Source organism: Xenopus laevis, chromosome 1L (assembly GCF_017654675.1).
Source record: "Xenopus laevis strain J_2021 chromosome 1L, Xenopus_laevis_v10.1, whole genome shotgun sequence".
NCBI classification, from domain to species: Eukaryota; Metazoa; Chordata; class Amphibia; order Anura; family Pipidae; genus Xenopus; species Xenopus laevis.
In genome coordinates this window covers 150153748-150220292 of record NC_054371.1, presented here as the reverse complement: position 1 = coordinate 150220292, position 66545 = coordinate 150153748, and the positions used below count along the sequence as shown (strand labels likewise).

Genomic DNA, 66545 nt, shown 5'->3' with positions numbered 1-66545 from the left:
AGATTACACATCAGATAGGCATCTTCCCCCAAGAGCTGCTCTTTCTCTTATTGTTTGTTATGCCCCTGTGTAGGACTAAAGGTATAAAGGGTTACTGTAAATAGTACGATGTACAGCAACTGTAGGCAGTTATTGGGCAAGTCTATTGTAAGGCTTTTACTGAACTTTGGCTCTACAATGCTCTTGTGTGTTAAATATCCTGACCAGCAGCATAAGTATGGACTATTACAGGCAAATGACTGGTTGCAATAAATGTCTTTAATGTAATGACTGGCTTTAGCTGAATCATACCAATTATTCTCCTACCGTTAAAAAATAATATTGCCCAAATCACTTGTACAAAGCTATTTTTAGCCTTTAGAAGATAGAATGGAAGATTCTGCAACTAAGGTATCTGTTAATGTGTGTTGTGAGGAAGCCATTTCTGTGTTCTGCCAAGCCATCTGAACCTTCCTTCATAAACTGGTCAGTAATTTGAATAAGAAGTTAGAGATATAGGAATTGAAGATATATTTAAGAATTAAAAGTGAATTGGGGTACAAAGGCTGTATGTGCCTGCCAATGGTACAGCTGTGCACTGTATCTGAAAACCACATCCATAAACCACAGAGAACACACATCCCTGCCAAATTCAGCAGAACAACATGGTTATTCAAACTATTCAAGGTTCAAAACCACCAGAACTTCTATAATTAACCTTAGAAATATGGATTTGCGGGTGAAGTGAGACCGTAAATGATCCTTACACATTCAGACAGCATGAGGAGAAACTGGGACCGTCTTATGGTTTAAAAGCAATGCATGACTGGAAAATGTGTGCTTGTGCTTTTGACTGGTTGTAGCTCATTTGGCCAACTTCAGCAGGATGGATGCAGGAACTTGGGTTTAAAGGGGAAGGAAACCTAGTCGGCGCAAACCCCCCACCCCCCCCACCCGTGTGTTGCCCACCCTCCCTCCTCCCCCCTGGCCTACCCGTCCCGCTGGGCAAATGCCACTAACTTGTTACTTACCCTTCTGCGCAGGTCCAGTCCAGGGAGTTCACAGGCGACATCTTCTTCCACGCGATCTTCTTCCTGCTGTGAACGGCGTTTTGGCGCATGCGCAGTAGGATCATTTCGCCGGTACTGATCTACTGCGCATGCGCCAAAAGTCACGTGCATGCGCAGTAGATCGTACCGGCGAAATGATCCTACTGCACATGCGCCATTCACAGCAGGAAGAAGATCGTGTGGAAGAAGATGTCGTCTGTGAACTCCCTGGACTGGACCTGCGCAGAAGGGTAAGTAACAAGTTAGGGGCATTTGCCCAACGGGACGGGTAGGCCAGGGGGGAGGAGGGAGGGTGGCCAACAAACGGGTGGGGGGGTGGAAGGTGTGCGCCGACTAGGTTTCCTTCCCCTTTAAGGAGCCCAAAACACAATTTCCTTTCTCTATAAGAGTGCAAATTAACTCTTCGTTCTTTACCTTGTGTCTCCGCAGGTGTTGTACTTGGAAGGGTCCCTGCAGTCATAGTCTTTTCAGAACTTTGTCCTTTTTCCCATCACTTTGTCATTTTTCCCCTGAGATGCAAATAGAGACAGTGCAGCCTATAACCAGTGGTGTAATTACAGAGGAAGCAGACCCTGTAGCTGCAGGGGGGGGGCAGGAGGTATAGGGACCCATGAGTCCCTAATTAATATACAATTTCAATAAATATTGCTAAAACAGGTCAATCTCTAGACATTTTGCGGGCCTGAAAAATAATTTGCTGTGGGGCACAGCAACATTTAGTTATGCCATTGCCAATAACCTATATCTGCTTTTGAGTTCACAATAAAATGATTACACTTGTGAGTATTCTTACCTGCAACTTACAACTTACCTGTATGTTTGCCTGGGGGGCGAGTGCTGGCTCAAAAATATTTCACATATAATTCTAAATATTCTAATATCCTCATATTATACAAAATGGGGGTACAATTTTTTTTTCTAAAGCACAAGTTATAGTGAGTGATGTGACACAAATTACATTGGTAAGCACTGATTATAACTGATGACATCACTAAGTGCCTTTTATATAGTGAATAAAGTACCCCCTCTTGTAAATTATAAGGATATTATAAGTTACCGAGGAGTTTCATGACCATATAAAAACACAAGGCTGTTTTTATACAGGTCATGGAGTTCCGAAAAAATCTGAAAAATTGTGAGTTCATAAAAACCTCACAAAGCTCTGCAATTCAACCTTTGATAAATAACCCCCTTAATGTATATATATTTGTATTTTGATGACATTCTACTTTTTTTGTTTACCCAATTCCAGTGTAGGGCAACCATGAGGTGGCAATGCACATGATCTAATTGCTGCTTATTTTTTAAAACACCTTCAGAATATCATGTTCAGATATTAGTTTGTCGTCTGCATCCAATTCTTGAGTATAATGTGTCAATTGACGCAGGCCATTGTGGGAAGCCTGCAATTACTGGCAACCTCTAGGCACGATGTGTACAGTTCCCATTGGGAGAGGTTTGAGCACAAAGACCAGTGCCTCTGGTGCTTGTGCCTGTTTTTTGCACTTTGGACTGACTGTGTCATTAAATGAGCCCATAAAATATATTACTGAAAGTTGCTTATTATTACACTTTCTATAATTAGGCAAAATTGTATGTTTGTTCTTATACCTCCTTTAATAGTTTAACCATTGTAAAAACTGAGTCGTTTCACTTATGGATGGAGTTCTTTAACCAGTTACTAGGTTGCGAGCGCCCATTGTTGCCAGGAAATGGGTAAACAGATTTCAAGAAAAGAAAATAATTACAAATTCATCTCTTCGCCAGCAAATCAGACCTGGAATTTTAAACGTTTCTATACTTTTTGTAATGTAATAATGCTTACATTCTGCAGTTCAAAAACATTAAATACTTAGTTCAGTATTTATCATAAGAAAAACAATGAAAAGACTAAAGGTCTCCTTTAGCTTGTAGATTTGTCCTGGAAAATCAAACAGCTTGGATGTGCCAATAACAACAGTGTGCATTACAATTTATACAAAAGCCTACAAACAAATTCCAGTATATCATAAACCCCACTCAAACTTGGTCACCACTGAGGAACTACCAAGAGCCCTGACATGTTCTCAAACATAGGTCATACCACCAGCTATGAGAACTTCAAAAGAAATGAAGATGATGTTACTGTTGAACCATGAAGTGACTTGCAGAAACGCACCACAAGTGGCATAATGAGAGATAACATTTCATTTCACTTCCAACCAACTGCCATTGTTTCTTGAAAGTTGAGAGTTTAAATAACTGCTTTCATTACATTAAATGAAGAGTAAACAAATTACATTGCAGAAAAGCAAATGAGAGAAGTTTACGTGTACAATTATAGTTTGTCCCGCAAATGCTCACTCATATCAAGTTAAGGATCGGTTTGGTATAAATGATTGCAGATTTTTATGTTCAGCGTTTAATACATTAAAGGATGGCACCCGAAAATGCATTTTTATTAAAATGGTTAAATGTTATAGATTTTATATTCAATATAAGCTTTCACCTTTTCTACTGTTTGTACAAATTCTATTAGTAGACCCATGTGTCAGATGTTCACCAATATTATAAAGAGATGTAGCCTGAAGAAGAAGACTACACTTATCACCTAGTAAAGGAAGCCTAAAAAACTCGATGATGTTGTTTAGAGTAACTCTAATAATGAGTTCTAGAGATGTCAGTGCCCTGATAATATCTACCAGTAAAGGGATCCGATACTGTCCTGTCCTGGTGCAGAATCTGAGAGTCGTCATGAAGGGGGATATTTATCAAATGGAGAGCAGATTGTTCTTCACATTTTATCAGAGGATACCCCTAAAAATCCTGAACAGAATTGTGACATTCTCTTCTAGGAAATTGCGACAAACTGTCTGTTTACCCTTTGATAAATATGCCTAAAGTTTCAAAGAGAAAGTGCTAAAGGAAAGTCTCATTATTTTTTATTTATAGAATGCCGACATATTCTGCAGAGCTTTACAAAGATTACACAGCATTTGCATCATTCCCAGTTGAGATTGCTGTTTAAGTTCAGATTACATTCATGCATGCAATAGTCAATGTTATTAGAAGCCAATTCATCCGTTTATATGTTTGTAGAGTGTGGGATGAAACTGGAATACTGTAGGAAACCAACAGAGGCACAGGGAGAATATACAAACTCCTTGCAGGTAGTGCCCTGGCTGGATTCAAGCCTAGGACCACAGCAGTGAAAAGCAGCAAAAGTAAACACTGGAAATGATAATATTGTCTCTTTAAATATTTGCAATCCAGAGCCCTGAATCCCTTTTGCATATGAAATGTACTGGGAACTGTGATTTACGTAGTGCCTCCACCTAGTGAACACCGAGGAGCATACCTCAGGAAGGTTCCACTATGAAAAATAAAACACACAAGTTTGCAATGAAACAATTATAACTTTATGTAAAACAGTAGTGAAAGAACTTGGGCAAGCTAATACACAATGCACTCTTGCACTAGGGACATATGGGGCCTTTCTAACTCACTATAAGGCATCACTCTGACTGTCTCTCCAACACAGTCCTTTTTATTATCACAGTCCCAATCCTCTGGAAGGGGTTAATAACCACACAGTTCAGTTCAAATGGAATGTCCCTTCCCAAGAGTTCTTATACCCCAGGTAGCGCTAGCTTTCTCCAAAGTACTTCTCCCTTTGGAATATTTGCCCTTGCCAATATCCTTCCTTGGGTGGCTCACTCACGGGGTGTTCTCCGAGGCAGTCAAACTGGAGATTACAAGCAGCTCTGCAGCAGGATCAATCTCACCAGTCGCGCCTTTCACCCCCAGAGTCTCTAGTAGCTTTGTAGGGAACAGAATGGTCTCTCTATGTACTTCTAGAGATGCAGAACTCTCAACTAAAACTGCACAGCAGCGTGTCTGCACTCCTGAACAGTTCGGCACAAACTGGTTCTGGGGCGCTTTTATAATATCTCTCTCTCATAACCCCTTGCAATTGGTTCCAAACCCAGGCTCTTCCTGGATCCTCCTCTTTTTCCCAGACGGCCTCTGGGGCTTCCAGCCACTTGGTCACTCGGACTCCCCTGCCTGTAACCGGGCTCAGTGATGTCACAGGCAGAATAGGGGAAGGCATGTCTAATCCCCTAAACAATTTTACTAGGAGTCCTACAACTGTCTTGAACAGTGGTCTCCAACCAGAGGCTCATGAGAAACATATTCATGAGACACTGGTTGGGGACACTATTCTAGACAGTTGTAGGACTCCTAGTAAAATAGTGTAGGGGATCACCAACAGAAAACCCTTGGATGTTGCCCCAGTGGCCTCAAAGCAGGTGCTTATATTTTAATTCCTGGTTTGGGGCAAGTTTTGGTTGCATAAAAACCAGATGCCCTGCCAAACAGAGCTTTCTGTTTGCACCCCCCCTGAACAATTTTCACATGCTTGTGTTGCTCCCCAACTGTTTTTACATTTTCATGTGCTGCATCATGAAGCTTTTGTATGTGGACCTACTGGTTTGTAAATAGGGCAAAAGTTGCACTAGGGATATTCTATGTCCAGCAGAAATATACTTACGCATTATAAATGATTTCAGAGGTATAATTCAGAGGTACATCTGGCGGAGAACCTCATCTGGTCCCTTAATGCCAGCCAGCTCTATAGTGAAGAAAGCACAGCAGCGTCTCTATATTCTGTGAAAGCTGAAAAAAGCCCACCTTCCACCACCCATTCTCACTATCTTCTACAGAGGGTCTGTTGAAAGCTTTTTATGCAGCTGCATCACTACCTGGTATGGAAACTGCTCTGTATCAGATCGCAAGATCCTGCAGCAGGTGGTGAGGACAGCTGAAAAGATCATTGGGGTCTCGCTTCCTGCCATTATGGATATGTACCACACCCGCTGTCAGTCCCTTGGTACTGCCTTGCGCCCCGACAAGAGGTCGCGGCGTGTGTGCGCACCGGCGCGGTTGCGTCGAGTTGTGCGCGCGTGCGTGGACGGAGGTTCGCGGGCGCGCGCACGTCTTTGACGCGCACGTTTTTGACGCACGCGCACGTTTTTGACGCGCGCGCACGTTTTTGACGCATGCGCACGGTGCGTAAAAGGACGCCGAGGCCTGCAAGTCACTGCGAAGTGATCTTGCCTCTGACACTAAGCGTTTCTGAATTCCACATTGCTGATCCACTGGTTTCCTGATTATTGGCCTGTTTTTGACTCTTCTCTTGGATTTCCCCTGGTACCGCTGATTCCGTTCCTGACTTACGCCTGGCTTTGACTACGTTTTCCGCTTATCCCTGTTTGGCTACCTCGACTGGACTTTTTACAAGTGCCTATCCAACATCTATTACCGGCACCTCTGTTACTCTCCATCTGGACTTATTCCTGTCTTCACCCAGGCTCTAAGTTCCAGTGAGAGGCATAGGGGAGGCTATTATTTCGTCGGACCCATTACGGAGCCTGATAGTATCACTTCGCCAATATGGAGTCTGGCGGTGAGCAAGCCTCTCAGCCTTTTGATGCCCTCGTCCAGCAAATCACATCTCTTACTAAAGCAGTACGGGACCTGCAAGGAGGTTATCAACAGATCCAGATTCAACTTCATGATCTTGCCCCTCCTGTTAATCCTCCTCCACCTCCGGTGTCCCAAGCTCCAACCCAACCTACCGCTTCCGCTCCTGTGTATTCCGAACCCAAGGTGGCGCTACCAGAAAAGTTTTCCGGAGATAGACAACTTTTTCGTGCATTCTTCCATGGTTGTCGACTAGTATTCTCCCTGAAACCACAGACCTATGCCTCCGAACAAGTCAAGGTTGGAGTAATTATTTCCTTACTGTCTGGGGAACCACAGGCTTGGGCACACCGTCTGATGGAGAGCCAAAGTCCACTCCTGAATGACTCTGATACTTTCTTCCAGGCCTTAGGTCAAATTTATGATGACCCCAGACGCGATGTTTCTGCTGAGGCCGCCATTCGTGTGTTACGTCAAGAAAGACGGCCGGTAGAGGACTATATTTCTGATTTTCGCAGATATGCAGCAGACACAGAGTGGAATGACAAGGCTTTGAGACATCAATTTCGTCTTGGACTCTCTGATGCCTTAAGAGATGAACTGTCTCGTGTTGCTATGCCCACCGATTTGGAAGGCCTTATTGATCTAGTAATCCAGATGGATCAACGCCTGAGAGAAAGACGTGCCGAAAGGTCTTCTTCCTGGCTTCTTCCCAAGGCTCCTTTGCTCCCTCGCCTTTCTGCCTCTTCTCATCTTGTGGAGTCGGGTGAACCTATGCAAATCGGTCTTCTAAGGTCTGCTATCTCTCCTGAAGAAAGACTTCGCAGACGCCAACTGAACCTCTGCCTGTATTGCGGGTTGTCTGGTCATTTTCTGAAGGACTGTCCCACTCGTCCTTCTGGTAAAGCTGGACTGTCTTTTTTGTCTGTTAGTACTTCGTCCAGAGGATTCTCACCCTTAACTCTTTCCATTTCTCTACAGTGGCTCGAAAGAAGAGTTAAAGCATCGGCCATCGTTGACTCTGGGGCGTGTGACTGCTTCATTGATTCTGAGTTTGTTAATACTTACGTTATCCCTATTCGTCTCAAACAAGAGCCCTTCTCTGTAAGGACAGCCGATGGTTCATCGCTCTCTTCCGGGCCTGTGACGCATGAGACGATCCCTTTGAAGGTTATGATAAACTCCTGCCATTCAGAGTCTATTGTTTTCAATGTGATTTTTTCTCCCCTTTTTCCTGTTATTTTTGGCTTACCTTGGTTAAAACGTCACAATCCCTCAATAAATTGGTGCACTGGTACCCTGCAATTCGACTCCGAAGTCAGTATTTCTCATTCAGTTATAGAAAACAAAAAGGTTTCCATGGCTCTGTGTCCCTCCTCTGACGATCGTTTAACAAAGATACCATACTTTTTACACGAATTCTTGGATGTCTTTGATGAGAAGGGAGCTGACAAACTTCCCCCTCACCGTGTTTACGATTGTCCTGTCGACCTTTTACCTGGAGCAGCCATTCCTTTTGGGCGAATTTACCCTCTTTCGGAGCCTGAACTGTCTGTATTAAAGAACTATATCGACGATAATTTAAAGAAGGGTTTTATTCGTCCTTCCACTTCACCAGCTGGGGCAGGCATATTCTTTGTCGAAAAGAAGGACCACTCTTTACGACCATGTATTGATTATAGGCAATTGAATCATATAACTGTCAAGAATCGTTACCCTCTTCCTCTTATTCATGAACTTTTCCAGAGTCTTCGAGGGGCAAAGATATTTTCAAAACTTGACCTACGAGGTGCTTATAATTTGGTGAGGATCCGAGAGGGCGATGAATGGAAGACAGCTTTCAGATCCCGCTATGGACATTTTGAATATTTAGTCATGCCGTTTGGCTTATGCAACGCCCCCGCAACTTTTCAGCATTTCGTCAATGATATTTTTAGAGACATCCTCGATCAATTCGTTATCGTTTATTTGGACGACATACTTATCTTCTCCACATCCTATGAAGAACATGTTACACACATGAAGAGAGTTTTCAATAGGCTCCGTACTCATGGTCTCTTTGCTAAGCTAGAGAAATGCGAGTTTAATAAATCTTCCATCGAATTTTTGGGTTTCATCATTTCCGATCAAGGAATATGCATGGATAAGAAGAAGGTTTCTACAATTCTTGAATGGCCAGTTCCTGATAATCGTAAAGCTGTTCAGAGATTTGTTGGTTTCGCCAATTTCTACAGAAAATTTATTAAAGATTTTTCCAAGATCATCGCCCCCATCACAGATTTGACCAGTTCTTCTAAACCCTTTGTCTGGACTCCTCAGGCTCAATCTGCATTTCAGAAACTTAAAGAGTTATTCGTCTCTGCACAGATTCTTAAACACCCAAATCCAACTTTGCCGTTTGTCCTTGAAGTCGATGCCTCTGAGGTTGCAGTCGGTGCCATTCTTTCTCAAAGGTTTGGAGCTCAAGGTTCTCTTTTTCCTGTAGCTTTTTTTTCTAAAAAGCTCTCATATTCAGAAAAGAACTATGACGTTTCCGACAGGGAACTCCTTGCAATTAAAGCTGCATTTGAAGAATGGAGACATTTGTTGGAGGGGGCTTTACATCCTATTCTAATTTTTTCTGATCATAAGAATTTAGAATACTTACGTACAGCTAAACGTCTCAAGCCTCGACAGGCTAGGTGGGCTTTATTCTTCTCCCGTTTTAACTTCCATATTACCTATAGACCAGGAGCAAAGAATGGTAAAGCCGATGCTCTTTCCCGTATATTTTCTGAAGATGATAAAATTCCTGAACAGATTCATACCATTCTCCAACCTCAGAACTTTCTTTTATTACAGTCTGAACTTATGTCCAGAGTTAAAGAAGCTTCTTTTTCCACTAATATCTCCCCAAATCTGGAACCAAAGGATGGTTTTCTTTTTTTCAAGAATAAAATTTTTGTCCCTGAGACACTTCGTGTGGACGTTCTTCAGTTTGTTCATAGTCATCCTCTGTCTGGACATTTAGGTACAAAAAAGACTATTAATTTAGCCAAAAGACTTTTTTTCTGGCCCAGGATGAGTAAGGACTGTAGGCTGTTTGTCAGTTCTTGTGAGACGTGTGCTCGTTTTAAATCTTCTCATTGTCGACCCATGGGGCTTCTTCATCCGTTACCAGTCCCTGACAGGTTTTGGGGATCACTTTCAGTGGATTTTATTGTGGAATTACCTCCTTCTCAAGGCTTTAATACAATCTTTGTTGTGGTCGATCGTCTATCCAAGATGGCACACTTCATTCCCATGATTGGTACTCCTTCGGCTGCTTCTACTGCTGAGGTCTTTATTAAAGAGGTTATCAGACTACATGGGGTTCCGGATGAGATTGTTTCCGACAGAGGGGTACAATTTACGTCCAAGTTCTGGAAAGCACTCTGCCAGTCTCTGAAGATTAAACTTCTTTTTTCCACAGCCTTTCACCCTGAAACTAACGGACAAACAGAAAGAACGAATCAAACCCTTGAACAATATCTTCGTTGTTTCACTTCCTTCCTACAAGATGATTGGTATCAACTTCTCCCATTTGCCGAATTCTCTTACAATAACTCCGTGCACTCATCAACTAAGGAGACGCCTTTTTTCGCCAATTATGGTTTTCATCCTCAAGTTTTACCTAACCTTCCTAGAGAGGTGACACTGCCCGTACTTCAAGACAGACTTACATTTTTGTCCAGTAACCTTCAAAAGATCCGACAAGCTATGACTGTGTCACAAAGAAATTATAAATTTTTTGCCGACAAGAAGAGAAGAGGGAGTCCGGGTTTTAAAGTGGGGGAACAAGTGTGGTTATCCACCCAACATGTTAAATTAGACTGTCCTTCCAAGAAGTTGGGGCAAAAATTTCTTGGTCCGTTCCCCATCATACAACAAATCAATAATGTGGCTTTTAAGCTGAAGTTACCTGCATCTTTCAAGATCCACCCAGTATTTCATGTATCTCTTCTCAAACCGGTTGTCAAGAACACGTTTCCTGGTCGTTCTTCTTCTCCTCCAATACCAGTAACCATTCAAGGAGTTGAAGAATTCGAAGTAGGTGCAATTTTGGATTCCAGGTATCACAGAGGTCAGTTACAATATCTAATACATTGGAAGGGTTATTCTCCTGAAGAGAGGTCTTGGGAACCAGCAAACAATGTTCATTCTCCTCGATTTATTAAAATGTTTCACAAACGCTATCCTGCTAAGCCTGGGCCCGTCCAGAGGCCGCGCCTCGGGGGGGGGGCAATGTCAGTCCCTTGGTACTGCCTTGCGCCCCGACAAGAGGTCGCGGCGTGTGTGCGCACCGGCGCGGTTGCGTCGAGTTGTGCGCGCGTGCGTGGACGGAGGTTCGCGGGCGCGCGCACGTCTTTGACGCGCACGCGCACGTTTTTGACGCGCGCGCACGTTTTTGACGCATGCGCACGGTGCGTAAAAGGACGCCGAGGCCTGCAAGTCACTGCGAAGTGATCTTGCCTCTGACACTAAGCGTTTCTGAATTCCACATTGCTGATCCACTGGTTTCCTGATTATTGGCCTGTTTTTGACTCTTCTCTTGGATTTCCCCTGGTACCGCTGATTCCGTTCCTGACTTACGCCTGGCTTTGACTACGTTTTCCGCTTATCCCTGTTTGGCTACCTCGACTGGACTTTTTACAAGTGCCTATCCAACATCTATTACCGGCACCTCTGTTACTCTCCATCTGGACTTATTCCTGTCTCCACCCAGGCTCTAAGTTCCAGTGAGAGGCATAGGGGAGGCTATTATTTCGTCGGACCCATTACGGAGCCTGATACCCGCTGTCTCCAGAAAGCTACCAGCATTGTCAGGGATAGCACCCACCCTGCACATGATCTCTTTACCCTCTTGCCATCCTGTAAAGGATACCGCAGTATTCGAGCGCTGACTTCCAGAATGTGAAACAGTCAATTTCCACAAGCCATCAGGTATCTCAACTCCCAAGGACTGATCTGAATATATTCATAAGGAACTGAAATGTGCACTTTGCCCAGCATGACCATGTACTAGAGTAGTTGTATAGCACCGGGGGGTTCTGGAGGAACGCCATTTCGTTTCTACTATGTATTGTATTTACTGTATATGGCTGAAATGACAATAAAATCCACTTGACTTGACTTGACTAATTCAATTATGTGCCAATTCACTGTAAAGCTGGCCATAGACGCAAAGATCCGATCGTACGAATCAACGTACGATCGGACTTTCCCATCTCCCGACCCTCCACTAACCATTCAGATCAAAGTCTTTACCATTCCGATCAAATAAGAATAGATCACCCAATGTTCTGCCCCTGAAAGCAATCGTACGATACTTATGTCTGACAACACTAGTGACAGTCTCCCTCTGAAAATCGTACGATCGGCAATACACGCAGAGATATTATCGGCAGGCGACAGAAATTTTCTAACCTGTCCGATCGACCAAACGACCGATCTCCGACGGACGAAAAATGTCGGGACTCTCCACACACGGTCCGAAAATCGTACGAATCCACGATTCGTACGATCGGATCTTTGCGTCTATGGCCAGCTTAAGCCTTAAAAGATACCACTTGATTTAACTGATAACATTCTACTTTATAAGAAATCTTTACATTTGGAAATAATGTTTTTTAAAAAAACATACATTATTTCATTATATTCCAGAAAAGATGACGTCTTCAGTATTTTTGTAAGAATTCAGATGAGTCACAGTGAACTTTCAGAAGGTTAACTGAACATAGACTGATCAATTTACGTGGAAATAATAATGCTTAAGCTTTTGCATCATTATCCAAAATGGAAAATCTGAAAAAAAAACACTCATTCTCTACCTTGGCCTGACACATATCCTCAAATTTGTAATAAATGTTCTAATGATTACAACATGAAATAACTGTAAACCTGTAACTTATTTATGTATAGACAAGGAAGTGAAAAAAGAACATAAGTTATGTCATTACAGATTGCAAAGATAACATCTTCAGTACTGCATAATCATACATCAAATTCAATAAACGTATAAATTAACAACAATAATGCCTATGCTGTTGCATTATTATCCAAAGGATGTAAAATCTGAAACAAATCCATTTGTTCTCTACCTTGGCTTGCCACTGATCCTTGAATATGCAATAAATGGCCTTTAGGTTACATCATGAAATCTCAGTAAAAGTATAGCCTATTTATGTATAGACAATAATGCATACGTTTGCAATATGCATAATACATGCATTATTATCCAATTATTATCCAATGAATTTACGATGGAAAAAACAGATTATTCTTGGAATACTGCTAATTGTTTCAAATGCTCCAGTGTAGTAAATGTCCTAATCATTACAGTTTGAAATGACTCAAAACACTGAGTCTATTTATGTTGATAAAATAATGGAAGCTCTTATGAATTATTATTCAGTTAAGTTAGTACTGAAAAACATGTAATACTCTGAGTGCCACTTATCCTCTGAATTGCTCCAGCGCAGAGAATGCCCTAATGATTATAGCTGGTAATCACTGTAAACAGTTGCAAACAATAATTCATTACAGTCCGGAAAAGGTGACATCTTCAGCACTGCGTTATCATACAACAATATCAGATGAGATACAGTAAACCCATGCACCAGCACACCGACATCCCTAAGCAATGCAGCTGGAAATTACTTTAAAATTGGGAAGCAACATAACCAAAATATACATTATTTTATTACAGACCAGAATAGATGACATTTTCAGTTAGTTTTAAAAAATTTAAAAACATTACCCATGACTTTTGCTTATCCTCTTAATACTCCAGCAAAAAGTATGCATAACTCCCAACATTTTGTAAATAAAAAGAGGGACGAAATATTTGGCGAGCGATGTGCGGCAACATTTTTTTTTGACCACGCACGTTTTTGTGGCCACATGTTCATTTTACAAAATTTGGCAGGTTATAAAAGTTTGAACATATTTTTGTGGTTTTTTTTCAGTTATTACAGTTTTGCTAAGTTTATTACAGTTTTCCCAAGGGACCTCTTATCTTATATTGTTACAATTACTTATTTGCTTAGCTCAAAATTGTTACAAAAGTATCTTATCTGCAGCTGTGGCTGTTCTGGGCTCTCTGCCAAAAGCCAATTAAGTTAGAAACATTGTTTCTTTTTCTGGCTGTTTAGTGCAGAGAAAAACTGGACATTCCAGTACAAACAAGGGACTGTTGGTTGAGCTGTCAAAAGAGGGACTGTCCCTCTAAAAATGGGACAGTTGGGAGGTATGAGAACGCCACAATGATTATAGCTGGAAATACCTGTATTTGGAAATGACATAAAAATATTACCTGTCACTGATCCTCATATATATAATTAATGTTCTAATTTTTACAGCATGACATGACTGTAAAATGACTCTCTGAACCCAATGTAAATTGCAAGTACAGAAAAATTTTAAATAGAGCAGGCGGTAAGGACAGGGCCACACAATTTTTTACAATGGTTATGGGTAAGTGCAAGATTTGCACAAGTCACTATTTGTTATCCTTGATAAAGGTCCTTATGTGGAGCGAAACTTTTTATATATATATATATATATATATATATATATATATATATATATATATATATATATATATATATATATATATATATATTGGACTTTGTTCTTTAGATATAAAAAGGAATACTGCTGCACTCTGGGTACTTGCCTCAAATATTTGAATTTATTTCATAATGACATTTTGGCTCATATGAAATTCAGCCCCAAACCTAGTATTCTTCTCTGCACTACTGAACCTTTTCTGCCCTGAAGACTTTGCTTGCATTATCTTGCATGAAGGGAATAAGCACTGAGCTGTCAAGATGAATTGTAGATGAACAGGCCTAATCAGGCCAGCAAAAGTAACTGTCAGGGTGTCTCCTGCTATGCACTGTCAACTGTAGCAACTATCATATAGGGGTGCCACCTGTTCAGTTTTGACCCTAAGAGTTAGTTTTTTTCATAGGGCTGTTTGGGTCACAGCTGTCTGTTTATGTTTCAGCCTGAAACCTGAACAATAATCAGGGCAATCGTCCCCTCTCATATCATGGCCCCATCCATAAAAGGCACAAACATGCCCCAAATATTATAACCACCATATGTCACTTCTTTGCCCTGATGCCAACATACCACACTCTTGTTTGGTTTTTGACTGAGATCAAAGGTGGCGACCCTCGTCATATGTTAAACCTGTTTGAGAGTTCTGACTAGGGAACATCTCAGCCAATCAAATGTCTGTCAGCACCTGCTACATTGTAAAGTACAATCCTCATACTTCCTAACAACACTTGCTTTTTGCAGACCTGAGAAGGGCTGGGGCTTGACTAGAAAGTTGACAGTGTTATGGTGGAGGCTTGCCCAGGTGTGGTGAGGGCTAAACTGACGGTCAGTAAAGGATTACCACGCTTGCACACCCTGGCTCTCCACGATAAGATGACCCGGTGCACTGTGAAGGAGGCCTCGGCAACCTCAATAGTACGAACGAACGAAGATTTCACTGGCACACAAAGGTTCTTTCAAGCATTGCTTGATAAAGGGGTTCACCCCGAAACGTTGCACCTCTGCAAAATAAACTTAGCAAGGGCTTGTACCTGCTTGAAAGAACCTTTGTGTGCCAGTGAAATCTTCCTTCGTTCGTACTATTGAGGGCTAAACTGGACATGGGCTAATGTTATTGTAAAGTTACAGTGTTAGAGACAGGTGCATTAAATTTAAGGCAGATATACGTTCTCCAATAAAAGAATACAAATATAATAAAAAATAATATTGCAAATACACCTTAATCCTGCACAGTGAGTTCAGCCATAACCCTGCTTTTCTTACATTCTCTGCCCTACTGCCAATGACAGAGCCCTGACAAAGTAAAAGGATCACTGGGTTGCCATGGACAACCTGTAACTGTCATTGTTTCTCTTGCTGCTCAGTCTCATCTGTCACATGCAACAGGCCCACAGCAAATGTCTGAGAGACCTGACAATGGAACAGTTCAACCAACCAAGGGGTTGTCAGCAACTGTCACAATGAAATCCATATCTTCTTGGTGAGTAGGATTACAGACGTAGTCTTCACTAACAAGGTCATAAGTAAACATCTGGGGACCTCCCTTGGTGAATCCATCCTATAGTGGGACCCACCTATGGATTGCTATGTAAGACAAATGCAGCAGTTGGTTTTTGCTATCTCACAAAAACCTAGCTCCAAAATACATGTGTATCATAACCTATTGAGTGCACTCCTTCAGATCAATACCTTACTGTTCCAAGTAGGGTTGCCACCCGGTAGGTATTTTAACAAAAGCCCTTGGCCCTCTGGTGGAAACCTACCTTTTCTTCGTCTTCTGCCCCTCTCACGATGTAGCCACGCCCCCTTTTGCGACATGACCCCCCCGATGCTCTGGTAAATTTTTTGTAAAAAGTTGGCAACCCTAGTTCCAAGTCAGTCAGCAGCCTTCGCAGTTCGCAGGCAGTGTCGGACTGGCCCACCCAAAAACCAGGGGCACACCAAGTAATCTCAGACCAGGGGCCCACTCTCAGTACTATTATTCTTTCCTCTTCTCACTCAGCCTCTATTCTCCTAGTCTCTTTTCTTTACACACTATAATCTATTTTTTCTCATAGTAATACCATGAAATAGGCCAAAAGTTTAGCAGCATGAGGGCCCACCAACAACTGGGCCCACGGAACTTTTCCTGGCCTGGTATCCTGGTTGGCCAGTCCAACACTATTTGCAGGAATATCACTTATAACTTCTATAACAGGGTGTCAGGGTGAATGTGAGCTAAACCACTGCCATCTGTATGCCTGTTGTCAGGGCCGCTATCAGGGGGGCACAGGGGGTACAAAAGTACTGGGCCCTGGCCTGAAGGGGGGCCTGGCAATGCTGCACTTTTTAAAAGAGCTAGACCCCCTTGACAGCACCGAAGCCGGCCGCCCTTTCCGAAGTCCCGAACCGCTGAAGTCCCGAAGTGGCGAAAAGGGTACCCAATTTTTTTTCTAACTTATAAGGGGGGCCCTGGAGCCAATGTTTTTTAAAAAAATATTCTCTGGGTCCCAATTTTTTTTTTAACTTATAGGGAGACCCTGGTGCCAATGTTTTTTTTTTTAACTTATATAGGGACCCTGATCACCAATTATTTATTTTAAATTATAAGGGGGCCCAGACCATCAATAGCTTTTTATAACGTGTCTGTGTTGAGGGGTTACCTGTTTTTAGTGCTGATTTTTAACTGTGGTGTGGAGTGGGTGAGATCTGGGTTGGGGCTCGGGAAAATTTTATTGTACGCGCCCGTGATTTCTAATGGTGGCCCTGCCTGTTGTACAGAGTTTCTCATAGCGCAAACACTAAAAAAGGATTTCCATGCAGTAATGAAAGGATTTCCATGCAGTAATGATGTGATCCTAATACAATGTTAAAAAAAATGTGCCTACAAATCCACAAGCAAACTCGCAAATACTGCTTGTAACAACTAGAGGGCGCAATAGGCCACTCTAGGAACTTGTGAGCGTTCCACGCCTTATCATCTACCGTAACCATAGTTACTACAACACACCCTGCCCCGTAAACCATGACTAGCCTCACCCTGAATTCAACTGTTGCTTCACCTCACAATTCATTGGGAGGATAGAGTTCAACCCCGCCTACTGCCAGTTCCTTGCACCCAATTGGATTTCATCTATGACGTTCATAGGAATCCTCCAATCCCCGGGTTTGCGTGGTTTTGCACGCCTCCTCGTTCTTACTGTCACAAGCGAACCAGGAAGTGTTACGGCTTCTCTGCTGTGTGCCGTTCCGGCCTTGACGCCTCCCGAACATGGCGACGAGTCAGCAATGGGTTTTGGTGGAGATGGTGCAGGCGTTTTACGAGGTAGGAATTGCGTGCTCAGTCTACGCTCGTGTACAAGAACGTTCTGTGTGGAGGAGTGGAGCTTTGTGCTGCTTTTGATTCCCTACGCCTTACTTGCACATTGAGAAAGTCCTTCCTTCGAGCTGGTGGGATCGAGGCAGTGACATTTGCTAGGGAGGCTATTATATCAGACTAGTACTAGAGGTCGTACTCTTTATTCTGCCCTAACATGGCGCAGAGGTTAGCACTTGTCCTGGGCTTTACTCTTTCACTATTTCGTCACACTCCCTCCCCACAGAGCCTAGCTGAGATACCTGCAAAAGATAAAAATGTCTTTAGTCACGTGCTTGATCACAACTCCTGAGTCACTCAAAATCGCATTATTTATTGATCACCTAGGGAAATCCAAGTCCAGCATACAGTATGAACATTTGAATAGGTGGGGAAGATTTCTAATAAATGCCCAGATACTGCCTTTTAGCTGCTGCCCAAGTGGACCAGGACCGCCATCAGAAATCACAGGGCCCCATACAACAAAATTTCCTGGGCCCCCTGGGCTGCTCCCACTGCAAGCCCCACCTACAGGTCCGCCCCCCACCACACAATAAAAAAAAAAAAAAAAAAAATTGGTGGCTAGGGTTCCTACATGTTAATAAAAAATAAAAAGATATTGGCGGTCAGGGCCCCCCATAAAAAAACATTTGTGGTCAGGGCCCCCCCATTAAAAAATATTGGTGGCTAGGACCCCACATGAGAAAAAAAAAATTGGTGGCCAGGGTCCCTTAAACATCCATACCTTCCCGAAGTCAGCAGCTCTCAGAAAGATGGGGGGCCCGGCTAATCAAGTAAGTGTGGCGTGGTAGGGCCCCCTACAACTCTCCCCCCTGTCCCCCCCCTGATGGCTGCCCTGGGACCATTCCCCCCTCTCTATGGATTCACCAACATGCCCCATATCAGAAATTGCTTGTTTCATAGTAGATTTCACTTGGAACTTGACTTGTTTACTCAGAGGCTAACACTCATGCAGATTTCAACCAGTTTGTATAAAACATAATGTTTTAAACTCTTTCATTAAATAATGCAGCACATTAAAAGACTAAAACAAATGAGTTATAAGAAATAATGTACATTTGCTGAACTGGAATAATAAAAGAAGAGGCATTTAATATAGTGATTAAAGTACCCCCTATAGTAAAATATAAGAATATTATAAGTTACTGAGGAGTTTCATGATCATATAAAAGCACGAGGCCAAAGGCCAAGTGTTTTTATACAGGTCATGGAACTCTGAGGTAACTTCTAATATCCTCATATTTTTCAACAGGGGGTACTTTATTTATTATAATACACAAGTTTAAGTGAGTCATGTGACAGAAATCACTAAGCTTTGACTAGAACTAATGACATCACTAAGCAACATTTAGAAGGATATCATTTACAGGATATTCATGGCTCTTGTGTGTTATAAGACGTTAAGTAATGAAAAGAAAGAATAACAATAGCTTTATAGCCCCACAGTTCAATAGTTTTTTTGGCAGCCAGGATCAGTCACCCCCCCTTTGTCAGCTGGAAAGAGTCAGAAGAAAAAGGCAATTCAAAAACGATATAAAACAATGAAGACCGATTGCAAAGCTGCTAGCAATAGGACATTCTATAACATGCTAGAAATTAATTATTAGGGCTGAACCACCCCTGTAAAACACAAAGTTCACCCCCTTTAACCCATTTATAGAAGTTTGAATTTGTGATGCTGTGCAAGGATACAAATGTATACAAAGCAATGATCTGCAGTGATCACCTGTGAACTTTTATGTCTAAACCATATCTGCTGAGGATTTCACAATATATAGTCATTTTTTTGAAGACTCTTTTCCTGGATCCAACTGCAAGTCTTTCTACATTCACAGTTCAAAAAATTATTTATTTTTTTGGAATTATCCTGTTCTGGCTGTGAATGTGAGAATTTTTTATGCTGAAAATTTCCCTGCCACACCCCTTTCCACAATGTTGACAGAACATTCACCTTTCTGGCTTCTTGTGGACACCACAAGAGGGTCGCAGGGGTTGATAAAAGGTTGCTGTCAGACAGCAGGCAATACTAGTTTCCCGACTCCCGATTTACTAGTAGTAAACAGTTGTGCTTCTGGTTCTGCTACCACCTTATGTTTACCTTTAAAGTCCAGGCATCAATTCGCTTTGTGTTCTCTACACATAAAGAGCCACATTTTCTGTTACATGAAAAAAACTTTTTATTCGTGCAACAACGGCCGTTTTTTTCACATATCGGAGTGCTGCTGCAATTGTTTATCCACGTGTAGAGAACCTGTGCAGAGAGGAGTTCAGTGTGCACCCGAGACTGCAAACAGTGAGTTGTGTGAGTGTGGCACTTTACCTCTGACTTTGTATACATTTTCTATTAAAGACATTTTTTATGTTATACAGCCATCAGGTATTAGGGCTAGTCCACACGGGGAGATCGGCAGGCGTTTGCGGTCGCGGCGACAAAGCGCCGCGCCAGTCGCCGCGACCGGCGCAGGCGACAGTTTTGTATGGGCGCCTATGTAAAAACGCCTGTGCTAACCACACCAGGCGATGCGCTTTTCAAAAGTCGCCTGAAAAAGCCTGGCGAGGCATTTTCAGGCGACTGTTGAAAAGCGCATCGCCTCGTGTGGTTAGCACAGGCGTTTTTACATAGGCGCCCATACAAAACTGTCGCCTGCGCCGGTCGCGGCGACTGGCGCTGCGCTTTGTCGCCGCGACCGCAAACGCCTGCCGATCTCCCCGTGTGGAATAGCCCTTAGTGGTGGTGTTTTTTTTTTTTAAAGGTAAAACTGGTTCTGTAGACAACATGGCACTGTGTTAATTGTTCCATTAAATACAAAAGTAAAATAAATATGTATATTTAAAGTTACACTTTATTGAAGAGGTAAGCAACTATTTAAGGCCAAGTAAGGGCAGTTAGGATACGAAATGGTGCCTTAAAATTGTTGCTTACTTTTAATTTATTGGAAAGGAAATATTCTAGCATTCATGGCATTTAATGTGTACCGGCAGACCTGAGTCCTGTTACTGTTGTCGCCATAAGGCTGTTTCATCTGATGGTTTTTATTGTTAATGTTTTACTTTTCAGGCACCTGCATACCATTTGATTCTGGAAGGGATTCTGATTTTGTGGATTATCAGACTAATATTTTCCAAGACATACAAATTGCAGGAGCGTTCAGACCTCACAGAGAAGGTGATTCAGAAAAAATTCTTTATAAAATATGTCACAAAGTGTGCTATTTATCATGCGTAAAATGTTTTTTTTAATTAAAAAAAATGGTGTACAGTAGAAGTAGTATTACAATGCTCTTCTCTATCGTAATTTTTAATCATCACAATTTAGCAGGCAGCATACATTTATAAAGTTGTATACTTTGATTAACTCCAGAAATTAACACCATTATTTTGCACGGTCTCAGACCAGGAGTTCAGGAAAAGAAGAAATATGTCCCTAAATCTAAGTCTAATGCATTGTAGAGAATGTTACATATTATAAAGCTACTTCCTATGTTGTAGATCATGCATTTAATCAACGTTTGTATGCGTTGTCTTAATTATATTGAATTGCTTTCTGGGTGTTCAGCTTTTTCACATCCTTGGTCTTGATCATTTTGGCAGTCTCTGCCATTCAGGTGCATATGTCCACAAAGCTAAATCTGCATCAAATCGCTTAGCGCAGGCCCACAAGCCTGAATGGTATCACCCAAAGAATATTGCTCAGTTCTGTTCCAGTCCATTTTTACTGCTTTGTTCTCAAGTTATTGTTTGGTAAATGCATGTCTATATTTGTTGCAATAACTTTGCCACTTATCATTGGGTACTTTAGATCTTGTAGTGTAAGATTTGACAGCTCCCATATGTAAACTGATACATACAAATAAGTGAAGCTATAGATACATTTTTTCAAACCAAACATTTTTATTAATACAGTCAGTTTTCTTTATAATTGATTTTAATTAATAGCTTTGAACAATCTACCTATGGGACAGATGTAGCCCACCAAAAAAAAAACACTGACACCAAAAGGGCTCTATAGAGGTCTCTGGATGATATCGGGATTGTCATATAATTTTAGGAATATCTGATTAATCACATATGCAGGCCACTACACTGAATAGTTGACAGCACTGTTACAGAGAATCACTGACCAAGCCATGTTTTAGGTGCCTTCTGTTTAATAGAATTATGCTGTTATACGAAAAGTATTTGGGCACTGCCTGTTTAACATTCTATTTTAAAGCCAAGAAATATCAAGTTGGAAATTACTTTGCTCCTATATCAGCTTCTAATGAAATGCTTTCCATTAGTTGATAAAACATTGTTGGTGGGATTTACTTGCATTCAGTAAGAACTAGTGAAGTTGGGCACTGATGTTGGGCATTCAGGCCAGGTTCCCAGTTGGCATTCCCCTTTTTCCTATTTTGCAAACTAGATTTAATCTATAGAGGCTCTTTTGTGTATGGGTCCAATGGCAGCAACCTTTGTACCACTTCATCAACATTTGACATTGCACATATCTAGAGCTGTCCATAAAAAGTATAGTATACACTATTTAGTATACACTATTTTCAGAACCAATTACTTCCTTTAAATCTTAAAATTATGTTTTTGCTTTTCCAGGAGAAGGAAGAATTGATTGATGAATGGCGCCCAGAGCCTCTTGTTCCTCCAGTCTCTAAAGATCATCCAGCTCTCAACTATAATATTGTTTCTGGGTAGATTACTTTTATTTATTATTTGTTAATGGATTGTAATTTTATGGTAACTTTATGGTACCATAATATATGGTAACTTTACAGCTGCAGAGGCAGTGTTGGTTAACTGCAATATATATTTTTACTTTGTATTATGTGCAAATACAGTGTCTAGGAATTGGATGTTGCAGTTCATGTAAAATTCATGTGCTTGCTATAGTGATAGTCTTCATGTTTCATGTATATGTAACTCAAATACTTTAAAACTGTGCTCTGTGAAGCAAAATTTCTCTATTCCTATGCCTTGTGCCAGCAATAAGTTTTGTCCAAATTTTATTATGTGGTTTATCTTATTTTGCTGTTGTCTAGGAAAAAGCAGCAGTGAAAGTGCTCCTGTTTCCCTCTTGCTACAGCCAATGTTATTGAATAAGATGCATTGTGTTTCTAGTATAGGCAGCATTGAAAGGTGAACCTCTGCTTAAAGTAAAACTAAACAGTATAGGTTTAGTGCATAAAGCAGCCCATTGTGCTGCTTCAGCTACCTAAACCATTTTCATAAACATATACTTGGTAGTATGTGCCACTTGGTAAAAAGCAAATTGCCGTTTTAAGTAACACCTAGGATGATATGATTCATGGTGCACACAAAAATAAGGCAATTATTACTGATATAAATTCCAGTTTAGTTAGATTTTTTAATAGGCCGCTTAATATGATATAAAATATCCGTTGGTTAAGTATTCATTCTTAAAGTATAGTTTCCCTTTAAGTACTACTGTCACCAGTGGATTGTTGTTTTGCTTTCAGCCTTCGCACCTTGCCTTGTAAAACAGCACAAGGAGGAGCAATTATGCAATTAAACTTTTTCCAAGTGACATAAGTCTTTTTAGACATTTTGTTGCGTGCTGAAGGTGATATAGCACAGGTGACAAAACAATGATTATGTATAACCTCAAAGTTTACAAGTTTAGTAGTCTTACAATATAACTGTTTTCCTCTCCTATAGACCCCCAAGTCACAAGATTGTTGTAAATGGAAAAGAATGCATTAATTTTGCATCGTTTAATTTCCTTGGTCTTCTAGATAATGCGAGAGTTAAGGTGAGTATGTGTTACCATTATATTAAAAAAGATTTGGAAACAGTGCTTTGCTTTGTTTAGTGCTTCGTGCATAAATAAGTACATTTATACTAGAAAGTATAATACAACTGTAGAAAGAAGATATCTGGGCCCAGATCCTTTCCCAGCTCCCCTCACCATGCCTTGCTGTTCCTGGCTTTCAGAAGTGATTATTCCCTTTGATTTTGCTCTAATGGTAGCATTCTGGATAATTCAGGGAAGGATTTGTAACCTAAATGATTTGGGCATTGAGACAGATGTATTGCAATTGGCTGTGTAATATTTAGAAGTTGTTGGATTGTGTGGAAATGTTGCAGCCCAACAGTCAAACAACTGAAGAATGCAGCAGAAAGTAAAACATGTTTGTGGAGGTTTCTAAGAAATCGAACAATAGCTATATCTATAGTAATTTTGGTATTTTGTGGAAAAAAAAACACAAAATGTTAAAACTCCAACTCGGGTTATTTTTAGTTTAGCAACCTCGCATCATAGACATAGATTATCCTCCTGTTTCTTATGGGTTCCCTGTTGTCCCCCTAAAATGGTTGAGTCAAGTGAAGTTGACATGTTTAGGAAACTGATTCTGGGCACCATTTTGGGGAAGGCTTTAGGGAGTACAGGAGATGCTGATATGGCTTGAGTGAAGCGTTGCTATAGGGCCTTTACATTTATAGAACAAGGAAAACCTTATTCAGAAAGGGTGCCAATATGTTGGCTGAACTGGTTTTTCCAGAGCTGCTTGTCATATTCAAAAAAATTGCCAGCCCCTTAATCTTCACAAAAGAAAGGTAAGAAAGTTGGTGGTGTGATGTTGCTGTGTAATCATCCTTGGGCTGGTGTAAAATTTTGAGTTCAGTTCACTGGGGGGGGTATAAGATATTGGCACTCTCTCAGTAAATTATGGCTTTCTTGCGCTTTAAATGATAAGCTTATAAATTGTCTAAAATGCACTTTTTAAAACAGTTACTCTATTTGTGTAAAGGTTTCCAATCCATGATAGACGGTGGCTAAATCCTTTAACTTGGAAAAACTTTTTGGGCCCATATGTCAGAGGCAAGAATGCAGATATCAGCAGCATTGGTTTGGTTATTTATATTTGCCTTCAAATAATTTGCTGATAAAGAAAATTAAGTTAATGGGGAATCATCTGATGTTCCTTTGGTCAGTTCCAAGCAGAACAACATCATGTCACGTTAATCAGGACATCATTTTATTTGTTACTGTAAACAGTCCATCAAAATAACCAGGAGGGGGCACTGTTTCAGATCTAGGTTTAATCTCTTGAACAGCTTGAGAATTGTATAAAATGACTTGCAATTTGCGTAATTATCTATCCCCACACATGGTTATAAAGCACATACTTTCTGTACTGGAATAATGTATTTCTTGCTTCCAACTCCAATTGCAAGAACAAACATAAGAGCCAATAACATCTCAGATCAGGTGGAACCTCTACAGAGGACCGATTCTAATTTAAAGGCAGCTGCTGGCTGTAGAGAGTTGGCGAAAGGTTTTAATGAACAATATTCTTTTTTGCGTGCAATGATGTTGCTTGTCTACAGCTCCCAGATTTCATTTCACTTGATTATGTTCTATTATCCTAATTTGTAGTCCAGCAACAACTGAATTATGTGTGGTTGTGCAGAGCAGCAGTGTTTAGATCCCAGTTGGCTAGGCTTTAGCTTAAGGGTTATCCTATAAAATGGATAAAACAGAATGTGTCTTTCTTCCTATGATTTTTACTAGATTGTGCCAAGGATTTTGATAAAGTGATTAATAAATTTGTTCTGTTTAGAGACTAGTACATGGATAGAAAACCGAAAACGGTTAATCAAGCTTCAGTCATAATCCGTGCATTAGCTGACGGTTTTTATTTTGTTTGAATAAACTATAGATTCTGGCACTGAAGAATCACAAGTTGTTTTTTTTTTTTCTACCTTTGTTCATTCTGAGCAGAGTGGGGTGTTGTGTTTTATGACAATGTGGTTTAGGCAATCTCAAGACTAAGACAAAGTGTGGTGTCCAAATACTGGGCACACATGGGCAGATTAAAGCAACCAATTTGGCCCCTTCAGACAGAAACTTCTCTGGACACGTATCCCCAGCAGAACCCAAACAGATATCTAGCACAAATGAGCCAGATCTCTTTGCGGCAGGTTTGGCAATTCTATTGGACATGTTCCACATTGATGTGTTGCTGCATAGTCTTCTGTTATTATCTGATCATTGGCCCAGGGACCCTACAATCAGATCAGTACAAGGTGGCCAAATCGATCAAAGATCTACCTCATTTGCCGATCTTGCAAGCTTGCGTTGACCATAAAGTGGAAATAAAGAATAATCGCATCGCCATGTTAAAGAGTTAAAAAAGGCATTAGGATGTGCCGTGAACTGAAACAACTCTCATTTATGGGATGGGATAAATGAAGGCAGGGGAAAGGAAACTTTTGAATACAGTGTTTGTGTATCTTGTGACTTTACTTGCACAATTTAATGTGACTGCTGTTTTGGATTTGCACCATGTGATGTATATGTTTTAAGACAGCAGAAGTAATTTGTTAGGCTTAATGGCAATAAATTAGATTTTTAGACATTAAATAAAATGAGTTTAATACTTCTGTGTTGTGCAAAGTGCGGTGCGATTTTTAAAAAAAAATTATTTTTAAAATACATAAACATTTTTAAAATACCATGACACCATTGCCTCTATGATCCTAATAATTGTGCAGTTGTAAGGAATAATGCGCCAATCAAAATCATTGATTCAAATCAGTGAGAAAATGTTGTTTTTTTTATTTATCACTGGAAAACTTATGGGCGATATTCAATTTTAGGAGGAAGAAAAGTTTCTCCTTATCCAGAATGCTTGGGGCCTGGGGCTTTCTGGATTATGGATCTTTCTGTAATTTAAGACTTTAAGACTACTAGAAAATCCTGTAAACTTTAAATAAACCCAATAGGCTGGTTTTGCTTCCAATAAGGATGAATTATATCTTAGTTTGGATCAAGTACAAGGTACTGTTTTATTATTACAGAGAAAAAAGAAATCATTTTAAAAAATGTGGATAATATAGATAAAATGGAGTCTATGGCAGACGGCCTTTCCATGATTCCAAGCTTTCTGTATGTCGGGTTTCCAAATAATGGATCCCATACCTGTACCAGTTTTTCCCATATACTTCAATAAAGTTGGCATACGTTAAGCATGGAGGTACGTTTTTTTTATTAAATTGCATCTGGCTCTATGAGACTATTTGTAGTTGGATAAGGAGATATTCTGCAAAGTGTTTTTCAACATGTACTGTATATTATGGTGCAATGCATGATGGATGTCAAGAATTCAGTGAAGGTTTTGTATGCATGATACTACTCACCTCTAGACCATTTTTATGTTCCATGTATGTTGTTTATATGTATTTGTATAAAAGAACTCGGCAACCATGTATTGCATATTAGAAATCTTTACTTATACAGTTATATTAGCAGATACTACTACTGTAGTCATGAAGGCATGTAGTAGGTGTCATTATTAAGTATACTTCTTATATGATGTCTTCTTGTTTTTAAGAGTGCAGCTCTTGCTTCTCTTAGAAAGTATGGTGTTGGAACCTGCGGACCAAGGGGATTTTATGGTACTTTTGGTAAGTAGCATTTTTAAATTGATTGAGTATTCTTTTATGCTTATGGAACTGCCCGGAAAACAGCAATGGTCAAACAGCCTTGACTGGCTGCAGCCTGTGGTGCTACTATATAGCCACACATGACCTACTTGGGATTTCTATGTGTACTCCATATTCTTTATTTTCAGTATTCTGAAAAGATCAACACAATCTGAAGCACAAAGTATCTGCTTTCACTTAAAGTAGAAGATTTAGTGCTGGTCCCTATTTGGGAGGGTATTTTGGGGATACATTTGAAAGAATGTCGGTGCAGTTAAAGAATATATGGAGGCTGCATTTTGGGTCTTGATGTGGTGCATTTTCCATTGTCCAATGATGCAGTGTAGTTTCTCAATCCTTCACAAGAGGGAGCTGCAAAATATATTTTCTGTTACCTTTTCCAATCTTGCCGTGAATGTATCTAATGATCAACTTGCACAGTAGAGAGAGAGATTTTCTTTAACGAATTAAAGTGCAGCATTTCACATTGTTTCTGTCTTAATTAGTACCTTTATTAAGGATACCATTTTGTTAATTCGACAATGAAATAGCCTTCCCTTTGTGTGAAAAAGGCAACATTACATAATAGTCCAACATGTTTCATAGGTGTTCCTAGTCCCAGTACTGTTTGTAATTTTACAGTCAAGTTATACACATTAATAGTTTTTATTAAAATAAAAAACAACTCCAAGGTAAATCTCAGTTGAGCCCCTTCAAATTAACTCATTTGAGTTTGTGCAGCCAGAACTCTTTACATGTCTACAATTGCGTCCCCACTCGAATTTGCAATAACATAATTTGTCGGCATACATTTGAACACCACTGCATTGTGTTGGAACTGCCCAGTTTTTAGTCACATGCTCATAGGCATTATCTTGTTTTTTATCATCTGCATTTTTTTATGCTGTCAGCTGTTTCTAGGTCTTAAATGAATTCTGTCATGATTTTTATGGTGTAGTTTTTATTTCTAATTTACACTGTTTACACTGCAAATAATACAATATACAATTTCCTTCCTGAACCAATAAGTGTTTTTTTTAGTTGTAATACTGATGTGTAGGCAGCCATCACAGGTCATTTTGTCTGGTCATGTGCTTTCAGAAAGAGCTAGCACTTTAGGATGGAACTGCTTTCTGGTAGGCCAATTGGACCTGGATTTTACTATTGAGTGCTGTTCTTAGATCTACCAGGGAGCTGTTATCTTGTCTTAGGGAGCCACTACCTGGTTACGTTCCCATTGTTCTGTTGTTAGGCTGGGGGGGGGGGGTGATATCACTCCAACTTGCATTACATCAGTAAAGAGTGAAAAATGGATTTCAGTGCAGAATTCTGCTGGAGCAGCACTATTAACGGGTGCATTTTGAAAAAACGTATCTCTTTAAAGGGGAAGTAAAGTATAAAATAGAATAAGGCTAGAAATGCTGTATTTTGTATACTAAACATAAACATGAACTTACTGCACCACAAGCCTAATTAATGATTTATGTTTTCAAAATTGGCCACAGAGGTCACCATCTTCTAACTTTGTTAAACATCTTTGCAAGACCAAGACTGTGCACATGCTCAGTGTGGTCTGGGCTGCTTAGGGATTGTCCTAAATTATCAAAACAGCACAAGTAAAATAATATCTGCCAGAAGCCGATACAGCCAGTCATGTGTTGTCATGTAATCTAATGTGGATTTTATAGTTTTTGTATTGTTTAATACAAACTCTGCCAAACCAGTGGCTGCAGCAAAATAATCCTCCAAATAGGATCCTAGTTTATCTGTTTAAATCTGCCTCCATCATCTTTGTCCCTGCAGCTGGAGTTGGAAACAATAAAGGGGGTGCAAAGGCAAAAATAAAATCCAATACAAATCTCTATACAGTCGCCAACTGCTCTACAGGGAAACAAACAAAGCTGCTTGGGAAGTAAGGTGGGGGCTCCTCCTGCTGTTCATAAGTATGATTGTTTGCCTGCAGAGCAGTTAGGGACCATCTGACAATTCCTATCCACAGCAGTAAATGAAGGGAGAATTTCACTGTATACAGTCAGGTTTCTTATAAAAACGGTACACATTTTTTTAATTAAAGTATATTGAATATAGGTTGCTTTTTCATTAAAAAAAGTAAAAATGGGATTTTATGTTTTTTGCCTTTACATGCCCTTTAAGCAGCAAATATTATTTATTATTGCCATAATAAAGTTGTCAATGTTAACCAAATAATAAAAAGTCACTAATCCGATTTGCTGTAAGGGGCACTTTTTGTTTAGTTCCCCAAAACAGAATGAGCTGCCAAATTAAACAAAAGTTTTTATCTACAAAAATGTCCTTTGAACAAAGCTCAGAGACTATATATTTCTACGTTTACGTGTTCCCAAAACATTGGTTCGGATCTGTTAGACAGATTGCTGTGGAATTATGCTGTTATCAGACATTTCTATAACTTGGTAGAGAACTGTCCAATGGTAATGTTATTTCCTTCTATGTACATATGGTAAGGCTTATACTTTGTTTTTGGAGGATGGTCATTTGTCTAAAATCTGGTTGCAATTACTCTCTTCATATCTTATCAAAGACAGATTTGCTGAGTAAAAATACAATAAGATGTGTTCATTTGAAAAACGACATTTTTTATTAATCCACAGCCACTATTTTTTTTCTTCGGTAAAAATGGTTTGCGAATTAATATACAATGCCCCCAGACATTATGAAAATTATAGAGGTTTTTATGTCGACATATAGATAAAGATAAGTGTTTATGGGCACAATACCTACTTATAAATGACATTATTTGTCTGTATGTTGTAGAGATCCCTAAATAACATCTAATAGTATCTAAATATTTATTGTGTCTGTGACTTCAGTGTAAAGTAGCTAAAGCACGTATGTGTTTATTGAAAAAAATTGTATATTTCCTTTCATTGCTTTACTGTATAGTACAGTGTCTTGCACTGTTGATCTCATTGTTTTGTTTTTACTAAGGGTCATTGTGAGTCATTCTAATTGTACAGGTATGGGATCCGTTGTCCGGAAACCCATTATCCAGAAAGCTCTGAATTTCAGAAAGGCCGTCTCCCATAGACTCTATTTTATCCAAATAAGCCAAATTTTAAAAAATGGTTTCCTTTTTCTCTGTAATAATAAAACAGTACTTTGTACTTGATCCAAACTAAGATATCATTAATCCTTATTGGAAGCCAAACCAGCCTATTGGGTTTGTTTAATATTTGCATGACTTTCTAGTAGACTTAAGGTATGAAGATCCAAATTACGGAAAGATCAGTTATCCGGAAAACCCCAGGTCCCGAGCGTTCTGGATAATAGGTCCCTTACCTTGTAATTTCCTTATTGAATAGCAGGGGTTGCTGGGTTAATGTAGCCATGCGCTCGGCAATATGTTTAAGCAGTTTGGCCAAATTTCGTCTTTTCATCGTTTTGTATGGAGCACCAAGAAAGGTATATTTGATGTAGACTTTTCTGAGATCCTGTTTAATTTCAGTCTGACAGAAAATCCAGCGGATGCAGGAATCTGCTTTTCTCCACCTAAGACTCCCATTGCCACAATGCTGTGCATTTTTTCTGTAGTCTGATAAACTAAAAACAAAATATGAAAGGACAGAAACTGATTTTAATTGCAATTTTATTTACAAATAACTTGAAAATCATTTGCAAATATACACTGGATTTTGTTCGGACGGGATTAAGAAAGATTACTCCAAATTATAGATTTATTTAAAGGTGAACTGTAACAATGTAAGTAGATCCTATACCCTATTTGTAACACCACATTTATCTTATGACCTTCGTTTTGCTTTTGTGATCCAACTATCAAGCCATTTTTTGTGTTCTTTTTCTCATTTAAACAGATGTGCATTTAGAACTGGAAGAAAGATTGGCAAAATTTATGAAGACCGAAGAAGCTATAATTTATTCCTATGGGTTTGCAACTGTTGCTAGTGCAATCCCAGCATATTCCAAAAGAGGAGACATTGTGTTTGCGTAAGTCCTTATTGTTGTTTCATGCGCTCCATAGCTGTTTAGTATATTATTGAAATGGTCACCTTTTTAAGGGGTTATTTATCAAAGGTCGAGCTGATTTCTACCCTAAAAGGCCAGTAAAAACTGTTGAGGAAATGTAGAAGTCAATGTCACAGGTCCATGAACCATTTGGAGAGGTTTGTAGCATTCATTATGTTCAGGTTTTTTTGGTGTGTTTCGCTCGAAAACTCAATTAATTCAAGTTTTCAGGTTCTTCACCCCAAATTCACTGATTTGAGTTTTTTGCATTCGTGTTTTTTCTTAAATCAGAAAACATTGCAGTTGTGAGTTCATTCGAGGTACAAAAAACCTCTCAAACCTCTAAAAATCAGCCTTTGATAAATAACCCCCTTAATCTTCACTTTAAGTGCTTTAAAAAAGGGATGCTGAATCCAGTATTTGGGCAGGATTCGGCCGAATCCTCGTGCCTGGCCGAACTGAATCCTTAAAATCATGTGACTTTTTGTCACAAAACAATGAAGTTTTTCCCCTCCCCATCCTCATTTGCATATGCAAATTAGTGTTCAGGTTAGGCATTCTTCACGAAGGTTTCGGGGTTCAGCCGAATCCAAAATAGTGGAATTGGTGCATCCCTATTGATTCCCCCATTATTAGAAATCTGCATAATGAAACTTTGTCATTATCTGCATTTCTCAGGCACCTAGTCTCTATTTTAGACATATCTTCTTTGTCGCTATTATAAATCTATGCCTTCCATTATTTTTACAAATGAATATCTATCATATTCATTATTAGCACTTTATCTCCTCTATCGTGTTTCAAAGTTTCCCTTGATCTACAACTGTAGAATTAGTCATTATACCTTAAAATTTTACTTTGCTTTCTATTATTCAGACAGCATATTCAGGCAAAGGTAACTTATGTCTTATGGATAGTTAAAGGAGAACTAAATTCCCCCAAATCAGAAAAGTCCCATCTACTACCCTAGAAGATAGTTTCGACCTGCATAGTTCATTAGTCCAGAAAGTGTCACTGAACAGCATGCTCACTTATGCAGCGGAGCTCATGGGCTCCATTTCTGGATCTTTGATCTTCTTCTGTAAGGGACTGCCGTATTTGACGCATGCACAGTTGGAGCAGTTCTGTATTTGTACCAACTACGCATGCGCAAAAAGTTTTGTGAATTGTTGAGGGGAAGGAAGAGGTTCCGAAAATCTGGAAGATGGTGCCCATGAGCTTTGCTGTGCTACTCTGTGTAAATAAGTGAGCATACTGTTCAGGGACACTTTCTGTAATAATGAACTTTGCAGGAAGGGGGACTATCTAGAGTAGTAGATGGGGCTTTTCTTATTGGGGGAGGTTTAGTTCTCCTTTTAGTGTAACTAAATCATCTAACGTCTGTATTCTTCCAGATTTACTCAATGCCTTTTTCATCATGAACTGTTGAAATCTAGAATAGTGAAGCCATTGTAATACTCCCTTAATTGTACACTTCTGCAACAATAATACATATAGGTGCATGAGGTGCTATTGAGTGGTTGGGCATTTTTATACTTTAGTTACCTTTTTGAAAAAAAGAAATCTGGTTTCATGTATCTTGGCTACATCAAGGCCATTATTGTCTGTACTTGCGTCTTGGAGCCAAAGACATTTTCTCCTACTGTAAAAATACTGGAGTGAAACTCTCTTCATCTCTAAACAGTCAATTTATCTTAAAAGCATTATTTCCGATCAACTTCTGTGTTCCTCATCAAGGCATTTTGAATAAATCCAAGTGAAGTAAATTTAATTTTTGCCATATACAAACCAGGAAATGTCTGATTGAATCCACAGCTTTCTCGTACTACTTTAATTTACATTTTGGCAGAAAACAAATGTGATTGTTTCTGGCTTTGCACTGTTTGTAATGTGACCAGATGTCTTGGAAAAACCTAACAAACTTGAGTATGTTCTATATTCAGTGGTGTGAAAAACTATTTGCCCCCTTCCTGATTTCTTATTCTTTTGCATGTTTGTCACACAAAATGTTTCTGATCATCAAACACATTTAACTATTAGTCAAAGATAACACAAGTAAACACAAAATGCAGTTTTTAAATGAGGGTTTTTATTATTTAGGGAGAAAAGAAATCCAAACCTGTGTGAAAAAGTAATTGCCCCTTGAACCTAATAACTGGTTGGGCCACCCTTAGCAGCAATAACTGCAATCAAGCGTTTGCGATAACTTGCAACGAGTCTTTTACAGCGCTCTGGAAGAATTTTGGCCCACTCATCTTTGCAGAATTGTTGTAATTCAGCTTTATTTGAGGGTTTTCTAGCATGAACCGCCTTTTTAAGGTCATGCCACAACATCTCAATAGGATTCAGGTCAGGACTTTGACTAGGCCACTCCAAAGTCTTCATTTTGTTTTTCTTCAGCCATTCAGAGGTGGATTTGCTGGTGTGTTTTGGGTCATTGTCCTGCTTCAGCTTGAGTTGACGAACAGATGGCCGGACATTCTCCTTCAGGATTTTTTGGTAGACAGTAGAATTCATGGTTCCATCTATCACAGCAAGTCTTCCAGGTCCTGAAGCAGCAAAACAACCCCAGACCATCACACTACCACCACCATATTTTACTGTTGGTATGATGTTCTTTTTCTGAAATGCTGTGTTACTTTTACGCCAGATGTAACGGGACGCGCACCTTCCAAAAAGTTCAACTTTTGTCTCGTCGGTCCACAAGGTATTTTCCCAAAAGTCTTGGCAATCATTGAGATGTTTTTAGCAAAATTGAGACGAGCCTTAATGTTCTTTTTGCTTAAAAGTGGTTTGCGCCTTGGAAATCTGCCATGCAGGCCGTTTTTGCCCAGTCTCTTTCTTATGGTGGAGTCATGAACACTGACCTTAATTGAGGCAAGTGAGGCCTGCAGTTCTTTAGATGTTGTCCTGGGGTCTTTTGTGGCCTCTCGGATGAGTTGTCTCTGCGCTCTTGGGGTTATTTTAGTCGGCGGCCACTCCTGGGAAGGTTCACCACTGTTCCATGTTTTTGCCATTTGTGGATAATGGCTCTCACTGTGGTTCGCTGGAGTCCCAAAGCTTTAGAAATGGCTTTATAACCTTTACCAGACTGATAGATCTCAATTACTTTTGTTCTCATTTGTTCCTGAATTTCTTTGGATCTTGGCATGATGTCTAGCTTTTGAGGTGCTTTTGGTCTACTTCTCTGTGTCAGGTAGCTCCTATTTAAGTGATTTCTTGATTGAAACAGGTGTGGCAGTAATCAGGCCTGAGGGTGAGTACAGAAATTGAACTCAGGTGTGATAAACCACAGTTAAGTTATTTTTTAACAAGGGGGGCAATCACTTTTTCACACAGGCCCATGTAGATTTGGAGTTTTTTTTCTCCCTTAATAACCTTCATTTAAAAACTGCATTTTGTGTTCAATTATGTTATCTTTGACTAATAGTTAACGGTTTGATGAGCAGAAACATTTGTGTGACAAACATGCAAAAGAATAAGAAATCAGCAAGGGGGCAAATAGTTTTTCACACCACTGTGTGTGTGTGTGTGTGTGTGTGTATATATATATATATGTATGTATGTATGTATGTATGTATGTATGTATGTATGTATGTGTATGTATATATGTATGTGTATGTATATATGTATGTGTATATATATATGTGTATATATATATGTGTATATATATATGTGTATATATATATATATATATATATATATATATATATATATATATATATATATATATATATATATATATTCAACTACAAGAGGTCCTCTGCACATACACACACACACACACATACACACGCACATTAACCTTTTATTGACACTCTCTAATTAACATTAGTGTAGGACACAATGTAACTGTATTAAAAGTTACCAAGGAAAAACTTGACCATATACAAAGGCATCAGCAAAACAGCCTTAAAAGTGTAATTTTGTAGCAGATAAAGCAAAGACAAAACACTGCATATACAGATAACAAAGGAAGTAGGACACTGGACACAAACTGTACTGCAAACTGCATAATGTACCCCCTACTTAAATTTATATAGGTATTAGTAGTCACCTTGGAGTTATGTGACCTTAAAATAGCACTCTACCTGTGTGGCCTTGTGCATTTATATGGTCACATAACTCCTCTGTGACTTATAATATCTTTATAAATTACAGTAGGAGGTACATTATACCACTAATAAAGACGACCTCTGCTTTCTTTGATTAAACATATACAATGGGTTTGTTCACCTTTGAATGCCCTGTTCTAAGCAACTTTTTAAAAGTGTTTTTTGAATTATCTTCTTCTGCCTCTTTCCAAATATCACACTGGAGCTGCTGAACAAAAAGCATAATAATTTATAAAAAAAAAACAATTAAAACTCATTGCAAATGATCTTAGAAAATTAATCTTTACATTGTAATAAAGTTAACGACTTGCCACTTATATGCAAACTTTTGTATGCTGTCTGCAGGGATGAGGCTGCATGTTTTGCTATTCAAAAAGGGTTGCAAGCATCACGAAGCAGTATCAAGTACTTTAAACACAATGATATGGATGACTTAGAGAGATTACTAAAGGAGCAGGAGCTGGAAGATCAAAAGGTAAATCTAAACACTACTAAATATCTGTGGGAAAAGAATTTCAGCACATGCGCAGTCCGGTCCCGAACCACTGTACGTGCGCCGAAGGAGCATGCGCAGTTGTTCAAGACCGGAAATTTACTCCGACTGCGCATGTGCTGAAATTCCATCACTGCATGAAGATTACCGGAGAAGAAGATGGCTGCCATGAACTCTGAGGCCAGAATCTGCATGGAGGAGTGAGTAAAAAATTAGGGGCATTTGCCCGGGGGGCAGGTAGGCTGGGGGGAGGAGGGAAGGGGGGGTCTACCCAGGGTGGGGGGAGGGTTTTTTTAAACTACGGATTGAATTCTCCTTTAACTCTGAAAATCTGGAAATCTGGTTGGCTGATGGCCTCTGTCTGGATATGAATAAGGTCAGTCTGGAGTAGGTTGAGGCCACACATCTTAAATCAGAGAACTGTGTTCCGTGTTGATAATGTAAGTAAGAAGTAAGCGTAGAGGTGGGCAGTAGATTGACTAAATGAGTACTGTTTACTGCTACGTTGTTTAAGTTGGGATCCAGTTTGGTTTGTAAGCTATATTACTGTTATTAATGGCATGCATTTTTTTTTTATAAACTACCATCTTTGAATGTGAATATACTCCTGTATTATTAAATGTAGTTGTTTGGTTTTTGAATTAATGTATATATATATTGATGGTCAAGCAAATGTGATCTGAGGCATCAAGGAAAATTCTTATTTAACTACTTAATACTTAAAATGTGGCTGTATTATCTCATCAGGCCAATAAAACATAAAGTCACAACATATTTCCCTACAAAGTCAGCCTCTTTTAATGTGTTGTAACAAATTACATACTAATGTAACTGAAGGATTTAATGTGCACAGCTCTAGTAAAGAAGCAAATTCTTTCACCAGTTATATGACTCCAGTGCAACGTTTAAATCCCAGCCTGCCAAAAAAAAATTAAATTTGCAATATACAGAATGAATAATAGTGCTATTTTTTCTGGTATCTGTTAGCGTGTTATATTATTTCAAGTAAATATTTTTGTTTAATTGATTTCTAGCAGTGTACAAAACTTTGGTGGCTGTTATCTCTTCTTTTCTGGGTGTGATGCCAATACTAAATTAACATTTTATAGCTCCTGAAATGCGCATATTATAGGTTCAAAAGCTCCATTAATGGGGCATGTGGTGTGGGTGCTGGATGCTCAAGCCAAAAGAGTTTTATGAGCACAAAGGGAAGTGACCAGTTAGGAGAGTTTTAGTGCTTTATTTTCTGATGAAATCCCCAAAGAATGTGTAACTATGTTTATCATTTTTCGTTCATTAGAATCCCCGAAAAGCTTGTGTGACAAGGAGATTTATTGTTGCAGAAGGATTGTATATGAATACTGGTGATATTTGTCCTCTTCCTAAACTGGTAAGTGCCTTGTGAACTGCAGAATTCCACCAGCATTTACATTCCCTCATGTTGAAAATGTTACGTACATATAGACAAAAGCTCAAATGTAGCTGCACAGTATATAGAACAATAGAGAGACCTAATGGAAAAAAATGTTCATATTTCAGAGTAACTTAATCATGAAGTTGGTGTTCTGTTTCATTCTGAAGCAGAGATGCTGAATAACAAAGGTTTGCATTTACAACTATTATAAGCAAAACCAAACAGCTGCTGTTAGTGACCCCTGCAGCTGGTCAAATTGCTACCTATACAGGTGGGAAGTAGCCAATCTGCCACAGCACAGCAGTTATTGTATCCAGTTAATTTATATATATTATGTTAAAGGCTTCTGAAAAGGATTACTTTAGAATTAAGTTTCTTAAGCAACTTAATATATTATTATATGTTAATAAATGTTTTAGTGATGCTAAATTGTTGGTCCCCTCCTCCTTGCTTCTTCCCTAATTATTTTAGACCTTCTTCCATTCCTTCTCCCATCTCCATACTTTCTTATCCACGTCCCTGCACATTTCCAAATCTCTGTTCTCTGATGTTTCCTTTCTATCTCAGTCCTTCCCCATCTCTGTGCCTTCTTCCACTCTTCACAATTTCTGTGATCTCTCTACTATCTGCTCCTACCCTGATGTTTTATGAGACATTTATGGCATGTACCAAAATTACAAAAAAAATTGTATCATGAGAAACAGTCGCGTGGTTAAGCCTACCAACAGACATAGATGGACCTTTAACAGGATGTGTGCTAAAAATCCATATGCGATCAGTGGCTATCACACACCACCACACAACTCAATAAGCATTTTGTAATTCAGTCTAAACAAAACACATACATTGTAGAATTTATGGAATTGATGTTTATGGTAAACTTCCATCTAAATAGAGACACAAAAACGCAAAACAGTCCCCTCAAATGTTAAAAATTTGTGATCATTGCTCTGGCAAGTAAAATTATGGCTGTGGAATATGAAACTATGTTAGACCATCTGCCTGCAAACATTGAAGCTTTAAGATGCCATTTTACTCTAGGTCGGTGCTATCCAACTTCTGTGGTAACGACTCGAGGGCCAGAATTTATCAGGCATACATGGTGAAGGGCCGATAATGGAAGCCAGTGTTAGCCACTTGCCTTTTTATACCATGCCCACTTTAAACCACACCCATATCATGACAAGAATGTTAAGACATTAATGGTGATAGCACAGCAAAGAACAAAACAAATGGTTGGTGCTCACTTCAGGGATATCACTCATCCCTTATGTGAAAAAGTTTGTCGTATTAACACATACAGTACCCTTGTATCCATATGCCTCCTCCTCAGCACCAGACCAGGCGCACTAGGCATGGCCCTAGGCCTAGGCACATGCACAAATGGGCACGAGCGCACAGTCCCTCACAGCCTGGCAGAGAAGAGACTGGACTATGGGTAGAAAGCAGAGAAGGTATGTGCCTGGCGCCCTCCCCAGCTTTGTGCCCTAGGTATGTGCCTACTCTGCCTGCCATGCTCCTCCTCTCCTGTAGATATCACAGACCATGATTAAGCACCTTAAAGGCCCCAAATGCTATCAAACATCCTAAAACAAACCCCTACCAGACTCACCTGCATAGGGCAGGCAGAGAACGGTACACACAAAGCAGCATAGGGCAGGCATAGTACGGCACATACAGGTAGCATCGGACAGGCAGAGTATGGCACACACAGGGAGCATAGGGCAGGCAGAGTATGACACACACAGGGAGCATAGGGCAGGCAGAGTATGGAACACACAGGGAGCATAGGGAATGTAGAATAGAGCAGGAGACGGGAAAACTGATCAGACCCACTCTAAAATGAAAACTGTACTACATACAGCTACACAATGCTGGTGCTCCTCCAGCAGCTTGTATGAGGTGTGAACAATGTGGGCACTTTCAGTCTGTCTCTGCGAAGTGAACAGTACAGGGCTTTACGGGTGTGAAAAATGCAGGAGGATTACAGTTGTGAACAATAAAGGAGTTTCCAGTCGGAATTTGAGGTGTAAACAATAAAACTGCCAGTTAATCTATGTAGTGATACCTTTTAAATCTTAAACAAGGTAAGCAGTCACAGCAGCAAGACTTTCATAGGCGGGACACCAGTTTGACAGCACTGCTCTAGGTCAATTACAACTGCAGAGAAAGTTCTATACTTTCATGAGTAGTTTCATGAACACAGTATAAAAGCAAATACCTTTCATGGCCTCCCCACCAACAGATTCAAGCCTTGCATAAACCGAACCACTAAGTGTAGAATTGATTGCAACCTCCTTTAAATAGTCGTCCACTTTTCTTGACGAATTGTCCATTGCTAGAGAATTTTCAAAATGGTAATATATCGTGCTGATTGTGTGTAAATGTTTTTTCAGCAAAGCACTGTTTATATCTCATTAAATGGGATTTAATAAAAATAATCACTTTAGCATCTGTTTTTACTTTATACATGTTTATTACATATGTGTATGACACCAGGAAGTACCTGAATGGTTCAGAGCCAGGCAGGCAGTATGTGTTGGCCCTCAGTTGATAACAATCCTACTTTACCAGAAGAAATTACCTAACCTTGTTATTGGTGAGTGCTAGCAGTTTCCATGCAGGCTTATTGACAGAGTGCTACAGCAATTGTTCTGCTGAAGCTAAACTGCACTGATTCACAGAAAAACAAAATAGTGTCTGTAAACCAACCCCAAAATAAAAATATGCCTAATAAAAGAAATCACAATTCAAAGCAACTTTCCAATATACATGTATTAAAATCTTTCAGTGCTTTTAAAGTTGTTTGTAAAAACAGTTGCTCTTGAAAGCAGCATCTGCTTAACTCCTGGTTGTTACTTTTTAAACAATGTTGCAAAAGTCTTAGGGGCAAATTTACTAACCTCCAAAAATTCGACAGTGACGGCTTTGCTCACAGCGCAACACTTTGCCAGGTGTATATTCGCCAGGACAATGCTAATTCACTAAAATCTGAAGTTGCGTCCGGGGCGCCAAACGCTGGCAAAGTTGCCCTAGTGTTACTGCGTCAAGCAAAGGGAAGTTGCGCTATTGTTGCCTAATTTGCATACGGCGGGTAGTTAAAGTTGAATGGACGTATATGTTGCAGCAAATACCTTACACTACACAAGCCCGGGAAACCTTAATAAAAGAAAATAGAGTTGTTATGTTGCCATACACATGAGCCCAGTGTATAGTTTATGTGCCATATGTTAGGGAATGTAGGGGGGAAGCCGGTTACCCCAAAAAATATTTACGCTCTTTTGCAGCCTATCACCCTAAAAAATGGAAAAGAAGCCAGCGTTTTTTGGGACTTAGAAAATTTTTCAATTAAATTTTAAGGAAGTGCTATCTACTCTATTGCACTTCGCCTGGTCTGAGGTGGCGAAGGCAAGTCTGGCGCAAGAGGTAACGTTCAGTAAAATCCGCATCTTAGCGAATTTGCGTAGTTACATCCATTTGCCAGAGTGCAAATTCGCCAGGCGTTAGGGAGCGAAGTGCCGCTAGAGTCTATCTCCTTCGCTAGTGAAGTTACAAATTTTTGCCAGCATAAGTCACTTCGCCCTTTAGTAAATTTGCCCCTTAGTTCCTCAGCAAAGACAGGTCTGTTAATCAGCTTCTCGTCTTACCTTGTATCAACAGTCTGAGTCATCGGAAGAGAATAGAAAGGGACAAATACTGATGTCAATAGCAACATGTACATATACAAATAACTGAAAAACTGTAGACAAATTGCAATGAATATATATTGCAAAGTTTTTTGAATTATGTTATCTTTTATTAGGCAAAACATTATTTTTTGGGTTGACATTCCCTTTGATTGCTGGTTGTGCCCTTAGTTCTTTTTGCATCAGAACCTGAATATGCCAGCAGAAAAAAAACAAAAGTGATCACTGCACAAAATGTTTCCAGCTTTATCTTCCTATGCAAAGATAGTTTATTTTGATCATAACACAGGCAATACCAGAAACCTAAAAAATTGATCAACAAAAGAAACAGAAAAAGACCAGATGTTAACTCTTTGGGTCAAAAAATAACAGACATGAGCCTAACCTTTTCAACTCCCTGTGAATCCCTGGACCTTTCAGGAACTCGGGTTTATGCAAGATCTATAAACTCTATATACCTATATACATTTGTTCAAAGAACTAACAATTGTCAAATTGAATAACAATCTTTCCCAAATAATTTTTTTTTTAAAATAAATCAATAAAATTAAATATTGCTTCACATTTTCCCCCTTCCTTTGGATCTTCTAGAAGTACCTTATGTAAAAACCTGAAAAAAGTGATTTAATGATTAAATAGGGATTATATAGTGTGATCGCTGATAACTGATCACACCTTTACAAGCAACAATAATTTGTTACACTCAAGGTAGACCAGAAAAAGCGATAACACACACATAAAAAAATTATTTGCACAGTGAGATTAGTGTTCAGCCTACCTGATCCCTTAGTCACACTTGTGGATCAAGTAATAATTCAAGAAGGTAAAACGATTTTTCAATAGTAATAAAAAAAAAAGAGGTAAAGTTAAGATACACAAACTGAAGTTTATAAGTGTACAAGATATACCCCTATAAAATATTAAAGGGGTGGTTCCCCTTTAAGTTAACGTTTAGTATGTTCTAGAATGGCTATTGGTGACCCCATCTAAAAAAAATGCTCTGTAAGGCTACACATTTATTTTAAATGCTACTTTTTATTACTCATTATGGGTCTCTCCAATTTATATTCTAGTCTCTTATTCATATCAATGCATGGTTACTAGGGTCATTTTATCCTAGCAACAGGATTTGCTGAAATTGCAAAAAACACAAATAATAAAGTGAAAATCAATTGCAAATAGTCTCAGAATATCACTGTTTACATCATACTTTATATATACATCATTTAAAGGCGAACATCTCCTTTAACACCACTTCATACACACAAGCACACTCACACAGCCATGAGAGCCATGTGGGGAGTGACTCAGAGGGGTTAATTCAATGCCCCAACAGCAGACACTCATGGATAGCAATTGTGTTTTTGAGATACATTTCTTTATTAGGCAGAGTGAGGTTTGCAGTCATAACTGAACATAGGAAATACATGTATAGAGATATATAGATAGATTGTGTCTTGTTTGCATATTAACCTATGCAAATATTTTTACTTAAAGTGAAAGAGAGTGTTAAGCCTACTTATGCCCAGGCATATGTATATTTGAAAAAAGTTGGTTTTCGGTAATGCCTCGATATTTTTGCTTGCCAAGGGCTCTGATAGTAGCTGCACTGTTTGCTGTCTGCTTTTCTTGGAAGGCAGTGCAAATTATTTCTTTCACTTCAGTCCTTGGGGAATTAAGAATTGGAAGAAAAAGACCTTGCATTTATGTAGCTACGCGATGCCTTTTTTAATAAAAAGGCAATCAAAGCTTTGCTTGGTATATTTCCTTTACCTGCTTTTCAGTGCCCATTTAACTGTAATTATGGAGCACAAACCTCTTTGTAATAGGGTTTAATATGAAACAGTGCACATTCAGTACTGAAAATAGTTTAGTTTTATCCCGTAGTTAAAGTGGATTGTGCATTTAACTTGTTTATAGGTCCGGACATATATCTTTCATTCATCCATTCATTATGCCTTTTGATGTCTTTGCAAATTACAGGTTGAATTGAAGTATAAGTACAAAGTGAGGATATTTCTAGAAGAGAGCCTCTCTTTTGGCGTTTTGGGGGAACATGGCCGAGGAGTTACAGAACATTTTGGAATAAATGTAAGTTTATGAATTTTAGACAACCAGTACATTGTTTAGTTTTCTATGTGTGTTAGTCTGACTTTTTTTCCAGCTAGCGTTAAATTAGTTTAACCCCTATCAAGGAGTACAGGCAGAGTAAAGGTGAAAAGATATTTGTAGTTTTTGCTAAATAAGGATATTCTTATGGCTGCTGAACTGTATAAGTTGCCTACATATTTTGCTATATTGGACAGTTATCCACTCTAATGCTAAATCCAGTTTGAAACACTGCCAATCAGAGATAAAATACAGAGCAAATGTTGGTCTGTCTTTCCAGGTAGAAGCTCTGCTCAATTGTAATCTTCTTTAGACCTGTAGTTCTTGGTGTGCTAAATTTTCAAAATGCTTGGTAAATGTAAACCTGAACATGAAGTGCAAAAGAAAATGTGGAGAACATTTGGGTGTGAACTATTTTAAGTTAATTGTTTATTATAGGCCACCAGGACAAGATGAATTGATAGAATGTTTGTAGAAGAAATAACTAACCCTGCAAGAAGGGCACAGGTGGTACTTTTAAAGTTTTAATATGCCAGATGTAGACTCGGATGTTCCTCTTGCTGGATCAGCACAAGTAAATACATCCTGGATTCTTTGCAAGGGGCACTTCTTTGCAAAATTGCTGAAATAGCCAGCTGAGATGGGAGCCACACAAGGTTTAAATCTCTGCTGTAATGCTGTTCCAGATGTCTCTGTGTGTGATATTTTAAGGTCCGATGATCACCAGTCAGTTAGGTTTACTTAATAGATAAATCTACGGTGTAAATTGGAAAACGGAGATGTTAGACCAAGAATACCACATCTCGTTTAATGATATAACTTTGGCTTGTTAAAGCACTCCATTGCGTACAAAAACAATGGAAACTCAATTATTCAGATCTTTCTAGCGATATCGAATGTGTTTTTTCCCTGAGGAAGATCACAATTACATTTTTCTGTTTTATGTGTTACAGTTACCCTAACTGCACCTGTAAGCACCAGTTGTAATCTCTGTGTCGTGTGTGTATGTAAATTAACCGTGGTCAAGGCTAGGACCAGTGTGAACTCGGAACATAACAATATTGACAAATTATACAATATTTAAATGCCATCTTCAATATTAGCAACATCAGTATCAAAGCTGCTGCCAATATTGAGAAATTGCCAGTAATGGTGTTTTTTTTGCTCAACACACTTTCAGGAGGTTTGCTTTAATTCAGTGGGAGATGACTGAGGCAATTTTGGGCTCTTCTTGCAGCAATTTCTTCTAGGGTAGAAAATATTCCATTTGCCTTCATCCTTGAATGTAATTTCAGTAATTTCACACAGGTTAGACCTGAGTGTTAAAGCATGTAAGATCTGGTGATTAAAGACCCAGTTATATAGACTGCTTTATAGACTATAAGGGGAGACTAAACTGGATCAGAGACCTTGTCCCATTTGTTTCCTTTTTATCTTTTCAGATTGATGACATAGACCTCATTAGTGCCAATATGGAGAATGCATTGGCATCAATTGGAGGATTTTGCTGTGGGCGATCATTTGTCATCGATCACCAGGTATGCTGCATAAAAAATTGGTCACTGCACCATCTTTAATTATAACCACCGATAGTCTGAACCTTAAATGTAAATAAAAAATGAAATGTATGTTTTAATAGATAAAACAAGGGCTGGTAGCAGTTTAGTGGAAATAATATCCCTTGTATCTTTACATTTTTTGTTCTGTTTCTGTAACTGCAGATTCTTCTAGAGAGAAAGCTGCACAAATGCAAAATGTACTTATTACTCAATCATTTTAATCCATATACATTTACTAGTGATTCCTTTCCTGTACTAAAATATTGTACTTTTTTAGCTGGTTTTAAATTGTAGTATACGTATTTTCTGATGTGCACATAATTGTAAGTGTGATCTAAATTTTACCTTGTACTCTGAATGCATCTGCTATACTTTGTTAGTTAGGTGTATACTGTATACTAGGCATGTCCAAAGTCAGGCCCGGGGGCCAAATTCTGCCCGGTTTCAAATTTACACCAGCCCTCGGCCTCCATCATGAAATGAATAATAATGCGGCCCGCCAGCACAGTGCAATCAGGAATCGCCTAGCCGTAGCAGTAATATTTGGGCATATTATTGAAATGATCTGCCACTTGGTCTATACTGCTGCCTGTGTGCTGAAGGTGTTAGCAATAGACACGTAATGGCACATAGTGACACGCCGCTCACATACTTCTTTAGGGCTGAAGTTGTCGATAGACGCACTAACGTGCCAGTACAGTAAACTGAAGAAGTATCTAAGAGCAGAGTGTCACTATGTGCCAGTAAGTGTCTATTGCTAACACCTTCAGCACATAGGCAACAATATGGACCAAGTTGCAGATCATTTCACTAATGTGCCCAAATATTACAGCTACGGCTACGCGATTCCTTGTTTAAATGAGTTAAATTATGTTAATGGTTCAAAGAATGTCAGGCTGAATATGCTCTTTTAATACAAAGGCTATATATGTTGGCATATGATTGGGCTCACAGCAGTGGCTTAACTAGCGGTTGCCAGGCCCCCTGCAAAAAATATTCAGAGGCCAGCGTGCACAGCAACTATTTTAGAGAGTTCCTTGGGATGTGAGGCTTTTAGTGGTGCAGATTCTGTGGTCCAGGTCACCTGACCACCATAGGGTCTGCTTCCTCTATAGTTATGTCACTTATGTGCCTGGGTCACAGGATTATTTTTCTTTTTATGTTTGCTTTAACATTTCATTTGTGCTGCTATATTAGCTATCACATCTATAATGTAATCCATTTACTTCGATAACAACACCCCAATGAAAAATAACCAATGTTGCTTTCACTGTTTACTGTATATGGAGGATGTCTCAACTGAAGCATGTCTTAGTTCCTCTCCCATTTATGTATGTGTCAGAATAGGATTATTAAAAACTCACATTATTATTCCTTCATGTTTAAGTGGAATAAATATAGCTGACAGAATTTCCTTTTAATTATTAGCATTTCTTATTAGCAACTAGGTCAGAATCTGAATATTGTATTTTCCTTTTTATCCCACAGCGACTGTCTGGTCAAGGTTACTGCTTCTCTGCATCCTTGCCTCCTCTCTTGGCTTCAGCAGCTATTGAAGGTCTTAACATCATGGAGGAAAACTCAGGTAGCAAAGACATTTATCTTAATTTTAGTTTTTTCCCTATTTCAGTGCAAACTGTCAATGAAATACATATTGCATTTTGTGAAGTAACATATTATCTAATATTATAGCTATCTGGTATTATTATTGTAAAAGTTCCTTGACTACATGAAAGCACAAGACCTCATGCCAAGTTCTTTTACTTTAATAATGATATTACATGAGAAGTTAGACATTGTTTGTTATAATACACACGTTTCAGTTAGTCGTGTGAACAAACCTATATTACTAAGCATTGTTTATAAGAATAGCACATAATCTTTACAGGTTATCCGTGAGTGACTCTTGTGTATTATCATTTTTTCTTCTGTCCTCATGCTTTTAATGCGATTTTTAGCCTCTCAGTGAGTAGTGTTCATTGTCTCACATGCTAGTATGTTTTCTTAGTTAATAGAGATTGACATCTGTTTGGTATAAATAAAGGCTATTTTCCCTTTAAGAAACTTCCATCTGTTTTCCTTTTGGGTGAGGTAACTTCACACCTTTTTGTATTTAAACCATACCTCAAATGCTGTAAGTCCAGAGTGGGTGGAAGTATCTATGTGCTGCTCTGGAAATTTCTGGCTCTATGAACCTGGGTGGTGCGGAGTTCATTTTCATAAATTAATGTTTTAACTTGATGTTACAACCAGTGTATATTTACTCCAGTTGTCCGGTCATTCATACCTCAGAGAGAACAGCAAGATATACCTCACCTTATTCTGTTTTGTGCTTTTGATTAAGCACAACAAACCGACATTTCCATATATAGTGGGCATAACTGAGTACATCAGTCATTTGCACCACAATAATGACATATTTTCCTTCTAAATATATCATACAACAAGTAGGATATACTAAACTTTAAGGGGCAGATGTATTAAGGATTGAGTTGTGCTTTCCATGAAAATTCTAGGTTATTTTTTTGGTAAAAAAAAATCAAATTTTTGGGTTAAAATAAACTAGAATTTTTCGATATTTATTATACCCAGACCCTGGAAATAACTTTAATCCGAAAAAACACCATCTAAAACCTGTCGAGGTCATATAGGAGACCATGGCAGAAAACTGCATTTTAAAAAAAAATGAGGGCCGTCCCCTTGGATCGTGTGATTCACTGTGCACACAAACATATCAAACAAACTATACATGTTAGGTCACATGAGCCAATTAACAGACAGAGTTCTGTCTTTTTGCTTCCACACTTCTTCCTGTTACAGTTAGAGTTGTAGTATTTCTGGTCAGGTGATCTCTGAGGCAGCACACAGGCCATCACAAAATGGTGGTTCAAAGCAAGAGATGTAAAAGGGCAAGATTTACTTTAATATATACCAGTTTGATAAGAATAAGTTTGATAAAATTTTGATAAGTTTGAATATTCCACTTAATTTGATATAAACTATCTGTTGCTCATGTATTCATTTTGAGGCTATAGTTTTCCTTTAAATAAGAAAATATGTGAGTTGTGAGTTCATTTGAGTTCAATCAAGGTATAAAAAAAACTCTAAAATTCAACCATTGATAAATAACCTCCTTAGTGTAGGCACAGATTGATACAGTAACACCCCAAGGCCTCAGGCTTTACAATATGGCCCCTGTTGGGAATGTATTTGGAATGGAATTTCAATTCTCTGGTGTCGTAGCAAAGTATTATATGAGTCAAAGGTAAATCGGACAAACATTCAGCATCTTTACTCTCTGCTTTTAGGGTCTGAAACTGCAGTGCCTTAGAATGATGCTGTTAGAACACAGATCTGTTGTTCTTTACCTTGTTCTGCATCACCGTACAGTAACATGTTCAACTCCTGCTCATTTTGCTGGTCATTTATGTAGTGGGCAGCTCTCTAATTGGGTTGACAGCAGAGAACAAACATTCTTCTGGAGTCAGGGTTGTAATACCCCAGTGTTCATATTCAAGTGCTGAACGTTGCATGCACAAGATGTCTGCACCAGGAGGGGTAATAATAATAAAATGCTCTACGTGGCCTGATCTTTTTATTAAAATAACATATGGCTAAAACGAAGAGTTTTCAAACTTGAAAATTATTTTTTTCTGCTAGATATGGTACAAATATGTCTAACTATAACATTGTAGGTGGACTATGCATAGTGTCAGCAAGTTATGTGGCACTTCACAAGAGGATATTCATTATTCAGCCTGCTGCCCTAGTGTAGCCAATTGCTAAATTCAAGAGAATGAAAATGGAAAGCTATTTTTGAACTGTTTTTATTTATTTTGCTTTTTCACCATTCTCTTCAATTTTGTAATAAGAGGCTTGCACACTTTCACTGCATATTGCTTTCACAAAGCACCAGCTAACGCAACATTTAAATATCATTGCTTTCCCACTGTTTACTGCAATTTGGTCATTTTATGTGCACTTTTCTGTTTCTACAGAGGTATTTCATGACCTAAGGGTTAAATGCAAGCGAATTCATAAAGCTTTGCAGGGGTAAGTTATCATGTAGGAAAATTTGCAAGTTTTGTTACATCACCCTCTATCTATTGTTATTCTCTACATTTTTAATTAAAGGGGCTGTTCACCTTTGAGTTAACTTTTAGTATGATGTCGAGAGTGATATTCTAAGATCATTTGCAATGGGTTTTCATTGTCTATTAATTGTGTTTTTTAAGTTATTCAGCAGCTCTCCAGTTTTCAATTTCAGCAGTGGTTTATAGGGTCCAAATTACCCTAGCAACCATGCATTGATATGAATAAGAGACTGGAATAGGAGAGAACCTGAATGAATAGTAGAAAATAGTAGAGAAATATGAATAGTAGAAAATAGCAATAACAATACATGTGTAGCCTTACAGAACATTTGTTTTTAGATGGGGTCATTGACTACCATCTGAAAGCTGGAAAGTATCCGGCACATAATTAAAAACTATAAAAAATAAACAATGAAGACTAATTGAAAAGTTTCTTAAAATCAGCCATTCCATAACATACTAAAAATTGACGTAAAGGTGAACCATCCCTTTAACTTTTTTCCTTGCTTTTTCTGGCAGGTCCTGTCTGTATTCTTCACCTTTCAATTTCTGTCCTTTGGTTTGATTTACTCGTCAGTATGTGGCTGAATACCGATCCACAAGCAGTGCATGTCTGTTCCTGCTGCGCATTTGTAGTGTTCCCCAATGTGTTGTCATTGTCACAGGGGAACCTCCAAGAATCATGGGCCACTGACAAAAGAATCATGGGCCACTGACAAAAAAAAATAATCATGCCTGATGGAGCACAGCATTTTGGGAAAATAAGTAGTCGGCTGTAGAAATTGGGAAGAATTAAGGGGGTGGATTCTGCTCTTTACAGTTGTGGCAGGTGTCTGGAGCACAGAGACCAGAGGCTAGCCCAGTGAATAGAGTGCTTTCTACATTATGCAGCACTCTATCCTGGAGGGTCGAGTGGGTGGTCACATAGGCATCCTCTCTCTTACCACCTACCTGTACCCTTGCCTGCACCTCCACATTCACAGCATTCCAGAGGGCCCCTTAGTGTTCTGTGCCCCAGAGAAAAATAAGTGACCTCTCTTGTCTCACACCAGCAATAAATGAGCAAACTGCCACCAAACATCAGAAAAAGATTTCAGATAATTGCAACACAGCAGCTTCCAGGGCACCACATATTCTGTTCTGCCATAGGCATTCATCTTCCTTCAGTGCAGCAAGAGTTGTTATTGCTAGAATATTTTCATTGCTACGCACACATTTCACCAAAAATCCCTTTCTTGTTTTATATCTGCAGAATTTCTGGTTTAAAAGTGGTAGGTGAGAGCTTCTCTCCTGCATTTCACCTGCAACTAGAAAAGAGCACTGGATGTCGTGAAAAAGATATGAAATTGCTCCAAAATATAATAGATCATGTAAGTTCTGTATGTACTGGAAAGGTTATTTATCAAGGTCCGAATATCCGAACCTCAAATAATTTTTTAGTTAAAGTTCGATGGTTTAAAAACTCAGAATCTGAAACCCCTGCATCTAAAAGCTCTCGGGGACCTGTATAAGTCAATGTCTGAACAATTCTGAGTTTTCAGGGACCGCTCTGAAGTTTGTCGGACCCTATTTTTTCGGGCTTTTTTGTTCATAGATAAGGTCCATTCGGGAATTTGGAGTTACTTGAAGTTTGATATTAGAAATACCGAGATAAATTCGGACCTTGATAAATAAGCCCCTCAATGTATTTGTGAACATAATGTGTGCTAATCAATGCCAGTGACTGCTTCATCAGTTGCAAGACCCAATCTTATAGGAATACTACTATCAGAAAAAAAAGTATTGTGATCTATTTTTTCAAAAAAGCTAAAGTGCATACGAATGCCACATTCAAACCAGCCCTGTTCTTTATGAACATTAGATTTCTGACCGTCTGTCATTTTGCTTAGTTATATATTGAACTACTATGTTTTACTAAATGCCTGCATTTTTTGCTCATTACTGTTTAAAGAAGTTCTTGATATTTTACCGTTTCAGTGTATGACCAGGGAAATTGCATTGACTCAGGCACGTTATTTGGAAAAAGAAGAGAAATTTCTTCCCCCTCCAAGGTAAACAGAAGTTATTCAGCTTATTACAGATTGCTTTGCATACCGAGAAACCTGTGATTTAGTGTAAAGAGAGGAGCTTTGACATAAGCTTATACATTTGGGGCTTTTTGAATGGCAATATATATATATATATAATACACAAAAGCCATGAATATCCTGTAAATTATATCCTTATAAACGGTGAGTTCTGATGTCATCAGTTATAAACGGTGAGTTCTGATGTCATTTCTGTCACATGACTCATTGAAACTTGTGTATTATAATAAATAAAGTACCCCCAATTGTAAAATATGAGGATATTAGAAGTTACCTCGGAGTTCCATGACCTGTATAAAAACACTCGGCCTTCGGCCTCTTGTTTTTATATGGTCATGAAACTCCTCGGTAACTTATAATATCCCTATATTTTACAAGAGGGGGTACTTTATTCACTATATATATATATATATATATATATATATATATATATATATATATATATATATATATATATATATATATATATATATATATATATATATATATATATATATATATATATATATATAACCAGTACGAGCATGGTCAGTCGCACACCTTTGGAAGAAACAAATGACCAGGTGCTGCTATCATGTCAATTATTTAAATGTCCATATATAGTTAATAGCGCACACTGGAACGTTTAAAAGATTAATTTATTTAACAAAGTTAAAAATAAGTGTATCAAAGTGGATACACTTATTTTTAACTTTGTTAAATAAATTAATCTTTTAAACGTTCCAGTGTGCGCTATTAACTATATATGGACATTTATTTATATATATATATATATATATATATATATATATATATATATATATATACACATACATAATTTTTTTTTTTTTAATCATAAACATACATATTCCTGATTGAGAACGAGCCATGATGCTCTGTCTCACCTGGACTATTTCCCCCCACCCCACCTAGGCGAGTCATTCAACTCCTCCCATACCTAGTTCCATTAAAGTGATGGGTTCCCTGTGCTTTCCAGAGAATTTGTGCACCTCCCACCATGGAATATATATCTGTATATATCTGTATCTGTTTCATTTAGAGGTAGTTTTTTTTACCAGTTAAAAGCTAATGATTATAATTTTCCTTTTATATCATTAACCCTAAGATCCATTATTTGCTGTATTTATATATGTCTAAGTCTCAGGCACCTTGAGCAGAATACTAGAATCCCTAGTGTATTGTATCACTGTAAATGTACGGCCACTAACCATTTACAAGCATCTGCTGCTTATGAGTCGAATTTTGTTGTTCTGATTTTGCTTCATGGTTGTATAATATTTGCCATTTTCTGCATTATTTATTTGAATTTTAGCACTTATACAAAGTACTTGATTTATTGAATTATCAGTAATACAAAATATATTGTTGTAATAACTTAGTTTTTATACACTTCACAGCATAAGAGTGGTAGTGACGGTGGAGCAGACAGAGGAAGAGCTGGATACAGCTGCATCAATTATTAAACAAGCTGCATCATTGTTCCTGGATTAAATGCATTTTTGGAACCAATTTGATTTTCATATATTCAGCTCACAGGTTGCCTTTTCAAACTGGATACATTCCATGTATAAAGGAAGGAAAGGGCCTGCCAACCTTGCAAAACATCTTGAGAAAACCAAAAATTTAAAGGTAACTGTAGTTATTTTAAAAACCCATCAACAAACTCAACCCTACCATGCTGTTTGTCAGTAGTGCATTACTATTTGCTGACTCATGCTGGAAACAGCCAATCAAAGCATGTGAAATCGGAGTCAGTGACTCACAGCATGAGTGTGTGCAGCAGCCGGAATAAGGTTAGGTTGAGGAACTCGTGAAGTGTTACACACATAAACAAGTTGAAAAAATAAATACACGTGAAGCAGATTTATTTAACATCTGCTACATTTTTTACAATAGCAACAGTTCCACTTTAAATATATATGGTGCATGCAATTATCTTCATATGCACCAATTTTATTAATACACTTTCTTTGTTATGTCTGTCCTTTTCCCCTTTCTGATTAGAAGCAAATTTAAGATTGTTCTCACCAAACAATATTGTAAAACGTATGCTGCCCCTACAATGAGATGAGCCCTATGTATATCATAAACACGTATGTACATGTTTTGTCTCAAATGCAGATATTTCAGGTATTTAATCCATTTCAGACCTGGCTTTGCCTTAGAAGGTCTGCCACAAGTACTGGGGCGTTAGAACGAGATGCAGCTTTGGTTTACACTATTATTATTCTACCCCTTCCAATGTCATTAGTTCACATATGTTTCTAGGTACATGTAAAAAATTCTATAATTGCACTGGATTTCTGAAAAACATATCCAAAGTAGAAATGTTTATGCCATAGAATGTGCTATAGAAACAATATCCATTTCTTTTAGATGCTATATTTAGTTTACTAATTCTATTAGTCTTATCCTTGTCTTCTAAGGCAAAGCTAAAATTTCTTTCATATTGCTGACTACTGCAGTAGAGTTTCTTGACAATATCAGTAGGCCTAGTTTTATATTTAAAAAAAAAAAAGTTATTTCCTACAGAGAAAATATTGTATCATTAACATTTTTTTACGACATTTATGAAAGGTTTCTGGTTTTTCTATATAAATGATTCTGGCACAAAATAATTTCTAATTAATACTTGGAATATTGTATTGACTACTTCCACATTGTGCTCAGACATTAGTGTATACTGTGAGCATTTGTGCAGCAGGGTGTCTGTACAGCCTTCCAGAACTTATGTTCACAATCCCAGCCCATTTATTATTTTCTGTTTCCTATTAGCTAGGCATAAACCCAGGCTATAATTTTAGGGTTCAGCCAAATGGCACTACTAGAGTTTTTGCTGCCTAATGAACTGATTTGTAATTTGCATAATAAATGTACACAATTAGCCCACATGACTTAAGTTTATCAGGGCTCTATTTGCATTGCCCAGGTATCCTCACTTACTGGGGCGACATGAAAAATAGAAACGGGCCTAAGGCAAATTATTTATATGAACCAAATCAAATAGATTTCCTTTTGCTAAGTGAGAACTACTCTGTTTAGTATGGAAACCAATGATATCTCAAACATCAGTGTGAATGATGGAGGTGGCCTCTTTTCTGCATTATTACTGATTGAATCTGAGTGAAGATAATAGCAACAAAAGGACGGGTGGTTTGCACTCCAAAACAACCAACAGGGGCAACATGCAGCATCGCTGTATTTTTGTTACACACACATTCCTTTTTTTAGGTGAGCAATACTATATATATATATATATATATATATATATATATATATATATATATATATATATATATATAAAGAGCAAAAAAAGCCAGCACAGAAAGGCTAGAGTGCTAGCCGAAACGTCAGTTTTTTGTCTAATAAACACCTTTTGTTTTGCAATTAAGACCTGTGTGTGCTCGCCTGTTTCCAGATATATATATATATATATATATATATATATATATATATATATATATATATATATATATATATACACAAAATATAGATACATGTACACACTAATGACAGGTGATTTAACTGTAAATTACTTTATCTCAAAAGGTAATCCTGTTTCACCTAGTTTTTTCCTTTGTATTTGAACGTTTATCTGTACTGTACCAGCTTTGGAATGCTTTTAAATATGTGCCTTTTTCTTTTGTTGCTGCTAAACAGAATAAAAACTTTGTTTAAATAAAACTTTCTAACTACAATTTGGAAAATATGTTGTTAAGCATTCATGCTAAAGATAAATATCTACTACAACCTAATATAGCCATGTTCTTGTTGGGTCGTCCTGTGTAATGATATATGTATGATTTTTTTCTGTGTGTGTATCTATCACAAAATTCATATAAACAGTTACAAGAGGTCCTCTGCACTCAACCATTATTAATATATTAAGGACAATGAGACATTTTGTGCCTTAAGCTAATAAAAATGCCTTACCATTTAAACAAAACATGGATTGTTTGTCCATATATTGCAATATATTTAAGCTGGCCAACTACGTCAGTCTTCCCATATCTGGCCAGTCCTATGCTCGACTTTCATCTAATACATTAAGAATTCTATTGCTTCATTATACATTTTATAAAGTTAACCTGCAACTTACTTGCTGCTTTTTAAGGTTAAAACTCCCAAACTTGGTTGCCCTTTTATTGGCCACCAGTGGCATCACCCGACTAAAAGGGTGAGAGCCACAACATGGAGCTGGTCACTGCTCTTCAATAAACTATAACAAACAAGGAAAAGTTGTCATGAAGCGGGGGTGCAATGGTGCTGTGACCACAAAATGCACATAGACAAATACAAAAGTACAAAAGATCCTCTGGTCTCCCATTATTAATATATTTAGGACATATATTGATAATGTGTTGAGTGCAGAGGAAGTCTTGTATTTGTGTATGTATATATGTATATATATATATTTATATTTATATAGTATATATAATATCTATGTATAATCTATGGGGGTTAATTACTAAACTCCCAATGCAAAAATCCCTTTTAAAAAAAAAAAATCTAATTTTTTTTGGAATTTATTAAACCCAGAGGATAGAAAAGTCTGAATCAGAAAATCCAGCATCTCAGACCTGTTGAGGTATATAAGTCAATGGAAGAAGTCCCAATGATTTCTTGATGTGCGCTGGGTTTCGTGCAATACCCTGAAGTTTTCGGGCAAAAACTGTAAGAAATCAGAGTTTTTGGCTGAAAAAATAGTGAAAATCTGATTTTATTTTTTTTTCAGCAAAAAAAATTTTCGGGAAAATCGGACTTTGATAAATAACCCCTATGTGTGTGCTGAGTATCATTTGGAGGGGGTTGAATTCGATAGACTTGTTTTTTTTTTTTTAACCCAAATTAACTACATAACTATGATTTTAGTTATTTAGTTGTCGCTTCCTGAACCACTAAATCTGACTGCTGGGTAGCGAAGGTGTTAACATACTGTTTTGAAAACACCATTGTTTTCTTTGTCAGAATACATGTTTTTGCCAGACATTGCTATATAAAATATCAAAAAATCAAAAGTTACATACTTTGTAGCCATTGGTGGCATCTTAATACTGGTCACAAACAGCGATGCTTGCCAGATTGACATGTGGTCCCAAAGTTTAGACCGTTTGGCCACGAATATGGATGGGCAAATTCACTGAATTGTAAGGTTGCACCATTTGGTGTGTGGCCTGAATAACTTTAGCAGGTTTTGATTTGCCTATGTGAGCTTATACATAAGACAAATTGGGTCCCTGCTTAAAACATTGAAGATTAAGAGAAGAGAGGGCTCTTTAAATGTATGTTTAATTTCATTTGCACTTGATAAAAGTTAAAGGAACAGTAACACCAAGAAATGCTAGTGTTTTAAAGTAATTAAAATATAATGTACGGTTTCCCTGCATTGGTGTGTTTGCTTCAGAGAACACTACTTTAGTTTATATAAACAAGCTGCTGTGTAGCAGCAATTCAAGGCTCAGGTTACACAGCAGATAACAGATGCATTGTGTAGAATACCATTGTATTCCATGAAAGAGCCAATCTGTTATCTGCAAAGTAACCTGTGCCTTCTCCTTTTTCAACTTAAATGGCTGCCCCACAGCTACACAGCCTATTTGTATAAACTTCAGTAGCCTTTCTGAAGCAAACACATAACTTTTACCAATGCAGGACTTTAAAATGCTTTTATTTTTTGGTGTAACTGTTCCTTTAAGGACAGTAAACGAAGTGATAATGACTGTCTGCCGTTGCCCTAGAGGATTTCCAATTTAAGCATATTTATAAAACACTTTCCTGACAGGAAAGTGTTAACAAAAGTATGCTGCAGAAAGTAATTATCACAACAGAAAAATATTATCACAACAAAGCAAACCATTATTATACGGATATAGGACCTGTTGTCCAGAATGCTCAGGACCTTTTTACAAAATTTGGATCTCCATACCTTGTCTATTTAAAAAATCATTAAAACATTAATTAAAACCAATAGGATTGTTTTGTCCCTAGTAAGGATTAATTCTATCTTAGTTGGGATCATGTGCAAGGTTCTGTTTTATTATTACAGAGAAAAAGGGAATCATTATTTAATAAATTGAATTATTTGATTACAATGGAGTCTATGGGAGATGGCCTTCCTATAATTTGGAGCTTCCTGGATAAGGGGTTTCCAGATAACCAAACCCATACTTGTAGACTGAGCATAAGCCCCCAGTTAACTATGAATATGATTTTCCTTGTCTCCATCAAGAATCTTTTCCATTAAATATGGGAGTTTATGGGTAACTTTGGTCTGACTGTAACATTGGCAGGTTAGTGGCCAACAGGCCCAAGTGGAATTGCTATTGCTAGCCATTTTTACTTCATTAACATAACACAATCTTAAAAGAGTATAGGCTGTATGTGCTGCCCAGTCACTAACTGCTAAAACTTTATAAACAAGAACCATTAAATCAACCAACAATTTTAGCTAAGCTAACAGAGTGCATTTTTTCTGGCTTTTACCATTATGCAATTCTTCCGGCTTCTGCCATTTTTCTTTATTGAGAGGCATCGTTATTTTAAAGAAATGCATGAGGTATTTATTAAAAAAAAGGAACAGTTGGCTCAGCTTTGATTTCACACTTTTGAAATCTGATCTGGGCCAAATCACAAAAGGGTATATTGTCTCCCCTTATGTCACTGCATCTGGACACGATTATTTTGTTTTCAAGGAACTGGCATCGAGTGATCAATGAAGTGTTGGGTGCCCTAATTTAATAACACACCATAAGAAAGCCATATAAATGGTGCTTAAACCAATCTATCAGGAGAGCCAGAAAGAATGTGCTCACATTGCCCAATAAGGCATTGGAGCTGTGAAGAGTATATTACTGTTCTGATGCGCTTTACATGCTTCACTCATGACATAACCCAAAAATCTGGCAATGCATTGTGTTTAGTTCTGTTAGATTTGGTGCCATCATTTCTCCGGGCGAACACATTTGTATGACAAAAATAGCAATTCATTGGGGGAAGTGCTGTTGTTTGTTAGAATTATTTTGACTCCAAAGAAATAAACACATGCTGTGCCTTTGTTTTATTTACAAATGAAACCACTTTTTATGTACTTTTATTGCTTTGCATGCATGGATTTATACTCTGGTCTTTCACGGCACACCACAGTGATATAATAGGGATCATTTGCCAGGTGCAAAGTCAAGTACAAATTGTGGGCACAAAGGTATTCGCACATATACATAATGCAAGCTAATGCCCATTATATATCATAGAAACAAGTACATTGTTGCTTACAAATGATTTGTTATATTCTGATGTATACATAAAGAAGATACCATGGTTTCCTATAACGGTGCTTTCACGCTGAAAATAGAAATGTGAGAGGAGACAATGGCTTAGGTATTTAGTAAATTCAGGCACAACAGAAGATCATTTTGCCTACATTAACATTAGAAATGGAGGGGGAAACTATGGGCAACTATGGCTCCTTGGCTGGCTCTCCCAGCACCAGCCTGGGATACTTGCGAGCAATCCTCTTTCTTCCTTCTTATTTCTTCAAAATCTAGCAGCTGACTCATGGGCAGTAGAACTAAAGAGTTGGCTTGTTTTATTTCCTTCTCCTTTAAATGGAGAGAAGACATTGTAGCCCAGTCCACAGCCATCAACATGGCTGCCCTAAAATCATGGAGGAAAATATATATTTACATTTATTTTGCTTTATACACTTGGAAAAATCCATGGTGTGTGTTTATTGTGGTTTCTAGCCACTAAATGTCTGGAAGCTGCTTTATTAGTTCAGTGTGCGCCTGAGTATTAACAACTTCCAACTTTACATTATCTGCCATAGCAGCCTCTGTTATTCTAGAATCATGTCTTAATTTCTTTTTCCATTCTTGCTGTATGTGTGAGTGGATAGATAGATGATAAATTTACCTAGATTTATAAAAAATATTTGTTATTGTAGGATGTCTAAGCTTTCCCTCATTTTTAAAATATTAGACATGCACCAAATGCACTATTGTGAGATTCTGCTGAATGTTTCATGAAGGCTTCTGCCAAATCCTGAACTGAATCAACAATGTGAGATTTTGATCAGATTTTGTGGGTCAGATTTTACACACACACACATTATTTTTTAAACTAAAGTCCTACATTTTATTTAGGCATGCACCGAATCCAGGATACAGTTTGGGATTCAGCCAGGATTTGCCCTTTTTCAGCAGGATTTGGATTTGGCCGAATCCTTCTGCCCGGCCGAACCAAAAATGTGGGAAGGAAAATTGCGTGACTTTTTGTCACAAAATAAGGAAGTAAAAAATGCTTTCCCCTTCCACCCCTAATTTGGATATGCAAATTAAGATTTGGTTCGGTATTCGGCCAAATCTTTCGTGAAGGATTCTGGGGTTTGGCGAATTGCTGGCTAAGTGCTGGCTTTTTTGTGACATCTTCAGATTTTCATTGCCAGGGCCATTGCTTTCAGTTGAGTTGTAGGGCCATACAAAGTGAACGGAAATATATTTTTGAACAAATATATCCTGCTTTCGAGAGAATGTTAAATGTGACATTCATTTTCAGTAAACACTGCCCCTTTGAAGTCATGGTGGCAGCGGACACTTGTGGCTGGCAGCACTTTAAAAAAATGACATTTAGAATCATAATAGAGGATGTCACCCAATTGAAAATGCAAAAGTCTGCTCCCCATTTAGAGAGACATGGGAGGAAGTGTTTGTGTAAGCTGCTTTCTTTGAAGAGATGGGTATAGTCTCCGCTATGTATTGCATGTTGCAAACACATGTTGCTAAATATATTACATTACATGGGTTACAATTTAATAAACTCCTAATTGGATAGACTTTCTTTTGAACTCAGTGTTTGCATGAATTTGCCAAAGTGCACCTGGTGCCTTTATGTTTATATGTTACTTTGTCACTCGGGCAGCGTGAGCCCATTGTAATCACAGCACAAAACCCAACTCGGCGAAACCTTTTTGAGAATCGCTTCAGGATGGACATTACTGAAGTATTTACTAAATAATTGGTCACACAATGTCTTTACCTTACTCAAAAACCAGCGATGCAATGGACATCCCTGCCAAACTGCTATTTTGTCTATCACGTTGCAATGAGAATGGCATTTGTATTCCAGGGCATGTAACTCCACCTCCACCAACCAATTGTTATAATTTCATCTATTCTATCATGTCTGGCACAAAGAAATATTTGATGTTTTTCTGTAAATCATAATAAATGTTATCTCCATTGTTTTGCAATTTATTCTCTGGCAAAGTTACAGCTTGGCTCCAGTCCTGCCAGGCTTTTGAATTTTTTTCGATTTATGTAAAAGAAATAATGTTCTGGCAAGAGTAAAAAAACAACTAAAAATAAAAACAAGTTTTTTTTTTTTCTTCTTAACTGGCCATATATTTATATACCATCCAGATTTAGTTTTAAAGGATGAGCATTTTTATTTAATTGGAATCAGGGGATCTGTCAGAGCTGGTTAACAAAGACTTTTTAGCCAGGGAACTGCCATGTTGTGTGCTTTTAGAATGAGAGACAAATGTTCTTACAAATGGCTGTTTGAACTCCCTGCATGTGTGTCAATTTAAAAAGCATAGCAACACCAACAACAACATATGTACATACGAATATACACTACCTTTATTAACATGGAGGCCTATTCGGTGTATTGCCAGCAAAGAAATGCCCAGCATCTCTCCTTGCCATTTACATGATTCAAATCTGCCTGTCACTGCTTATGACCAGGAGTGGATTTGATAGTGGAGCACACCTAGGCCACAGGTAGGGTGGCGCTCAACAGCCCAATGTTCCAGTTATTTGAAAAAAAACAACGAAGAACACTTGACCCTACCTGATAAACACTACAGCGGTTTCAGCATTTCCTTAAATATGTTGGCCATTGGGTTGCCAGATAATTGTTGTAAAACAAAACGTGATTGCGGTGCAGCATAGGTATCTGAGGAGCTATCCGACCAAGGGTTTCTTGGGAGACAAGCCTGATAATACGTAAGGATAAGTGATTCTTTTAGGCACCAACAACTGCCATAGATAATGACGCCTGTCCACATAAATGGAAAGTGGTTGTCTCTTGGCAAGGTGTTTTTATTGCCAAATTGAGAGAGCTGCAGCAATGGAAAATACTAAAATACCTATGTACCAATTTTTCTCCCTTCTGTACTAGCCACAGACTCCAAAACCTTTTCAAGATGTAAATGATGAACAAGATCATACAGCCCTTATTATATTCATTCCGCACATGTGTCAGTGTCCTTTGACATTCCCTGTTTGCGCAGTGCCCAAATTTGGCTAGCTACTTACAGTCTTCATAGAATACTACTGGCTTGAAACTAGCAAAGCTGTATGCTTTACAATAAGTGGGATAGATGACTGATCCATATGGAATATGGAAACATATGCTAAGATTATAATGTTTAGGTCTGGACGTATATAGAGCATACCGCCCAACATCTGAAAAAAAGAAAGTGAAAAAACAAAAGAAAGACAAAAAGGTCTGCCGCAAATTATTTTGAGCACGCCCATTTTATGGCCACACACCCTATATACCACATCCATTTTACAATATTTGGCAGGTAGTTTGGTGGCATTTCTGGGGTTTTAGATTCATGTTTTATGTGTTATTACAGTTTTGCTAATGATGGTGAATTTCCCTTTAAAGTGGACCTGTCACCCAGACACATAATAAAAGTCCTTTTTAAATTAAGCATGAAATCCAATTACTATTTTTTATTAAAGCATTCGTAGCTGGTGTAAGCTCATTTGGAAAGCTCAGCTGTTAATCAAATATTGTCTGCCCCTCCTCTATGCCTTGCTTGACTAATGTGATAAAATAGGATTTTGAATAATTTTTTTGGATGATGGGCCCCTTTAAGCAGCAAATCCCAGTTTCCCCAAGAGACTATATTTTTGCTAATCTTAAATGGTTGCAAATGTATCTAAGTGCAGGCCCTGAGTATTTTGGGTTCTCTGTCAAAAGCCTGTTATTTAATTACATTTCAGAAATGTATCTTTTTCTGGCATCAGTGCAGGAGATCAAAGAGAAACTCAGGACATTTCAGTAAAAAACTGGGACTGTGGGCTGAGCTGTTAAAATCTAGACTGTCCCGCAAAAAATGGGACAGTTGAGAGGTATGACATAGGGCACCCCTAGGCGGGGACCACCCGTCGTCTGTTTGTCCTAAATATTATGGCTGTAATATATCACAACTATAAAGAGGAATATTTGCCTACTGTGTATATTTAAACATTTTCAGGCACAATTAATTTGTTTTTCTATGTGTTTTCTTAGTTGTGATAAAAAGCTATGGTCTTCTAATTTAATCGATCACTCTATCCACATACAAATCTATGCTGTACAGTTACTCAGATATCCACTTTTCAAAGGTCTATACAGAAATTATTGACTTTAATGCAACAACATTCTATTCGAGATCAGACTGATAAAAAAAATATAATTTGGACACCCCCCATTTAAAATGGTAATAAATGTAGAAAGCTCTCCAGGGTCTAATATCCGGGATGAAGATTTGTTTTCCTTATGTACTTAGGGAGTATGTACTGAGTTTGAGTATGTTATAGTGATATTGAATGCAATTACATTTAATTTTTTGATAATATTGTGCACATGTACCTTTTTCCATCTTATATGGACATACTAAAATCTAGAATCCTGTACTGAAATCTGTTTTTAAAAAGAGCAAACAGATTTTTTTATATTTAATTTTGAAATCTGACATGGGGTAGACGTTAATTTCCCAGGTGCTCTCAGCCATGTGACTTGTTCAGTCACTCTTTACTGCTGCGCTGCAAGTTGTAGTGATATCACCCCCTCCCTTCCCCCCAGTAGCCTATTAACAGAAGACAAGCGGTCCCTGACACCTGCATTGCTAAAAAGCCCCAGCTAGTGGTAGATATGAGAATATCACTCAGTAATAAAACACCCAATTCCAACCATGATTCCTCAAGTTACATTACAGGACCCATAACACCAAAAATTCAAAGTGTTTTAAATTAATGAAAATATCATGTATGTTGCCCTGCACTGGTAAAACTGATCTGTTTGCTTCAGAAACACTACTATAGTTCATATAAATAAGCTGCTGTGTAGCAATGGTGGAAACTGAAAAAAGGCTGTATGGCACAGGTTAAATAGTGGATAACAGATAACACCATTATGTTCTACAGAGCTTATCTGCTGTGTAACGTGAGCATTTTCTCCTTTGAATAGCTGCCCCCATTTCTGCACAGCAGCTTATTTATATAAACAATAGTAGTGTTTCTAAAGCAAACACAGCAGTTTTACTAGTGCAGGGCAACTAGTAAAACAATTTAATTTTTAGATTTTACTGGTCCTTTAAGTAGGAGAAACAATAGCATATCTGAAAGCAGTTCCATCATGAAATGCTGGCGCTTTCTGAAAGCACAGGATCAAGTACAATGATATGAGATGGCTGCCTACACACCAATATTACAGCTAAAAAAATACATTTACTGTTTCAAGAATAACATTGTATATGTAAACAGTGTAATTAAGTAATAAAAACTACACCATAAAAATCAGAATCTCATTAAACAAAGCAAAGTAAATGAATCTGCTCCAATGAATAGAGAAATTGGACAAAGGAGGAGGGTGACCACTGCTGTAAGGAATTACCAATAAATAGCTTTATATAGAGTGTATAACTATATATATGACACGTGGTCTCTTTTTAGGAAGAACTTCCCATATACGATAAATTTCCCTTTTGCCCCTACAAGCAGGAGCCGTATGGAGAGGGACTCATTCCACCAAATTTGAACTGGATAAACATTATGATTTACATGAATTCTTTTCAGAGATGGAAATTCTACCGTTTTTTATATGGGGAAGTTATAGTTCCATAAAAGGATAAATATTTTTAGCACAAACCAATTTATTAGGATATTTGTTTTGCCAATAAGTAACTAAGTTGCAAAAGTAAACAGACAACAGAAAAATACACAATATACAGCATTAAAAATGAAGCACAGAACTATCCGCGCCTATTTTATTTAAGCCTGTGTTTATAGGTAAATAGGATTACAAAAGAATGTTATGACGGATTCTATTTAATCCCGTCACAGTACCGATTCAGGCAATCAGAACAAACTGGACTCTAACAAGTCTCCAGATGGAACCTGAACCTGTGACCTTTCTATATAAAAAAAATCTATGATACCAATTATACCATCTGTTGGTCATAAAATCTCATACACTATCTTTCTTGGCTCTTGCACTACACAAAAGCAGAAGGGTGATACGCAGGACTGTTTTACTTTATACGTGAGCTATAATGCAAAACATATTTCCACATCTAAAGAACAAAGGACAATAGCATTAACGTTCAATTTACATTCTTAGTCGGCACAAAATAAATTGAAAATAGAAAACAGTTGTTAGAAAGAAAAAAAAAACAAGAAAACTAAACAATAACTAGAAATTGGAGTTTTTCCTTAGAATTGAAAAAGGAAATTCATAAATGCCAATTATTAGAATACCATAAATCTCTAAAAAAAGATGTTACATCTCATACATTGGAGGAGGCAGCCGGCATTCAGGCAACGAAATGTACATTAAGAGCAGCAAGTGTTAGAAATAGGATGAGCAACATATGCTGAAATTACAAGAATTCCTATTATGGATTGAAAAATATGTAGACATTAAGGATGTCATTTATTTGTCGGCCTTTTATTATTATGCTACTTTAACATTATGCCTTTCTGATTTTCTTGTTGCGGTATTTTCTAATGGTGTAATGTAAAAAATGTGTATATACTTAAACAGTAATGTTTGTATAAACTCCTGGACACAGGGGTGACTGCCACCCTGAGGCAGCCCCCTGACTGCCACCCTGAAGCAGCCTACCTGATGCTGCCCACCTCATTCACCCACAAGTTTCTCAACTTGCCTCTTGCAAGCAGTGACAGAATAAGCCAGCTGGCAACCACAGCCCTGTGCACAGTGACAACCGGGGAGGAAGGCTGAAGTGAGCGGGCAGTGTAGGGACACTTGGCAGATGGATCATGCTCAGTACTTAAAGGGATTCTGTCATGATTTTTATGGTGTCGTTTTTATTTTTTATTATTATTTACACTATTTTTTATTATTGTTTACCCTGCAAATAATTCACTCTACCATATACATTTTTTTTCCTTATTTTTATGTTTTTTTAGTAGTAGTATTGGTGTGTAGGCAGCCATCTCAAGAGCCAGCACTTCATGATGGAACTGGTTTCAGGCAGGCTATTGTTTCTCCTATTCAATGTAACTGGAGGAGTTGCAGTGGATTATCTTGTGTCAGGGAGCTGTTATTTGGTTACCTTCCCATTGTTCAGCTGATGGGCTGCTCAGGGGGAAAGGGAGGAAAGTAATATCAGCAGCAGTAAAACGTGACTGAAGTAATCAGAGCACAAGTCACATGACTGAGGGCACCTGGAAAATTGACAACATGTCTAGCCCCATGTCAGATTACAAAATTAAATATAGAAAAATTAGTTTGCTTTATTGAAAATGGATTTTAGTGCAGAAACAGCCATATTATATATTTGAAAAAAAAACAAACATATTTTCCCATGAGATAATCACTTTAAAAGCCCAAACTAAAGGTCTAAAAGGGCCGAATCAGCAACGTAAATCTGCCCATGTATGACCAACTTAACAGCAAATTTGGCACAGGGTCATTTACACACTAGTTTCTCAAGGGACCAGCCTCAGAGCTACTGTATGATAAGAGTTTGCAAGTATTTCAATGTATTTGCCCAAGATTAATATTATATTTTCCATTGACATGTTATACTGTAAATGGCCTCAGTGTTTTTGAAACCCTTTTTGTATTAGAGAACGAATTAGGGGGAGGGGGGAAATCAATGTTAGAAACGTTATTTTCTTGTGCGTTTAACCTCTCTTTGCAACAAATGCTCTTGGAAACATTGGAAACATTATCAATATCATTCAGTAGGATGATGAGCATTCTGGAGTGTCACCTCATTAAGAAAGACTAAGGGTCGCAATGCTTATTTTCACAGTCCATATTCATTTCTAAAAGTGCCTTTATGGGCCATATGCATCAGAGCCTCCTTCCATCTGGCTTGTAATCCAATACCTGCATATCCATTAGCCATGTACAGAGAGCACTTAATCCTGAATGATGGTTCTAATGATGTAAGCTTATTGTGCATGTTCTGTTTTCTGCAAATAATGGAAATGTATAAATAAGATTTATCTTGCATTTATCTTTATGCAACAGTGAACTGAAAACGTAAACTGGACAAAGGCAAAGGGAAGGGCTCCTCTGCTTATTCCAATCACCAACATAAGTTTGCAACACTAACTTGCTGGGCATCATAATATTTCTATAATATAGGAGAGACCTTGTATTTGGTGTACACTTTATTTGTATTCAGATTAAAAGTGCATGTCTATTTTTTCTAGGAAGAATTATGAAAGTTTTCCTCCTAAAGAAACAGCCATTTCAAAATGTTTCTTTTATTGTTAAGTACAGCAAAAATGCTAATCCAAAAAGGTTCAATGGAGAAACAGAGGGTTTGAAACATCTTAGTATGTTACAGGGCAACCCTTTTGAAATAAAAAAAATAACAAAAGTTGTATAAAGGTGATACCTTTATTGGATAACTAATATAATCATAGCAAGCTTTCAGAACATTTTAGCTCCTTTTTCAAGCTGATTACCTTAGTATAAATATTTTTCAAACGTCAATGACTAAACTGTTTCACTTTTGTTATTGCACTCTACTTAAATTGCCTCAGGTATCATTTACAATATGGAGCTTACACTTGTTCTATGCATACATTCAGTTGCCCTTCATACTTTACAGCAGTTGTTTTCATACATTTTCAGTCCAAGTTCTTCTTGGAGGTCCAACTGTTGGTCATGGCCCCATTAGTTTATAACATGGTCACATATAGAGGGAAAACACTGGTGTATCAGCTATCCAGCCAAATTGCAAGCAGGAGAGCTCAGAATAAACAGCTAAATAGTTCAAAAACCGCAAATAATAAAAAAGGAAGTCCAATTGCAAAATGTCTCAAAAACCC

General features: G+C 38.1%; 1 protein-coding gene across 1 annotated transcript; it reads left to right on the top strand.

The window, feature by feature from the left end:
• Positions 1–17326: 17326 nt before the first annotated feature.
• Positions 17327–54155, top strand: sptlc1.L (serine palmitoyltransferase, long chain base subunit 1 L homeolog). Its single transcript, NM_001091494.1, is given in 16 exon segments — positions 17327–17403; positions 20513–20620; positions 22048–22142; positions 23128–23221; positions 26808–26880; positions 30750–30882; positions 35361–35490; positions 36809–36898; positions 42592–42699; positions 44160–44255; positions 45765–45861; positions 48275–48329; positions 49623–49740; positions 50348–50421; positions 51855–53712; positions 53940–54155. Coding segments are annotated over 15 exon segments (1419 nt in total). The 5' UTR covers positions 17327–17349; the 3' UTR covers positions 51949–53712; positions 53940–54155.
• Positions 54156–66545: the final 12390 nt, after the last annotated feature.